The sequence below is a fragment of the Colletotrichum godetiae genome (assembly GCF_030913485.1).
Source record: "Colletotrichum godetiae strain CBS 193.32 chromosome Unknown BDP55scaffold_101, whole genome shotgun sequence".
Classification (NCBI taxonomy): Eukaryota; Fungi; Ascomycota; class Sordariomycetes; order Glomerellales; family Glomerellaceae; genus Colletotrichum; species Colletotrichum godetiae.
In genome coordinates this window covers 1-65036 of record NW_026851349.1, presented here as the reverse complement: position 1 = coordinate 65036, position 65036 = coordinate 1, and the positions used below count along the sequence as shown (strand labels likewise).

At 54.6% G+C, this 65036-nt stretch overlaps 19 protein-coding genes and 1 non-coding gene across 20 annotated transcripts; 10 read left to right on the top strand and 10 right to left on the bottom strand.

Annotated features, from left to right (window-relative positions):
• Positions 1-1220: 1220 nt before the first annotated feature.
• On the bottom strand, positions 1221-3192 carry BDP55DRAFT_735131 (uncharacterized protein; the record flags this gene model as incomplete). The annotated part of the gene is made up of 2 exons (XM_060580285.1): positions 1221-1439; positions 3112-3192. 2 exons carry the CDS (start codon positions 3190-3192, stop codon positions 1221-1223), a joined length of 300 nt encoding a protein of 99 aa, XP_060421949.1.
• A 706-nt stretch (positions 3193-3898) lies between these two features.
• On the top strand, positions 3899-3988 carry BDP55DRAFT_t330. Its single transcript has one exon. It is a non-coding gene; the product is annotated as a tRNA-His (tRNA).
• A 6713-nt stretch (positions 3989-10701) lies between these two features.
• BDP55DRAFT_567841 (HMG box protein) lies at positions 10702-12595 on the top strand (the record flags this gene model as incomplete). The annotated part of the gene is made up of 7 exons (XM_060570624.1): positions 10702-10820; positions 10882-10915; positions 10967-11143; positions 11200-11254; positions 11313-11546; positions 11598-11897; positions 11955-12595. The coding sequence occupies 7 exons, from the start codon at positions 10702-10704 to the stop codon at positions 12593-12595; spliced, it is 1560 nt and encodes a 519-aa protein (XP_060421948.1).
• A 3130-nt stretch (positions 12596-15725) lies between these two features.
• On the bottom strand, positions 15726-18914 carry BDP55DRAFT_686528 (condensin complex subunit 2/barren). Its single transcript, XM_060576519.1, has 2 exons — positions 17905-18914; positions 15726-17854 (listed from the first exon to the last, which is right to left on the bottom strand). Exons 1-2 carry the CDS (start codon positions 18526-18528, stop codon positions 16196-16198), a joined length of 2283 nt encoding a protein of 760 aa, XP_060421946.1. The 5' UTR covers positions 18529-18914; the 3' UTR covers positions 15726-16195.
• On the bottom strand, positions 15927-16195 carry BDP55DRAFT_686538 (condensin complex subunit 2/barren; the record flags this gene model as incomplete). Its single annotated transcript, XM_060576520.1, has 1 exon — positions 15927-16195. The coding sequence occupies exon 1, from the start codon at positions 16106-16108 to the stop codon at positions 15929-15931; it is 180 nt and encodes a 59-aa protein (XP_060421947.1). The 5' UTR covers positions 16109-16195.
• Positions 18915-19047: 133 nt separating the features above from the next.
• Positions 19048-22804, top strand: BDP55DRAFT_596427 (sodium/calcium exchanger protein). The gene is made up of 2 exons (XM_060570989.1): positions 19048-22094; positions 22157-22804. The coding sequence occupies exons 1-2, from the start codon at positions 19444-19446 to the stop codon at positions 22500-22502; spliced, it is 2997 nt and encodes a 998-aa protein (XP_060421945.1). The 5' UTR covers positions 19048-19443; the 3' UTR covers positions 22503-22804.
• A 318-nt stretch (positions 22805-23122) lies between these two features.
• On the top strand, positions 23123-24631 carry BDP55DRAFT_624143 (uncharacterized protein). The gene has a single exon (XM_060571400.1). The coding sequence runs from the start codon at positions 23452-23454 to the stop codon at positions 24214-24216; it is 765 nt and encodes a 254-aa protein (XP_060421944.1). The 5' UTR covers positions 23123-23451; the 3' UTR covers positions 24217-24631.
• Positions 24632-25709: 1078 nt separating this feature from the next.
• On the top strand, positions 25710-26635 carry BDP55DRAFT_699158 (phosphomannomutase; the record flags this gene model as incomplete). Its single annotated transcript, XM_060577864.1, has 2 exons — positions 25710-25811; positions 25928-26635. 2 exons carry the CDS (start codon positions 25710-25712, stop codon positions 26633-26635), a joined length of 810 nt encoding a protein of 269 aa, XP_060421943.1.
• A 464-nt stretch (positions 26636-27099) lies between these two features.
• Positions 27100-30872, bottom strand: BDP55DRAFT_638970 (WW domain-containing protein; the record flags this gene model as incomplete). Its single annotated transcript, XM_060573181.1, has 3 exons — positions 27100-27602; positions 27673-28361; positions 28417-30872. The coding sequence occupies 3 exons, from the start codon at positions 30870-30872 to the stop codon at positions 27100-27102; spliced, it is 3648 nt and encodes a 1215-aa protein (XP_060421942.1).
• A 2619-nt stretch (positions 30873-33491) lies between these two features.
• On the bottom strand, positions 33492-34026 carry BDP55DRAFT_686517 (uncharacterized protein; the record flags this gene model as incomplete). The annotated part of the gene is made up of 2 exons (XM_060576518.1): positions 33492-33634; positions 33710-34026. 2 exons carry the CDS (start codon positions 34024-34026, stop codon positions 33499-33501), a joined length of 453 nt encoding a protein of 150 aa, XP_060421941.1. The 3' UTR covers positions 33492-33498.
• A 285-nt stretch (positions 34027-34311) lies between these two features.
• BDP55DRAFT_524320 (HSP20-like chaperone) lies at positions 34312-34812 on the top strand (the record flags this gene model as incomplete). The annotated part of the gene is made up of 1 exon (XM_060567797.1): positions 34312-34812. A coding segment is annotated over one exon (501 nt), but the record flags the coding sequence as incomplete, so codon positions are not given.
• A 2369-nt stretch (positions 34813-37181) lies between these two features.
• BDP55DRAFT_567825 (VTC domain-containing protein) lies at positions 37182-39645 on the bottom strand (the record flags this gene model as incomplete). Its single annotated transcript, XM_060570620.1, has 3 exons — positions 37182-37463; positions 37523-39139; positions 39190-39645. The coding sequence occupies 3 exons, from the start codon at positions 39643-39645 to the stop codon at positions 37182-37184; spliced, it is 2355 nt and encodes a 784-aa protein (XP_060421939.1).
• Positions 39646-40604: 959 nt separating this feature from the next.
• BDP55DRAFT_774171 (arginine N-methyltransferase 2) lies at positions 40605-42355 on the top strand. Its single transcript, XM_060581202.1, has 2 exons — positions 40605-42249; positions 42304-42355. The coding sequence occupies exons 1-2, from the start codon at positions 40869-40871 to the stop codon at positions 42336-42338; spliced, it is 1416 nt and encodes a 471-aa protein (XP_060421938.1). The 5' UTR covers positions 40605-40868; the 3' UTR covers positions 42339-42355.
• On the bottom strand, positions 42356-45536 carry BDP55DRAFT_686506 (hexokinase). The gene is made up of 6 exons (XM_060576517.1): positions 45091-45536; positions 44067-44189; positions 43984-44009; positions 43514-43924; positions 43007-43461; positions 42356-42954 (listed from the first exon to the last, which is right to left on the bottom strand). The coding sequence occupies exons 1-6, from the start codon at positions 45128-45130 to the stop codon at positions 42528-42530; spliced, it is 1482 nt and encodes a 493-aa protein (XP_060421937.1). The 5' UTR covers positions 45131-45536; the 3' UTR covers positions 42356-42527.
• A 1007-nt stretch (positions 45537-46543) lies between these two features.
• On the top strand, positions 46544-48141 carry BDP55DRAFT_567842 (ribophorin I; the record flags this gene model as incomplete). The annotated part of the gene is made up of 3 exons (XM_060570625.1): positions 46544-46896; positions 46957-47808; positions 47862-48141. 3 exons carry the CDS (start codon positions 46544-46546, stop codon positions 48139-48141), a joined length of 1485 nt encoding a protein of 494 aa, XP_060421936.1.
• Positions 48142-49044: 903 nt separating this feature from the next.
• BDP55DRAFT_686503 (uncharacterized protein) lies at positions 49045-49748 on the bottom strand. Its single transcript, XM_060576516.1, has one exon. The coding sequence runs from the start codon at positions 49576-49578 to the stop codon at positions 49354-49356; it is 225 nt and encodes a 74-aa protein (XP_060421935.1). The 5' UTR covers positions 49579-49748; the 3' UTR covers positions 49045-49353.
• Positions 49749-52186: 2438 nt separating this feature from the next.
• On the top strand, positions 52187-53345 carry BDP55DRAFT_699151 (sphingolipid long chain base-responsive protein LSP1; the record flags this gene model as incomplete). Its single annotated transcript, XM_060577863.1, has 3 exons — positions 52187-52296; positions 52372-52879; positions 52935-53345. The coding sequence occupies 3 exons, from the start codon at positions 52187-52189 to the stop codon at positions 53343-53345; spliced, it is 1029 nt and encodes a 342-aa protein (XP_060421934.1).
• A 509-nt stretch (positions 53346-53854) lies between these two features.
• Positions 53855-55624, top strand: BDP55DRAFT_624116 (uncharacterized protein). The gene is made up of 3 exons (XM_060571399.1): positions 53855-54252; positions 54430-54804; positions 54877-55624. The coding sequence occupies exons 1-3, from the start codon at positions 53961-53963 to the stop codon at positions 55377-55379; spliced, it is 1170 nt and encodes a 389-aa protein (XP_060421933.1). The 5' UTR covers positions 53855-53960; the 3' UTR covers positions 55380-55624.
• A 735-nt stretch (positions 55625-56359) lies between these two features.
• On the bottom strand, positions 56360-57634 carry BDP55DRAFT_567837 (male sterility protein-domain-containing protein; the record flags this gene model as incomplete). The annotated part of the gene is made up of 2 exons (XM_060570623.1): positions 56360-56842; positions 56909-57634. 2 exons carry the CDS (start codon positions 57632-57634, stop codon positions 56360-56362), a joined length of 1209 nt encoding a protein of 402 aa, XP_060421932.1.
• On the bottom strand, positions 57614-64807 carry BDP55DRAFT_567859 (uncharacterized protein; the record flags this gene model as incomplete). Its single annotated transcript, XM_060570626.1, has 7 exons — positions 57614-57819; positions 57949-58146; positions 58183-60309; positions 60439-60636; positions 61315-63327; positions 63430-64004; positions 64128-64807. Coding segments are annotated over 7 exons (5997 nt in total), but the record flags the coding sequence as incomplete, so codon positions are not given.
• Positions 64808-65036: the final 229 nt, after the last annotated feature.

The window sequence follows — 65036 nt, the reverse complement described above, 5'->3', positions numbered from 1 at the left end:
TTAGGATCTACAATATACCTAGTATCTCCAGAGTCCAGACAAGTCAAAGACCTATCGCCACTTGCCCCCATCACGATTTCACCGAAACAACAACAAAAACGGAGCGTTTGATCCGGCAGGCACCTACACTCATACACACCGTTTAATCTGAAGCCCTTTTCGATGCCCCCCCCCCGATCTGGTTCCCGCCTCTCACTCTCATTCGTTCAACCAAAGGGGATCCGCGGTCAGGAACGGCCGTTGGATCATCCCCCTCCCATTCCCCCGTTTGGATACCCTGCGAGATGCGAGGGGGAGGGGGGGTGAACGTCCATACATGTCGGCCGAGTCACTCCTAGCCCCGGGTGAGACGAGGCAGGGGAAAGCAAGGAGGTAAGGAACGGGAAGAAGGTGAGGAAGGAGGTTATGCTCCTGTCGGGCACTCACACTCTGGACAACCACACACACACGACACACGACACACTAGGTATCTGTACATCACACACAAATTCAGGAATATTTTAATCATATTGTGACATACAATCCATGCAACACAGAGTTCTAGACCATCTTCAAAGGATAGGAGAAGAAAAAAGCTGAGGGGTTCCTAGGAATATGTAGATAGCAATAAGCGAGTGGCAAAGCCGTCTGAATCCGGCAACGCAGCGCGCCAGTCTCGCCTCCCCAGTTGCCCCAATCTCGATAACTTCCAAACCCCGTATCCGTACTGTGAGAAAAAAAGAAGACCTCCATGCCGCATACCTCTCCTTCCCTCTCTCTGTCAGGCGAGCCCCAAGAAAAGAACAAATCACCACGTGTGCGCGGATACATCAATGGGGACGGGAATTGCGATATACGATGGGATGCGGTCGGTGAGAATGTATATGATAGGTCAAGGCCAGGGACCAAGCAAATCCGCTATTATACGTGTTGAGGGCAACCCTGATCCCTAGCATGGATCGTCGTGCCTGGGGCATGCAGGAGCTCTCTTGTTCGCCACCTTTTGATCTTGTCGCAAACCCCAGAATTCGCTTCCATGCGGAACCGCAAAGAGCAAAGAATACGATGCAATGCAGATGCAATAGGACTGGGTCGGGTCCAGAACACCGTGACACCGCGACACCGTCGGTTTGTGACACCGCAACTAAATGCTGACTTCTTTCAATGCGTATCCCAACCCCAGTCTAAGTGCCTAATAGCCGGCGGCGGCGGCGGCGCATCGTCAAAAGACAGATCCGAACCTAGGCTTTCTTCGCCGCTTCGGAAGACGCGGACTCGGAGCTCTGGGCTTCACCGTTGGAAGGTTTGTTGGGGACCGTGTCGTCCGGCTTCTTCGCATCTTGGCTGGGCGGTGCCACTGTTCCGTCCTCGTTGGGCTCTTGAGCCGATTCGAACGCGGCTAGCAGTGCATCAAGTCGACCCTCGAGGTTTGTCAGGTTGGCCTCGAGTGCGCTGGCGGCCTGCTCGCCTCTGCATGCGATATGCGGTTAGTCCAAAATTATCCTCAAAATATAATGGCGTGTATGATGGCGGTCACGAGGGCGCATCTCGATGGGTAACGAAACATGGGAATCTGTCTTCTCGGTCCTGCCGCTTGGCTAGACCACCCCGGCGGGGAGCAAGGGGAAGTGCAGTAGTCCCCCAAAGTCTGGCGATGCAGAGGCAATTGGGCGTGATCTGACAACGGCTCCGGGTGTCGCGGAGTGCTCATGGGCTGAGACTGAATGTGGGCGCTAGCTTTGGAGGTGTAAGATGCTCGAGGCCGAATTCGTCTCTAGGCTCGCGGTGCCAGCGGATAGCCTGGGCCAAAGGGAGGGTCTAGAACTTCAACGATATGGGCTTTCTGCGGGAGCGGTAACCGAAAGCCATCGTCGCACATGGGTTTTTGTAACAGCGAATTAGAGAATGCCGGACCACATCCCGTACAGCACCCTGCCCCCAGATCGAGCGATAAAATCGCATGTCTCGCTTCGATGCGACATCCCCCATGGAGAGTAGGTATCGCGGGCAAAGCGGCCGGAGGAATGCTAGGTCGTGGATGGCCATCTTCGCTAGAACAGGAACCCGCAGAGTCGAAAATGCGAGAATGGCCAGCGGTTGAGAGCGACTGAAAAAAGACCTCTGGCTAGATTCCGAGTCTATGCCGGATCGAGCAAAATCCGACGCCAATCCAAGTCGAGTCCAAGGCTGAGAACGCCATTCTCTCTCTCTCTCTCTCTCAAAAAAGGGGGAATTTACGCCAGTTGCAAAGGTTGGCGATGTCTTGCCCACGAACGTATGAATGCGAGCGAGAACAGGCGCCGCTGTGCCACGCAAGGATCCGAGGGAAAACCTGGGCCATACGCTGAGTACCGTAGTAGACGAAGTACCTAGCAATGCGCTTTCCTCGGGGGTTGCAGCTTCGGAGGCAGCTCCGACTCGTTCAGGGTGCAAAAATGCCATTCTCAACATTGTGGTGAGTGAGGCAGGGAGAGGGGCGTTTCATTCCCTCACACCATGGGCGCGAGGACAAGGGGTGCTGACAATCGTCCTCGCAGACGAAGAGAGTGGGGGAGAGTGACATGAAGGGAAAATACTCGTCGAATGAGCGTACCTTAGCAGGTCCTTGTAGGCCTAGAACGTGCCCCGAACGTGGTCAGCCCTGGAACAGTCTAGGTAGGGGGGTTTTCCCATCCGATGCCACCCCCTTCTGCCCTCGCCTGGCCTCTCATCTCTTCTGCAGCAGTTACAGTGTGCACCGGGCAAGTCCCTAGCCGCTCCGTATGTACGAGCGGAGGGCAGCGGAGCAACCAACGGCCATGCCAAAGGTGGATGGTGCAGAACTGAGCGAGGTGGCCGGGGGAGGAGAGACGGAGTGAGGGACCCAAGGGCGGAACGAGAGAATGCGAGAGAGAGGGAGAGGGAGAAACGGATGGGAAACACAGGGTAGATGGTAAACCGAGGCATAAAAGACGGGCAAAAAACACCTTCGGGACCGCGGTTAAGCGTAAAGCTCTGCGCCTTTCAGCGCGATCCGCTCAGGTGTTGCTGCCGCCCCCTCTAGGCCCCTTGCTGTGTCGGGGTCCCAAGCCAAACCAAACCGCCTTGCGAAAAATACTGTGTAGGTACGGGATAATATTAACAACAACATACCTGGGCAATGTTATCCACAGAGCCATCGGGCCCGGTTGTTGTCGGGGAGGCGGACTCGGGCGCCTTAGACGCTGGGGCCATGTTCGGAAGACGGTGATGAGCGGGCGAATCAAAAGGGTGAGAAGATAAAAACTGGCCGGTAAAAAACAAAAGGGGAGAAGACAGTGGCCTGATTTGGGGGTCTTAATAGGAGGGGTCGCCCTCTTTTTTTTTATTTTATCCTCCACCGATCCAACCCTTTGTCGATACCGTGGAATGCGCTTACCGGACCCTGGTATACGTGTCGTTATGGTGGGAAATGCGGATACTGGTGCGTTTTTGCGCCGCCTTCTTGTGATGTTCTTTTGTCGACGACTCGTCGACGATACACCGTCGAATACTCGGTAATACTGTAGTAACTTGTTCGTTATTTATTTTGGCCAAGGTAAGGTAAGGCGGACCAGTTCTTCTCTGGGTGGCTCAGCGTACCAGGTGATCCGGAGTTCGGTAATGCCGAGTGAAAGGCGATAATTCGGTGTCGTGTCAGGGGGGTAGTTGCTGTTGAACGACCTGGGATGAATGGTATGGGATTTTGTAGGGTCTTGAGACGTGCGTAGTAAACGGCGTGTCGTCGACGATGGGCGGCAGAAATGCGGTGTCACTCAAACCCCTCACACTTCGGGAAGGCAGGTGCGCGCAGCTGATTACATAAGCGCAACCGTGGTCAATCCTAGAGGCAGGAACTCGCAACTCTTGTGCGGCGCTTCTTGAGCACCAAACTCGTCACCAATCACAACTTCAATCGGTGGCCCAGATCGTCTAGTTGGTTAGGATGATACGTTGTGGTTCTTCTATACAGCGATCCGTGTTGACGGCGGTTCGAATCCGCCTCTGGGCACTATTACTTTTGCCAGATTGCCTTTCGTGAACGAGAACATAGTCGTTCACGATCTTTTTTATGCTAACCGCAGCGGTGGTGTTGCCCAGTGTATGGGAAACTAGTAGCGTCGCAATGTGGTATCGCGATCATGCCTCCATCGCAATGACCCGTGCATCCTTGGGCGTGCGCTGTTGATACAACCTGGACAAGATGCGCGAGATATGGCAAGGATGTCAAACTATCGCGGGCATTTCGGCCTGATTCTCCTCCCAAACAAAGATGGGAAACCTGACTGTGAGCTGGGTGCCTTGCTCTTGGGCCCGGACCCCCATTCAGTCAGTTGATAATGGATCATGGATAGGTAATCTCGAGACTCGACTTTTCGATTCCGATCCCATTGCAGAATGAAGATTCATCCCACTCGGCCCACTATTGAGGGGGGACCGTTCCATGTCCCCATGAGAGAAGCCAAGTTTATGAAAGAGCAGAAAAGTATCATTGCCAAGCTAAAAGCTTCGGGAACCAGGTTGATTTGATTTGATTTGATCTTGATGCGGTGCTGTTGCCTGTAAAGTTATTCCTTCAACAAGCTCACACACACCCAATCCTGGAAACCTGCCGACAGGTTACCACTGCAGAATCAGAAAAAAGTGCATGCAGCCAGAAAGCCAGAGGGTCGTGTTGTATTGGAACTTGGCAGTTCGTAGCGGTAAATTCTTCCCGAATTTGGTGACTGCCGTGGCTAGCTTCACTTTTCATGGGATGGAAGGTAGGGCAGGCAGCCACCGATAGGCCTTGAACAGACATATTGTTCGAGGATGATGAACCCTTCCAGTGGCCTGCCTGCCAGTGTGCCGAGTCAAATAGGATCCTTGACAGCAGTCAATTGCGATACTGTTGTGGTAGGTGGTGGTAGAACCGGCCTTTTTCGAATCGCCTGTCAAATCGTCCGTACCCTGCATGAGGAGGCCGGCTTGATGGTTGACCACTTGAGCTGTTGTCGCTATACTCCGTAGGTAGGCACGATTGGGGAAGTGAGGTCATCCCTCTACCTTACTTGAGTAAGGTAGGTACGGATACCCGTCCCTACTACCATAAAATCAGATACGGGGCAGGGCGAGTGAAGAAAGCATGGGACGCCAAAGTCTGGGTTCCCCGTTGCAAGTACAGCACCGCGGGAGTTCTGTTGTCGTCACAGAGCTACCTAGGTACCAAGGTACTCGTGCCTTTACAAGGCACCTCATGTCACCTCAGGCAGTGCAGCAGGTGGCTGTACAGTCACAATCTCGAGGTACCCCCTACTTCGCAGCGAGTATCGGGGCTAGGCACTAACCCCACTTGGGCCCAGATGGAGCACGCCGGAAACTGTCAATATTCCCTTTCCTCCCTCCCCCTACAGGTAAAAGGTACCTTACACTAGGTAGGCGACTCGCTGCGCTGAGAAAGAACCACCAACTAGCTTTTTCCAGGTGCTCCTTCTTTAAATTTTCGATGCCGCAGCGTACTTCCAGATGTCGACCATGACCCCGTCCCACACCGATCGGAACTTTGCAGTGTCTGATCAGTGAAAAAACAATGACATCGGATCCCAAACACCAAGATCCCGCCTGCTTTTCTGACGCCCTGGGCGGCGGCGGTCCAATCTGTTCCTTACCTTACTCTTTTTCTTGGTGGCATTTTGCCCAATCTCGATGACTGGCGTGACTGGGAAATGGGCGTTCGCGATCGAGATGTTGGAATTCACCGTGTCGCAGTCAATGGAACCTTGTTTGCACACCCGTCAATCATCACAACCCCCAATGATCCCATCCATCCATCCATGTGCCCTCCTCCGTAACGTACGGTTTCGCCTCAAATGACTTCAGCCAAATCTAGTCCCCGTCTTTTTTTCTTGCTTGCTCACTCGCTGCCAAGTCACGTCTTTTTGTTTCTGCGCCTGCCCTGCGTTGCGCTTGTAGTCTGGGTACAGATACACTTGTACCCAGTAGATGTCTAGACTCTCTCGACACTTACCAACCAGCGTGCCAGCGGCTTAGAGTCTGGGCATGCCCGCGACAGAACAGCATCAGCCCTGTCGCCTGTGCTTCCCATGGTGATCGTATGTGCCGTCTGCGATCGTATTCTCGAATGCCCAGTGACGATATGCCTCAACCAGGCCTGCAGGCCTCGCGCAAACATCGGCGATTTCCTTCTTCTCATGCTTCTTCCCGGTCTCTCACGCTCACAGTCTCCGTTCTCTCGGTGTCTAGACCAGCCGATGGCTCCTCTCAGCCCATTTGCTGCCCGCTAATCTTCATCTTTGATGAAACTTTGGCCCACGAGCTCCTTGCACTTCCTTATAGCTCATCGTCCTTCGGCAGCATAGAAGGCATCCAAGACTCTCCAGTTGGTCCGAGGTCGTCGGTTCCGCAAGCCTCGTGCTGCATCAAATCTACGTCACGGCGGGAAGTCCATATCGGAGGTTGGGTCGGGAGGTAACTAGCGCGTTGATGCTCTGTACCATTAGGCATGTAGGTAGCACGTTCCGCGGCGAAACCCTCCGTCGTCCATTGGAGCCCACGGATAGATCAACACCCTCCGCAGCGGGAGCCCTTGGCCATGTCGGTACGGATATTTGTAGAAGTGAAATGAATATTCATACCGGAGCGAGTGCTGGCCATGGGTATTGGCATATGGAACCCAAGATATCCGTACTCCGTGAATCCGTACCTAGGTACGGATACCTAGTGCTGTTATATCAGAATCCTCAATTTACCAGCTTCTGTCACCTCTCAACACCAGCACACAGACCACGTCGATCCAGTCAATGCTCCATCGTCAACAAGCTCCAATGTGGCCGTGGATGTTATTCTCTGATGGCCTGGCGCGTTGTCGCGTCTTTGATGCTGTAGCGTGCTATTAACGGGGTACGGAATGAACTGGATCGTGTTGGCACCGCAGGCGGTTCAGTCTGGCAACGCTGGACCGGTCCATGATCCCAATTCATGCTCGTCAATTCTCGTAAAGCATTGTTTGATGCATATCTCTCGTTCTGCGCCCCGTCAAAAGGGTCTGCATGCGCCTAGATGCCTCGCCAACCCTGCTTGCTGTCGGCTTGTCCAGCTTCGTCAAGATGGCCCGAGTTCCAGAACGCTCTTAATGGATTGTGGAGCTGGTGACAACCCAGAAGTGAAGGTACATGTGCTCTCAGCCTCATTTTGCGACCCGTCGCCCAAATGCCATCACCAGCCAAATGCACAATGTCCAGACTGGCGATGGCTTTCGTCTTTTACCCCTCTGTCATAGAACGAAATTTCGGTTACAAGGGAGGCAATCCAGTTACTTGCTAGTTCAGCAGACGGCGACGTTGCCCCTTGTGTCGGCCCAGAGTTACACGGCATGTTGTGTCATCAGTAATCGCATTGCGAAAATGCGATTCTTCTGCAAACTCAGTGATATGTCTGTTTCCCCGGCAAGACACATCGCACAGGCACCATGCGAACCCCCCTGACGACCTTTGTTTTGGGTCTGATGGACCATGGATCAAAGGTCCTCGTGTTCTGGCGCACACGGCCGTGACGGAACGGCTTCGCGTCTTGGATCGAATTCTGGTTGATCGATCACCGAAACATAACCATGTCGTTTATGTGGACGCTCCCTTCCGGTCTTCGTACAACCACTTGGGTGTCTTCCGCTAGGTATAGACGGATATTTGCAAACTGAACGAGAGACGTCAACGCAATTATTACGTCGTCCTGGCTGGCAGTCTGTTGTCTCACCGGCACCGTGCTTTGGGACAGCTACCTACGGACGAGGTGCGTTCCTCGACCGTGGCCCGTGGTGGCCAGATCCATCCGCGTCAACGAGTGCAGCAGGGGTGGTACCGGCTTTCGATCGCGGCGCAATTCTTCGATTTCAGGTGTCTTTCAATTCTTGGTGCAATGCTCCGTCTCCCCACGCAGAGGTGTGTGAATAGCCATTTACAGTGGTTTGAGCCAGTCTGAGTGGCTGCTCGACTGCTGACACGTCGAGAAGCGCGAGTTGGCTTGTCTGAGAAGCACACTGAGTGTGCAAGTGGAATCGACATCGAGATTCACTTCCACGGCCTGTTCTTCATTGGAGAGCAGGCAACGGTGACTGGATCGCAGGGTTGTTTGTAGAGTCAGACGCAGTCCCGTTGACTTCTTGAAGTAAATTCGTGTTGCTTGGTCATTATCCCCAGCAATTCTGACAGACATACAAGACTGCAGCAGCTTGCCCGTGACTGTCTATACTGATAGCGAGGTTCTCGCTCTCCTGGTCAACCGGTCAACAGGCGGTTTTCCACGACCTAAATGACGATGTTCGGTCCCCGCTCTTGTTTTGGGAAAAGCAGAGAGAGAGAGAGAGCGAGAGAGAGAGAGAGAGAGAGAGAGAGAGAGAGAGAGAGAGAGAATGCTGGGCAGGCGACAGCGGCATGACCCGCGATGGTCTCGAAGGGCCCGGTGCCAAATATGAGTGTCAATTCAGAAATTGTTGGTGTAGATGCCGTCTTGAACCTAGGGTCAGTACTGGTTTTTCGATAGTGGCTGTTCTGGCATCACGGGTTCTGGAAAATTGGTGAGAGAGTGTGTGTGCAGGTACGGCTTGGGAATGCTCTATCGAGGCGAGGCAAGGCGTGCCATGATGCCGCTACCGCTACCTCGCACGCAGTCAGTCGAGTCACGGAGCGGATTCCGTTTGTGAGAGAATGGTGGGCTGGCGCATCAGAGTCTAGCGTGTATGTTATGTCTGTGTGGTTGTGCGGCGTGGGCAGGTACCTTGTTGTGAGGTGTTATCGAGGGGGAGTGACTTTGAGACTTGAGTGCGAGAAGAGAAGAGTGGGTGAGATGGATGGATGATGGGTGAACACCCCCCCCCCCCTCTCTCTCTCTCTCTCTCTCTCTCTCTCTCTCTCTACGGTCTACCAGTGGGCAGTGGCCCAGTGCCACTAGCACTCGTTCCAGTTCCGTTCGGAGTACTGCATACTACGTACCCATGTTTTATTCTGGCCTGAGGCCTCATGTATGGTGGGTGCCTTAGGCTTAATGGGGAAAGAGAGAGGCACTGAACTGAGGCAGAGAGTCACAAAAGTCGCAGAGTGAGGCAAGCTACAAAGAGGGAAGGGAAGGAGACATGGATCAGGTAAGGTACGGATATCCATGTACCGGTACAGGCTTAGTAGGTACCTCAAGGGCCCATCTCAAGCGGCCGTTTCCTGTTCCTGACTCGCTGAGAACCCATGTCTTTCCATGTCTTCCAAAAAGGGCTCCATATTTGTCTGTCCTTGTGCTCGATCCCGCTTTTCTTTGCGATGGGCTTCCGGTAGGGGATGCTCATTGCTCACTGTTGTTGGTTTCCTCGTCGCCGACTTCTCGAAAGTCGGTTTCTGCCATCAGACGCCAGGGAGCCATGGGAGCTTGTCCTGGGTACCTTGAGCTATCCATCAGTCTGCTGCTCTAGCTTCTCTACTTGGGGCTTGGGGCCATTGGACATGCCACCCCAGATCACAAGTCAAGTCTGCGGCGACGTCTGAGGCTACCAGTACCCATACACTCACGCTCACTACCTTACCGTCTACCATCAACACACACCCACCCTCGAGAGAGATTCCCTACCGAGTATTGACACCTCTGACCTCACCTCTCAATCCGCGTCGATCACCGCGGGGCTAGTCCTTCTCAATCTTCGAACCGTTTACCTCGCCCTTCCTCCGTTCGATACTGCCATACACAGTACACTTATTCTCCCCTTGGCTCACCAAACTCGCTCTCCTCTCTCCGTCTCGGTAGACGGCCATCCCCCCCAGTTCTTCTTCACCGTTCCCAATTCCCAACCCGTGCAAAGGAGAGAGACGAGAAAAAAGACTTTGCCGGCCTGGTCACTTTCTCCCAAACCTAACCCCCTTCTTCGATCAAACAAACTTGGTCCAGTCTTCATCACTCCCACCAAAGAAGACGCGCCCTACTTTCGTCCACCAGACCATCTATCTGTACTCTTCCCCGTCGTTCATGCGGCTGTGAACCGCCGAGCCGGCTCAGAAAAACGCATTCTCATAAAGTACGTATTCTTTCCAGAGCGCACATCCCATTCCATCTGAATCCCGAAGCCCCTCTTTGCTTGGTCTGGTACTTGCCGTTGTCCCACACCCCAAAAGCTCGGTCTCCTTCAATGTCATCGAGATCCGTCCTCCATGTTGCAGCCACCAACTTTGGTATATCCACGCCATGCTTGCCACACGCCTTCCTCTTCTGCAATTACTTATCATCAACGCCCCAGGCAGACATAGACCTCGCCCAGCAATCGAAAAATTTCCGGAATACTACAACAATATCGCTTTTCGACCGATTTGCGCAGTATCGAAGACGACGAGAAGACCATTACATTGCCGACCGACACTCAGTACTCGAAACAGGCGCCGCCTGTCGCTGCCCAACCGTTGCGACTGAATTGAGGAGGAACCTTTCAATGATTGTTGGTTGACCGCGACGCAAAAGGAGGTGCTTCGACTTCGAGCGACGGAGATCAAGACGTATAGCGAACCGAATCGACGACTGAATAAAAAGGTTCGGAACTAGAAAGGGAATCACACGAAAAGTGGAAAGCCGCCGTACACGCCATTTCGTCGGAAATCGTTTTCGACGCGGAAGAAGTCCGCAAACTATCGCACAACCGATCCGTGACAGCAACAAATTTGGGTTGACGTAAATCGACATATGCCCCCCAGATCGACCATGGCGCAAGGATTGGACGGCATTTTTGCAGAGCTAGGCATCTCGCAGTATCTGGACATCTTCCTGGAGCAAGGATTCGATACGTGGGAGACGATACTGGACATAACAGAGTCTGACTTGTGAGTGAACCACGGCTATTGCCACGACACATCCTCGAGACTGACGAGGCTATATTTCCAGGGACGCACTTGGAGTCAAACTAGGACACCGACGTGTAAGTGCTTGACATACATCTGTGATCTACACAAGTCCTAACACAAATTAGAAACTGCAGAGACGTATTGCCAATTCTCGTGGCCTTGCCCCGGATGCATCACTAGTATCGCCCACAAGAGCAAGTGCAGAAGAGTCAAAGCCTGAGACACAACGTCCTGAGCAACCCCGACTCGAGGTCAAAGAGGGACCCGTTGCTACGAAGCGAAAGTATCGACGTCATCCTAAGGTTCGTAAATCTTGTGCAGACGTACACTTGTAGCTGAAAGAAACTAACGGACGCAGCCTGATGAGAATGCACCAGAAAGACCACCTTCAGCCTATGTGCTGTTCTCAAACAGTATGAATAGAATCCAACCTGCCTTGGAAGGCTTGAACACAGCTGACCGGCCCTGCAGAAATGCGTGATGACCTTAAAGGTCGGAACTTGACTTTTACCGAAATAGCCAAGCTTGTCGGGGAGCATTGGCAAAACTTGACTCCCGGCGAGAAAGAGCCATACGAAACTTCTGCCTTGAAGGCAAAGGAGAAGTACAACCACGACTTGGCCGAGTACAAGAAGACAACAGAGTATAGGAAATACAACCTGTACCTACAAGATTTTAAGGCACGGCAAGCCTCCGCAAATCAAGGTGCGTGGAGGTTTGTCGCTTCGAATGGCCGTCCAACTGACCTCGATCCAGCAAAAGAGTCGTCGAAACGTCAAAAGCTCGACTCGGGGGCTCGGCTGCAAAATGGAGGTAGCGCAAGTGCCACACCCGGGAGCCTCAGTAGCACGGGGAGTGGTACTGAGAGTCACCAAGGAAGCGAGCCTCCTCCTAACCGCAAGCAGCGTGTGGGTTCCGTGGTGTCGATATCCGAATCTCAATACTCGACAGCCGTGCCGACCCCAATTTCCCATCATCATCATCCCAACGATGATTCCGTACATTCCCCTGCCAGCGTCCAATTCGATCGAGAGAGCTTGCACTCCACAAGTCCCCGTACTGCTCAAAACCGGACCCATCGCCCAACGTGGGCAGAAGCCCCAGTCAGACCAGAGCCAGTCGCACTTCCGCACCTTCCTTCACTCTCGGATGTGTTCAATAACGGACGAGGTTTGAACGGCGTCTCCAGGTCCCCTGAGGCAAACGGCTTTGGCGGCTTTGCGCCCCCAACACACGCTGGCCCTTCCGCACCGCCAACGTTGAAGCACGAATATTCCTCCGCAGGGAGCATTTCATCGTCCGGTTCTGGGCTGTCTTTCCCCCGGACACCAAGTGAATCCTCTCTACCGATTCATGCGTTGTTGTCGAACAAGACCTTGCCAGGTCCTCCTTTCGAACTGCAACCCTCCCCGTTCTCGACTGTGCCACCTACTGGACCCCCACCCCTCCAGGAACAAAAGCCGCCCTTCGCTGGGCAGCAACAAGCTCCGATTGGGGCATCGAATGGTACTCACGGTCAACCCAAGCAAGGCTTTCCGCAGAGGCTAATGAGGTTTCAAGGTTATCAATCCCCACCTGCCTTACTGAGATTCCAGTCTACCTCCTCAACAGGGACTGATGGATCAAACGTGTCGCAAGCATCGTCGGGCGCTTCTTCGTCGACGTCGCTCGGTGTTCAGGAGAGGAGTGATTCGAAGCTCGATGGTATGAGCGCGCTGGTGCGGGCAGGCGAAATCGTGAACCGGCGAGTTTAGTAAGCGGACACGAGTTTCGATGCCAGGTCAGCGACTTCGTATTGCGATGATCGGGTGCGCAACGTGCTAATCTGGGCTTCGAGTTCCGTCTCGTATGTTTGGTTGTGATTTTACTCGGTTGTTTTTTCTTCATTGATGGCATCAGCATTTTGGTCAAGACCAGCCTGATTGGCTGAGGTCGGTGTGTTTGATTATTTGAATACCCTCATGGATTGGCATCGTTTGGAAATCTTGTTTGAGGTGGCGCAACGGAATGGTCATGGCGTTTTTTATCGTTTGGATTTGGCAATTGTTTGTCGTCCGAATGGTGTTGTAAGCTGTGTCGCATGGCCAGACGATGAATAACTTCAGGATATAGGGTGTTGACGGATACTGCATGATAAAAAAGCTCTCTGGTCGCTCGAGGAACCAAAAAACTATATAAACTGCATGGATAAAGGCACGCAGTATCAATTGAACAAATCGAATGCATTCAGATGGACATGATCGTACGCGAATGTGAAGAGAATTCGGAATGTAGGGGTTCAAAAGGGAACACAACATCAGAGCAAGGCCGGGAGGTTATGACGTCAACCAAAATAGAAGGGGTGAGGGAGGACCCTTTCCCTCTGCCTCACATTCTGACGGGATCATCACGGGCGTTACCCTTTCCTGAACCCCCTCAGGAACAAGCCAATACTTGCTGCCGAACGGCCGTTGGCACTAGTAGGTATGCAGACAGCGAACGGCAGCACGGTGGCAGGCATCAAAATGAAGGGTCTTCCCAACATTAGGCGCCTTCCTTGGTTGCTGTTGACCACCTCATTCATTGGTGGTGTTTGCGCAAGTAGCCCCGTACCCTGAGAAACGTCATAATTCTGTCAGGATTTCGGGGTCCTGGCAGCACCTGGCCTGATTTTCGATTTTTCCCAGAGCCCACCCCGGTCTTGGCGGATTTGGTTGGCTGACGGCTGGTGTTGGTTGGTTGGGGGTCCCTATTTTATCGTTATTTTTCTTTTGGCTTTTATTTTTTTTCCGGCCTGGGTAGGGAGTAATTTAGGCACGGATGCGGTGGTGCGCCGCCTCACTTTTGGTTCGGAGGACCCCTGTTACTCAAACGAGACTAACCCCGATTGGTACTGCCCCCCGTTGTCCCCTACGAACCCTGGTTTGTGAGCGCGTTCAACGGACACGAGTAAGGTGATGTGTTGATTTGTAGGCAGGTTCAAAGTTTGTGGAAGTTGCAATGTCTCGTGATTGTTGCAGGATGATTCAGACGTTGGGTGGATTTTCTTGATTTTTGTGATGATCCCGATTGTGGTGAATGTGCGAGGCTTTTCTCATCGTTGGCGATGGAGCACTCGGGACTTGGGAGAGTAAGGCGAAAACACGACGCTGCATGGGTAGCTCCTCTCGTGCACAACTTCGTGCAATGATACAGCTTCTACGAGGGATAAAGAAGATAAAAGAGACCCAAATATCAGCTTTCAAGAACAGAAGGCAGCACTGGCTTTGCAGTTGCCATTCTACGGGAGGACTGATTATTCCCCTTTGTTTCTTTTAATAGGTTTGGTGAGGATCTAACTTGACCTCTTTAATCCGTACAGATTGCTACGAGATATCTTAGTATCTTACAGGTCGCTATAGACCGACTGATTCTCATCACCACTTGGATCACATATATCCTATCGAGAATACGGGTATGACGAATGCCAGCTTTGAGGAAGTGGTTCTTCCTTTTACTGAGAATTTAGGGGGGAATAACTTCAATTCGAGTGCTACGTCTACTCCTACAAGGCACGTTAATGTTTTAATTGATCAAGCTCGAGAGTGATCTCACGCCATCCTAGATTCCTAGATGGAGACGTAGCTTATATGCAAAGTGTCAAACGGCACGTAGATGTCGTGTATTACCGGCTACGCGCCCACATTAAAGGTCCGGACGCTCTTGCTTCAGTGGGCAGGCAACCTGAGGGGCCACTCTATGGTACTCTCAACCGAGTATCCAACCTCAAGTGCGACAGGACGCTCAAGACAAAGTATATGTCGCCTCTGCGAAATGGAAGGCCATAAAGGTAGGAGCGAGTGCGCATGATAGAGCCATCCAAGTCCAGTGTAAACTCTATAAAGACGGAGGGAATGAAAGGGAGACTACATGTACAGAAGATGTCAAGGGATGTAGCGAGTAAGACGTGTTCGAAGTGGTAATACATTGCCAGCTGGGAAAGTAAGGCTTTCTTGGTCAAGTTCTAATTGATCTGGCGGCTTATATCGAAAGTTCTTAATGGAGACCGAGTATCCCATCACTACTTAATCACATAGAAACCCCTAGGGAGCATGCCGGTCTGTCTAACGCGTATTGCATCAAGAATACGCTAGGAGAAATCGCAGCCCAGAAAGGACAGTGGTTGGAAATAGTGATGGTGATCGAGACAAGACAAAGCGGTAAACTTCACCCTTCATTATCATTCAGTTAAAGAGGGATCGGGGTTGTCCATTGTGCAACATTCCGACGAACGCGACATAGTGATTGACGGTTGCGGTTATTGAGAGAGAAATTCGCGCGGGCCTGGGCCTTTTATATTAACTCTTTGTACTCCGTATCCGTCCTTGCCATCTGATAATTTTCTCCCATATTGTGCCCACTGCATGCGCCTAAATCATCCGACGATTCTGCTCGTCGTCCCTTCAGATTTGCATGAAAACCAAACCACTGAAACGCATAAAAACTCGGGGTCTTCCATCATCCTGAATAGCTCCAATCCGAAACGAAAAGGCACGGCGGAGAGCAGGGCCCTGAAAATGCGCCAAAACGGGTACGAGCATTTTTCTTCAACCCTCATACGGAGACTTGCTCCGTTCGTGACCTTGTCTTACTTAGCTCCCGTCCGTTCGTTTTCAACGGTCAAGCTAAGGCAATTAAGACGATGAAAAAATTCATGCTTACCTTAATTATGCATATCGCGAACCATTGTCCAGGCGTCAAAAAGCACCAACGCGAAAAACAAAACATAGGAATAGAGACCCCGCCGAGAGGTTCGTTGTTCTTGTGTCTCTTGATCCATTACATAAGACGTCTTCACATAGACTCTCAAGCCCGCCCTCGAGTACGTATACAGGTGAAGGTATAGAGAATAGCCTGCAAAGCCTCAAAAAAAAAATGGAATGTTTCCGCCCAGTTCATTATGAGACGTAAGGTTTACCCAACACACGTTGCCAGAAATCAAACATGCCGTCGTTCAACAAAAGACACACAAACGCCGATGCCTCGGCGTGTAAAACAGGATTCCGCCACACCTCTTCCCTCCGTTTTTTACCTTTTCCCCTTTTCGCGACGAGAGCAGCACGACTTTCTTACTCCCCTCCCACGATCTCGGCCGTCCAATCCTTGCGGATGTTCAGCTCCGTGAGCTCGGGTGTCTTCTCGATGACGAGACCCTTCTCGTTGGCGAGATGCAGCAGACTGATAAAGCAGAAACTTGTCGAGATGTCCTCCATCATCGCCTTGGGATACACCGAGCCGAGACCATTCATGACCTCGGTGAACTTGAGTTCCGTATCCTTTGCGGGCGGCTCTTGCGGTGGCGCTGGGGCATCAGGCGAAGAAAGTCTTGTGGAATCCTAGTGATGGGTTAGCAACAATTTATTCTCTGGTGTCAACGGCGACCGAGAGATTCGACTCACGCTATCCAGGCCCTCAAGACCCATGCCCTTCCAGATCTCCTCCTTCAGACGCCTCACATCCACCTTCTTAGCAACACGCGCGAACTGCACATAATCTGGCCGCAAGCGACGGGTTTGAGTAACCAAAGTCGTTCCAAAAGCGCCCGTCAGAGCATTGGTGGTTGCGTCGCCGCCAAGCAAGGCCGTCATGCCAAGAGCTTCTGTGGCTCCGACGTCGCCTTCGGCGCCGGGCGACAAGTGCTCCCGGGCATCCGCAAACTCGTCATCGTCGTCGTCCAAGCCACCGGCAAACGGCAGAGCATCGTCCTGGAAGAAGTTTGCATCGTAATCTCCCTCCGGCAGCGGCTCGTCCTCACTCTTGACAGGGGCCTTCTGGTTTGCCCAGAACGCCTCGTCCATCTCTCCTTCTGGGACATCTCTATCTTGTCCGGCATTGCCGAACATGCCGCCCCTGTTTCCGAGGATACGTCTCCTGCCAAGGCGTGCCTTAGGCTTGAGGAAGAGGTTGAGAAGTGATTTGGAGTTAAAGTGCTTATCATCAGGCAGCAGATTGCGGGACTTTGACTTCCAGTCCTTCTTGGGCATAGAGACGGCGGAGTTGCTTGACGCTTGAGTGTACAAGACGTCGGCCAAGGCTTGATCGAGGGGTGCTGAGAAGTCAATCTCGAATGGCTCCTTCTCTTTGCGCACCCTGGCAGGACCAGCCGGCTTGTTGACGTCCTTGATCTTTCTGATTCTCCAGTGCTCGGCACTTGACCAGTTTTTTTGCAGCGCTTGGTCGAAATACCCGAGAATGTCTTCGTGCATCTTGTCGGCACTCTTAGCGTGAGACATGGACACGACAAAATCCCCATTGTCAGAGTCCATCATCTCGACCCCGTCACCATCGCCAGCCTCCTCGCCTAGGCCAGCATCGTAGACCCGCATTTGGGGCTCAAGGGCGGCTTCCCTGGCCCAAGCCTCACCACCCTCACCAAAAGCCACGTCGGCGCCAAGCTCAAAGCCACCCAGTCCAAGGTCGTCATCGTCGAAGCCAGCAGCGTTGTCGCCGTCAATGAACATGCCAGAATTGTCGCCCAGCGAGTCTGGGTTCTTGTCCTTGTCTTGGTCGCCTCTCCAATCTTCCGGTGCTCTGAGAAAAGGAATGTCCATGGAACCAGAAGGATCGCCGAGGTCGAAGTTCTTCAGTGACGGACAAACGTCAAGCTCGTCAAGGCGGCCAAGATCGGAAAAGAACTTGGCGCCGAGGGCTCCCAGGTCGATCTCAACATCTTCGGCACTCTCCTGCTCAGGCTCCTCTTGTACCGCCGAAGCATCCTGCATCTCTGTGTTCTCGTCTTCCTCATCGTCGGCGTCTTCGTTCTTCTTTCGGGTTTTTGAGGTGTGTGCGTCACCAACTTCGTCACTGCTGTCGAAGACGATGCGTCCTTGGGCATCAATCATGAGGTGGTTCAATAACAAACCCTTGGCGCCACCTTCGTCGAAGTCTGCGGAGGTTTTCTTGAAAAGGGGATCCACGGCAAATTCTAGTTCAAACTTCTTGAGTTGAAGCGAGGAGAAGTTGGGCGCGAGGGTCGCCTCGGAAGAACGTTGTGTCTACGCACAAGTCAGCTTACTATCACAGCCGATATGATTCTCGTACCTACCTTGCGCTTCGGCTTCTTCCTGACGTTGCCGTCTTCGTCGACTTCCTCCTCGCTCTCTTCGCCCTCGACCTCGTCGCCCTCCTTGCCCTTCTTCTTGTTGTTGCTGTCCGCAAGACCACTCAGTAGCTTTCCGGTTTCAGTTGCGACACTGTCGACTCTGCTTGTGTAAATCTTGACGCAGCCATCCAGCGTGCAACTGGCTTTCTGGAAGTTGACTCCGTCTCCCTCCTTGAGAAGCGACATATCGTGGAAGTAGTCGATCAGGGCGAAATTCCATGAGTTGTTTGCGTTGATCTTGTTGTCTGTGGCCATCTTCATCCACTCCTCAAAGTTGGCAAGAATCGGGACCCGTTTCATAGGCGTGACCGCGCTCCCGCTGACTACAAAGCCTTCATCGTCGTCGTCGTCAATGACTTGCCTGCCTCGGCTGCCGCGGGCGTGGGGTGTCTTGGGGTTCGAGCCCGGTGTATCATTCTCGATATCTTCTAAGCTGCCGTTGCCTCTGCGCAGAGGTGTCGCGGCGGCAGCCTTAAGTTCGTTGCGCTGGCGCTCATGAAATGCGTGGCGTGATTGCGCTCGTCGCGCCTTTTCTCCCGCATCATCGTTGAGGGGGATTCTGTACATTGTTTAGTTTCGTTGCTAGGCAAAATCGGTAAGCGGGCTGTTGTCGCAAACGTACTTGACGGGTGAGTTCTTGAAGGGCGATGTGTTCATGGACCCAGAGGTCGCTCTGACGCTGCCTGCGCGGCTGTTTGCGCGCGGTACTTGGGCCACTCGAGGCATCTTGTGTGTGTTGTTGGCGATGAGGTTGTCGTCAAAATTGTTGACTGTTGCTGCGATGTGCTGTATGCATACTGAGTGGCCGAGCCTTGTGTTTACTTTCCCCACCATACGCACGTCCCGGGGCGACGCGAAACAACAATAGAGAGGTTTCCTGCCTTGAATATTAGGTGTCAAGTTTATCCTTCCGGGCCGGATGGGGCGGGGAAGCTGAAAATCCCGTTTCGTCCAAACATCAGATTGGATCATTGGATCGGCCCTTCACGGGCCCCCTCGTTATCGGCACGTGATACAAGATCGCTATCTGCCGAGGACTATGGAACTCTTCTCTTGCAGTTGCCGTTGCATGCAGCCCCCCTCTCTTGGAGTTGCCGTTCCGCTGAAGCACAGCCACATCGGAGGGGGGTTTCCCACGCAGACACGACCAAATACTTGGCGCAATCAGGGCACTGCCTGCGCTTCTCACCTGGTGGTGGCCAAGAAGCTTGCGTCGCTCATAGTTCCTGAAAGAGGCTGGGCAGGTTTTCCCGGGCTGCCTCCCTCAGACCCCATGAGTCGTACATGAAGGTGAGAAGCGCTTGCATTTGCTGTTCAGCTCAAACCCGCTGCAGCCCTCTTTTTTGTATAGCAACTCCATTGAGAGACATCTGTTCCTCCTTGTCCGGCGGAACGAGCGGCTTCACGGCCACGCCAACGCGACAGCGCGGTCTCTGCCATGGCTTCGGATGAGCCAATTACAATCAGCATTTGACGTCAGATATGCCAACGTCCTCCAACATCCGAGGGGGCGCCCTTCGCTTGCGGCCTTTCTACGCGACCGTTTTCTTAATATGCCTTTTGGCATCCTGGTCTATCTTGACCAAGGCTACCCAAAGACAGCTTCAGCTGCAAGACGCCTCACTCTCACTCTCACCCCTCGCCAAACGATCCGAGTTCACAGAATGCCGAGATGTCCACCGCGCCGATGATCAGTGTGCCTTTGTCAAGGCCCACTGCGCTGAGGACGAGGCTGGCCTCCTCTCTTACCTGACGCTGTATTATTGCGACCTTGGCAAGGCTCAGTGGTTGGCCTTTATCATTCTGGTCTGCTGGCTCGGCTTGCTCTTCACCACTATAGGCATCGCCGCCAGCGACTTCTTCAGCGCTAATCTCAGTACCATCTCTGCCATCCTCGGTCTCAGCGAGAGTTTGGCTGGTGTCACCTTTCTCGCCTTCGGCAATGGCTCACCCGACGTCTTCAGTACCTTTGCAGCCATGGGCTCAAATAGCGCCAGCATGGCTGTTGGAGAGCTGATTGGTGCCGCAAGCTTCATCACAGCAGTCGTCGCCGGCTCCATGGCTTTGGTTCGCGAGTTTAAAGTTGGAAGAAAGACGTACGTCAGGGATCTCTCTTTCTTCATCGTGGCTGTCTGCTTCACCATGGTGTTCCTGGCAGATGGCCACCTGCATTTATGGGAATGCATAACGATGGTCTGTTACTACATCTTCTACGTGGTTACCGTTGTCACATGGCATTGGTACTCGACAAGGCGGAGCCAGCGGCGGGTCCGGGAAGCAGCCGCACGAGGTCATGTCTACGGGACGGTGGGGCACCTCAGCGACGAGCTGGCACCGGAACCATACCGGGATGATCCCGACGATGAAGACCGGCACGCCGCCTCTACAGCCGCCTCCAGCGCTGGAGACATCAACGCTTTGGAAGCCGGCCCTAGGATCGAAGTCGATGGTCAAGGAGAGAGTGACGAGGAAGCTGAAGACAGCGATCATGGCCGGCACGTCGTGGCGGAGATGGCTAGCAGTATGCGAGTCTTGCGTCCTAGAGGCAGACGACGCAACACACTCACGCCTATACGTCCCAGTCTGGTCGGCGCTCTCGAGTTCCGATCTGCTCTGGCTCAGCTGCAAAAGGAAAGCAACCACCGGATGAGGCCGATGCATGGACGGGCCTACTCGGTCAACCACCTTGGAGGGCAGAGTGAAACGAACACAGTGGGCGGGCCGCCTTCCGACTCGGGGAGATACACCATAGGCGCCGTTGAGGAATTTGGACAGAACAGAAATCGGGCCTTGTCATCTGGCGATATCCCCGGCTCCGTCAATAGTCGCGACCATTCGCCATCGCCATGGCGCTTCCCAGCAACAGCAGACCCGATCCAACAGATAAAGGCCCAAGAGGGTAGGAACCGAAGTCTGTCGCCAGCCTACAAAATCGGCGGTAACCTGGCGCCTCCTCCTGTCGACGCAGTACCTCAAAGACAAGATAGCGGGGGGAGCGAACCGTTGGAGGCTCGGCCCTTACCCGGTCAACTTTCCCTCCAGATACCAAGTCGGCGTGGCAGTATGAGCGTCGGATCTTCGCCAGCATCGCCCTTCCCCGGATACACTGAATCGCCTCTTGTTTTAACGCCTGCTGCTCAGACCGAGCCAACCGAGTTCTTTGCGCCGCCTGGTCCAGCTCGCCTGGAAGTGCCATTTGCGCCTTATGAGATGGCCAACCCCAAGCCCGTAAGGTGGTGGCCCTACGCCATCCTACCTCCGCCGCACATCTTTTGGGCAACATTATTTCCGACCTTGCTAGGCTGGAAGCAGAAAAGCCATTGGGACAGATTTGTCAGTGCAATATCTGTACCAAGCATCTTGCTTCTGGTGTTGACACTCCCGGTCGTCGAAAACGAGAGTGCTGATGATTCATCCGACGAGACTGCTGTGGATCCAATGATGCGAGATCACGCTCACTGCGACGCTCCCGTACCTGCCCACGGCTACGATGACAATGAGGGAGAATCGGAATGGCAGCGCTTCAGACGGGCTACTCTGTCACATTCTCGTGGGCAGTCACTTGATCGCTCCCCCAAGGGCTCTCCAGCGCTGATTGCCATCGACTCTCCGAGTGGTGCGCGTGTGGCAACCGAAATACCTACAAGTCACCCACAGCCCATGAAACCCGCCGCGCCGTTACCTTCGGAGAGCAGTCTAGCTCCCGTCGATGAGTCGGGCCAGTGGAACAGATGGCTCGTCGCGATCCAGCTCTTCACCGGACCCTTGTTCGCCGTCATCATTCTCTGGGCAAACATGAAAGAAGACTTCCAGCAACCCTACAAGGTCCTTTTCAGACTCATTCTGTATACACTCCTAGGATCTACGATTCTGCTTGGCTTCCTCCTCCTGTCAACTAGCCCCGACAAGAAGCCAAAGTACCATTTCTTGCTTTGCTTCATGGGTTTCATCATTGCCATTGCCTGGATCTCTACCATTGCCGGAGAAGTTGTCGGCGTCTTGAAAGCAGTGGGTGTCATTTTCGGCATTTCAGAGGCCCTTCTCGGGCTAACCATCTTCGCGGCGGGCAACAGTGTGGGTGATCTAATTGCTGACATCACCGTTGCCCGGCTTGGTTTCCCCGTCATGGCATTGTGAGTCTAATTCTACCTCCTCCAAATACTGGTGATAGTCATGTCATGCTAATACCTTCTAGATCTGCGTGTTTTGGTGGCCCCATGCTCAATATCCTACTCGGCATCGGAATCGGCGGCGTTTACATGATGGTCCAGGCCGCCAACCACCGACACAAGAAACATCCTGACAAGCCATTCAAGTACCACTCGTACAACATTCAAATCGGAGGCACTCTGATGATATCGGCCATTACGCTTCTCATCACCCTGCTAGGCCTTCTCATCGTCGTTCCAATGAACAAGTGGGTGATGTCACGGAAGATCGGTTACGGTCTCATTGTGCTGTGGATGATCAGCACCGTCGTCAACGTTGTTGTCGAGCTGACCGGAGTGTGGACTGACGTGTCCTATTCCCTTTCTTTCTGACGGCACATCTTTTATTCCCTTTGGCTGCTGGTACACGTACAGACTGTATCAATATTGCGTTAGTGTATTACGCCGTATGAGTATACCCAAGCATAGCGTGCGACGAGAAAATAAACGAAACTCTCTGTCTTCTACTTATAGACAGTCTTTACCTCATGAGTACAAAAAGAGGAAATACGAATCTACATATATATACATTAGTTTATAAAAATAAATTACACAGATGACCACGCCCCCTTTACACTTCGGTTGATTCAATACTTCATTGGCTCTTGAAGGCCGCAACAGTCTCGTGAGTCTTGGTGATAGTAGTCGTTTCATCTAGCGAACATCAGGTTGAAGGCACTCAGGCACGGTCCTACGTTGCAGACGTCGATCACCATCTGATGTGTCTTTTGTTCGTGCACCAACGTTGGACCCTCTTTCGAATTGGAAAAGGCATCAGTAACCGAAGTTGTGACGTGCCGAACATATTGAGACGAACATATCATGGAACGCCAAGTACGCAATGTGCACCATTGTGACGCCAAGACCAAAACAAGGCTTCATCTGGTGTTGGTCTCTCGCGTTTCTTCTTCTTATAGAGCTCAGCTCCTGTGTATGTGTGTGCGTGTGTTTGCCAAGCCGTGTCATTGTGTACGTGTTTTGTGTTTTGGCCAACTTATGCCCTTCTACGAACGGAAGGGACGGACATTCGTGGAAGTTGCGCGTCACCATGGTGACTGACAACATTGGATCATCGAACTGATATGAGACAGGATCAACTATAAAATGAGTCTTGAATAGTCCAACAAGAGGCATTTCCCCGGTGCCAAGTTATCCCAGCTCATGCCAACTTTGATTATCAGACTCAAGCAACGCAAAACAAATCTCATACACAACTTTCACTGTCCAACCACTTTTACTTCCCTAAAACTACCAAACAGTCGAGTTGATTCAGTCATTCAACATGGGAGGCTTCAACAAACTCACAGACTTGGCCCAGCAACTCGCCGGCAAGGACCAAGGCAAGAAGGATAAGCAGCAGCAGGACTCATCAAACTCCCAGACGACGACAATGGCGTCCAACGACCAGGAATGGGCAGACGTTGGGTCGGCGGCCAAAAAGGCCTTGGCGGGCTTCCAGGCGGACCAGGCTGGTGGGAAGGGGCCCGATTATACCGAGATTGGGGTTGTTGCGCGGAGGGCTCTTACGGCTTATAATCATGGCGGCGACGGTGGTGCTGGTGTTGCTGTTGAGAAGGTGGGTAAGAAGGATCTTGCAGAGATTGGAAAGGGGATCGCTGTTGGGTTTGGCGGAAGTGAGAAGATGGAGGATGGGAAGCCGGGAGGAGCTGATGGTAAGCTGGAGGCTGGGAAGGGGACTGGCGGGGTTGAGGGCGAAAGGTTGGATGAAGGGAAGGAGACCAGAGTCCACGGTGATGATATGGCCGTCTCGAGTTCCAACGCGGAGGATACCGCCGGCCTGGGGAGCAAGAAGCTCTTGGAAGGCGAAGAATCTTCCACTGAGAAGATGGGGCTGGGCTCTTACACCAAGCGAGATGTCGGTGATGGTCTCGGTTTCGAAAAGGGCGGGCTGGGTGAAGATGAGGGCGTCTTTACTGGCACTGAGGGGAATGAGGCCGACGTCACTAGGAGCGGCGAAGCGACGAGCGGACAAGGTACGTTGTTTCTTCTTGAAAAGATTTTCCCTACATTTGGGTTGTTTGACTGACCTCTACCTCGACTAGGACTCCGTGGCTCGGGTCAGCAGCCTGTTGGCGTTACCGGTGGCAAAGAAGAGACTATTGGGGATCAGTCGGTTAAGAAATGGATCGAGTGAGGCGACGGCATCTTGCAAGGGAATTTGTCACAATGTAACTATTGTATTGACGGGAATCACTATTGTTGGTGAAGGACGTTCGCTGGCTCGAATGTCTGAGATGAGTGAGTGACTCACTCAAGTACTGTTGCTCCAGCCGGACTGTTTTGAAACAGAGGCGCAGCAGGATCATCACTGGGGAAGTTGGTGGGTTATTTCGCGTAACTATCGGATTGCGTGTTAGCTAGAAAATTGAAGAGAGAGAGAGAGAGAGAGAGATCTGTCCTTTAGAACACTGCAAAATGCTAGCTTGGTCTTGGGGTTGATGCAAGATATGCACCGACGTCGAGGTACGAACTACATAAGTTTGCTAAGTAAAGGTCACCCGAGTCGGAGCTGTCCCCGACTCCACCATCGAGCCCCGGAGCATGCATCCCTGCCGGGGCGCCGCCGCAAGGGGCAGCTTTCCCAGCCCGTTTCCATCACAAGCCTGTGATCCATCCGTCGTCTAGCGCGGTATTAGTGCCCTCCTAGTCCACTGTAAATTGCAATCTATCGTTCCTTGCGCCTCATAGTGATCTGCTTCAGGGAACCTCACAGAGGCCACGATGTCTACATCTCCCCGGTGTATTGACCACGTTCCTGGAGAAAACAAAACAACTGGTCATTTTAGCACTGCCCCAATTCATGGCGTAGACAATCGAGCTGGTTTCAAATGTGATCACTGGAGATGGCGTATCTCATCTCGTTTCAATGCCAATGTCGTATCGTTGCTGGTTCCTGCATAGAGTGAAGAGCAAGCTGTCCACAGCTTCGTTGCAATGGCGATATTCGTCAGGCAAGGTACCTTAGACAAGGTACGCAAGGACAGATCATCAGGAGATGGACGTTCGTGAGATCTGGCAAGTTGAGAGCTGCAGTAGTTTTCGGTCAGTAGATGATTGAATATCCATTGTCGAATCACATCTGCCAATGCTTGTGGTAAAAATTGCAGAAGGTGGTTGTAGTTTATGAAAAGTTATAAATGAAGTTCAACATCGCACTGCTATTCGAGATTCTTAGTTCTTTGCACCTACAGCTCCAGACCCACCTTGCGCCTTACACCAAGGCCCAGACCCAGAACCATTAGGGGGACCCTTGAACCGCAACAAGCACCACAGTCCCTCACTTGCCCCGCCATCCAACGAGCAACCCCGCGCCGCGCCTGCCACATCCCGAAAAGGAGAGCTTCCTTTCCTGCACGATTGACCGCCCTCCCTTTGCTCAACTTTCACTTCGGCTTTTTTCCCTCTCTCCCTCACAGCGCGCCATTCTCACGACAAGACTTCTTCCCTTAAGCTTCACCACAAGCAGTCCCGGAAATAAAGCCCATTGTACCAGCAATCACAAGAAAAAACACCGTCACGATGGCTACCTCTCTCCCCAGCTACCCTCCTCTCACGGAGCGCCCTCTGAAGAACACCATCTGCCTCTTTGACGTTGACGGCACCCTCACTCCTGCTCGTCTCGTAAGCTCTCTCTCAAAGCCGATTTCCACCCAATTCCTTCCACCCATAGCCATCCCAAAGGATTTACTCGTTGCATTACCTTGGGAGCCGTCCCAGCTAACACCTCCACCTCCCAGGCCGCCTCCCCCGAGATCCTCGACCTCCTCGCCCGCCTCCGCCAAAAGTGCGCCATCGGCTTCGTCGGCGGCTCCGACTACTCCAAGCAGCAAGAGCAGCTCGGCAACGCCACCACCCCCGTCACAACCCTCTTCGACTTCTGCTTCTCCGAGAACGGCCTGACGGCCTACAAGCTCGGCCAGCCCCTTGCCTCCAACAGCTTCATCAAGTACATTGGCGAGGACCAGTACAAGGAGCTCGTCCGCTTCGCCCTCCATCACATTGCCGACCTTGACATCCCCGTCAAGCGCGGCACTTTCATCGAGTTCCGCAATGGCATGGTCAACATCTCCCCCGTCGGCCGTAACGCCTCCAACGAGGAGCGCCAGGCCTTTGAGGCCTACGACAAGATCCACAACGTCCGTCGCGACTTTGTCGCCAAGCTGCGCGAGAAGTTTGGTCACTTGGGTCTGACGTTCAGCATTGGCGGCCAGATCTCGTTCGACGTCTTCCCTACCGGCTGGGACAAGACGTACTGCCTGCAGCACCTCGAGAAGGAGGCGCAGAAGGAGGGCGGCGTCAAGTACGAGGAGATCCACTTCTTTGGTGACAAGACGTCCGAGGGCGGAAACGACTACGAGATCTACGTCGATGAGCGCACGATCGGTCACTCTGTTACCGGCCCCGAGGATACCATTCGCATCCTCAAGGAGACTTTTGACTTGTGAACCGCGCCGGAGAGCAGTAGGCTCTGAATGGAATCTTACGAAAGACTTTGGAGGTTGGGAAAGATGACTTGACTTGGCTGGGAGACGAAGCCAACAAAAATGGAGTTGCGATGTCATGGGCCAGCTTTCTAGACTTGGTGATCGTGGCCTCGGGGAACAACAGACCTGCAACATGTCGAGAGCGGCAAAATGCCCGTTCTCGATACTTGATTTTTCAGTAGAGCAGCAAATGGAACGAATTACAATGACTACGAATGAATTTTCAGAATTGATGTGGTAGGTTTGAAGTGTATCATCAGGTCGTCAAGCTATCGCTGTATACCTTGTTCCTCCTCCTCCAACTAGCCTGAAATGGTGATGCGAGGGAATAGTGAGAGAGAGAGAGAGATATTAAAGTAAATCCAAGAAAAAAAAAAGAACAACAACATCATTCTTTCATCACCACCGTCCACTCCAACTCTGCTTTATCTCCCAAACTCCAAATGGGGCACAATCACCGGTCCATACTTTGTCGGCGCCGTAAACGCACCATCACCCTGCACGACAAAGTCCACAGCCAGACTCAACTTTTGCAACCCTTGCTGCTGCTGCTGCTGTCCCCCATTGATGATACTACCGGCGTACTGCGACCCACCGACGCCGCCGGGACCGCCAGCGACGGTCTCAGGGTCATACGCGACGACGGCGACGTAATTTCTGCGTCCCATGAGCTTCTTGAGCTCGCGCGCGGAGCCGGAGGCGTCGGTGTGGAAGATCTCCATCATGTCCTCCTTGGAGTCCGAGACCTCGTGGTTGGACTTGTGGCCGTTTGCGGGCACGTAGAGGCTCTTGTTGTTGTGGAGGAGCTTGAGGATGTAGTTGCTCGCGGGTTGGGCTACGATGGGGGAGGTGATGACTTGGTACATTGTCTTGTGGTCGCTTGGGTGTGTTGGGTCGTGGACTAGGCCTGCTCCTGCGCAGTTGACGTCTGTGTGATGATGTTAGTAGGTGAACAAAAGGGACATGGGCGTGGGAGTCATGGGCGTGTGAAAACTCACCTCCTGACAGGAAAGTCATGCGAATGCCCTTTTGCTGGGAGATGCCCTGGAGCGTGCGGATAAAGTACGTCCTCTCCAGGTCCTTGGACTCGTGCGTCCACATGTCCTTGAGGATCTCGGCAATGTCAATCTCGCCAAACTGGTTCAGGACGTTGCCCATGAGGCCGGACTTTCCGACCGCCTTCTTCACCTGCGTGAAGCCTTGCGCGACAACGTCCTTGCCGCCGACGACGCCGGCCACGGAGCTCGTTACCTTGCCGAGGATGTTGTACGAGGTATTGACAACCTTTTTGCCTGTCGCGACGGCGCCCGCCAAACTCTCGACCGCCTCCAAGCGGGGGTATAGCAGCGGCACCGAGACCATCCAGATGCAGTGCTGCACACTGGGGGGGAGCGTCGCGACTTTGGGGAATATGCCCTGGTAGGTCGGGCCGGCCATGACGCGTGCTTGGTTCCTCTCGGAGCGGCAGTCTGGTCCGACGACGCAGACGGCCGGGCCGAGGTACTTGACAAAGTGCCAGCCCTGGCCAGTGATTGTGAAGAGGTCGCCGTCGTTGCTGACGTTGCGGAGGATCTCTACCGTGGTGTGGTGCTGGAAGAGGAGGTACATTTCGACGGCGATCCGACCTACGTTTTTGAACATTTGGGATCCTTGCATGTACTCGGGATACGAGCCGTAGCCGTCGAAACTTGGCGCGTGTTAGTGTACATGACGAGAAGCACAAGCAGAGTCTGCAAACTTACATATCGTGGTCATCAATCTGCAACACATGCGGAATCTGTGCAAAGGCCTCTCTGAGGTAAGGCTGGTCAAAGTGGCTGGTATAGTAATGGAAGTAGGCGTGCGAGACGTCCTCCTCATGGCGCGCGGTCCACTGCGCGTTTTTCCTGTTGTCTCTGCCGCTCATCGCCAACCACTGCTTCAGCAAGGGCACCTCCTTCCATAGCCTATCACCGTAAATTTGGTTGCCTATGCCGAGCTGAACGTGGAAGCCACCGCAGTCTACGTTCTTTTGGAGCACGTCCTTCCACATGAAGCCCACGCCCCCGAGCTTGGAGCGCTCGGCCTGGGAGGTTGAGGCGGCAAAGTCGTTGTTCGAGTGAGCGATGAATCTCCAGCCGACTTCATGGCGGCCGGCAATGACAAACTCGTATCTCGTACATCCCAGGTGAGAGGTGACTGCGTACGTCCACCTCTCGGTGCCGCTCTCACTCATGGGCAGCTCAATATCGTACTTGTAAAACGTCCAGCGCTGATGAGTGAAGATATTGTGCGGCACCAACTGTTGCGGATTAGGTGAAAGGTCGTTGCTCGGGTGGATGTGAATTGTCGGGGGTTGCGGTGCGTCCGTCACGATCATGATGCTTCCCAGCCATGTCCCCTTTTCAAAGTCCATGTTGCAGTAACGAAGGTACGGCCCAAAGTATACACCGTTGGTGGGCTGAATTCTGTACATGTCAACACCCGCGCTCGGAGGCGGTCCAGAGAACCCAGCAGTTGTGGGCGTCTGAGACGCCGCGACGCTCATGATGCTCTCAGCGTAGCCCGGTGTCTGAGGGGGGAACATGGGAGAGGCCATGGCCTGCTTGCCAAACATGGGCGATGCGAGAGGGTTGCCGTACGTCGATGCCGTGGGAGACAAGGGAGCTGCCTCGTGTGTGATAGGATTGGGTCCCTTGGGGAACTCCCATTGCGTCGCCTGAGAAGCCAGATGAATGTAGTAGTATTGCCCCGAGTTCTGGTCGAGGTGGGCAATCCAGCCTTCGGGTAGCGGTGGTGGCGAAGAAGGGCCAGCACCCTGGAAGGAAGGAGGCGCCTGAACGGTTTGCGTGACGGGAACATTCTGCGCTTGAGACGACGAGGGCTGTCCGTTTTGCTGTTCTGGCCTTGGGTCGTTGGCGAAGGCGGGGTGGCCTTGCAACGAAGGTGACGCGAGCCCGGCCGCTGCGGGACCAACAGTCGCTGGCTTCTTCGGGGGCGACTGAGCAGCAGAGGCCGAGGACACGGACGGCGTTGAATCTGCCCGTTGCTGAGTAGGCCGCTGCTTCTCGGCTGGGTAAGACGGGTTACCAGGTGTGACGCTCGAGTAGGCCGGCGGGGGGTCGTTCAAGCCCATCCGCTGATAATCCTGCTCCAGGACGCTGACTTGCAGGTTCGTCTGTTCGCCTTGGTTCTCTGCCTGTTGAGGAGGAGGGCTGAACGTAGGTTGCGTAGGACTCGTAACCGGGTTCATGCCCTGGTACACCGTGGGCGGGCCATGAGGTTGGTTCTCTGGGTTCTCCGTGGGAGTCCACGGCCGCGCGGGCGGTGGTGCTCCTCCATACTGAGCCAATCTCTGGGAGGCTGCGGCGCTCTGTGCCTGTTGCGCCTGAAGGCTGGTCAGTGTCGCCGTGCCAGAGATGCCAGAGGCGGCATATCGCGCCTCGATGCCGCCGCCCGGGATGACCCCTGGTTCCACGATTGGGGTCTCTGGCGGGGGTGGAGATCCCCGGCTGGCGCGGGTTGTGGAGGTCGAAGCTGTCGAGGCGAACCTGTTCACGCTGTTCTGGCCAGGCATCTCGAGACGATCAGCACTCTGAGCACTCTGAGGTGGTGGCCGAGCCTGGTACTGGCTCTGGGCGGGCGGCGTAGAACTGGATGCGCCACCCGGTGGAGGGTAGTAGGGCTTCTTGGTGTAAGACGGGTAGTTTGTAGTTGTAGCAGCTGGCCGCTGAGGTTGCGGCGCGGTCAGCGGCTTCGCGAAGAGGCCCCCGTCGTCGCCAGCCGGGCTCTGCGGAGAGGTGGCGCCCAAGGGCCTCGGACCGGTACCGCGTCGCTCGGCGAGGGTAGGACTCTTGGTCTCTACGGGGCTGGTCGCATTGAAGCGCGGGGTAGTATCATTGTAGTCGGAGCCAAATCGCTTCGGGGCGGTGATGGTAGGTTTGGTCGGTTTGCCAGGCCGAAGGTCCTCCTCGTCGGGATAGGGTAGAGGCGCGGCAGAGCTCGAGGCGCCTGGCGGTAGAGGGAAGGTCGGCTTCGATGTGAAGGAGGAGGAGCCTGAGGCGGACGGAGGCGCGGGGTACTTGAAGCGGTCGTTGGCGGGGTTAGGACTCTGCGGTTTGAATATTCTCAAGGGCTCAACGGTCGGGCTATCACAGTCTTCCTCGGCGGGTTTGTGAAGGAACAGTTCGGCGTCGGGAAGGCCGCGACTGCGCTCCATGATGGGCGACGTGGTATCGTCGAATCTACTTAAGATAGATTGTGTATCTGGGGGCCGGCCGACTTGCGCAGGTACGCGGATTGCTTGATGCGGGAATGCGAATGACGCACTGCGAAAGCTCAAGTCTGCAGGTCAGGGGGAGCAAAAAGTTATTTATAGGAGCTGTCGAAGGTCGCCGTTTCGTGCCTATCGTTGGATGCTTGAGAGGATCGCAGCTGCTGATGAGGGGTGGTGGGGTCCGGGTTCGAGTCTCACGGGAGAGGTCGCAGATATGGCCGGCCGGTTGTCAGGCCCGTTAGATGGATGAAACGGCTGCGGCACGGAAACAAAACCAGTGTATTTCCCAAACGTGTGTATTTTCAAGAGAAAAGTCAGAAGTCGAGAACTATCGACCAGAGAGGGAGCGCGTCCAGGACAAAGAATAAGAACGTGCCAGATAGGACGACGGGAGGGAAGCAAGCAAGCGCCAGGTAGGGTTTGGGCGGCCTGGCAGCGGGAAGCATTGGGCAAAGTGCAAAGCGGCAGCATAGGGACATGGGCCAGGATGGGATGGGACTGGGAACCAGGGGGGCAGGAGGAGGCGCTCGTCAGCGGCAGAGAAGAGGCAGAGAGGGGAACTTGGATGCTCCTCATGGCACAGGCAGGCCGCGCACACAGACTGTAGGCACCACCCACCTCACACGGGAGAGCGTGGCCGGGCTGGCATGGCATTTGCAGGGAATGGATGAGATGGCCAGCTGCCCAGGACTGTCGAGAGAATCAACTGGCTGAGTTCGCAGTCCCAAAACTCCCGGCCAGTGACGAGTGACCAGGAGCCAAAGAGCCTGAACAACGTCAAAAGTATGGAGCCCTGCATGGTGGCATCTTGCCTAGCGAAGCTTCATGATTGGCTGTATATCGTGGGCGCTTAGAGAATGTGCAGTAGCAAATGGGCAATCTTCATCTTGAAGTTGCAAGCGCCTGCCCATGAATGTGAACTTCTTGGCTCGAAGAACGTCCCAGTGTTCCAGAGAGCCTAGAGCATGGTGGCGGGGCCAGTCGAGCTCGTAATGCGCATAGAGCGAGATGAGAGTTGATGTGAGTGATTTGTCGAGGTGGGAAATGTGCGGCATCTGGGATCCGGTGAGTCGAAATGCGCCGAGACAAGCAGTGACAAGATAGGGGGAAACTTGGAAGTGCCCGCTCATCTGCAGCTGTCGTGAACCATCACTTGATGGAAGCGCCTACGAGATTTGCTCAATGTCGTTGTCTTGTCGAAGTGGGAGGATATGGTGGTAAAAGTAAAGAAAGCAGAAAGATGGTGACAGACAGACGGGTCTTGGATCGACGCGGAGGGAACCGGCACCTTCAGCCAATTCCGGTACCTTGAGGTACGTACCCCTTTGTAGAAATGTGAGAAGCACGGGCCATCCGTAGATGTCTTGGCCCAAGCTTCGCGGGTAATTACATAAGCCCGAACATCTCCACTTTTCAGGCACAGCGGCGTCGTTGGTTTGCCTCCGAAAACGTCGCCCCGTCATTGGCCGAGTTCGGGGTTGTCGTCGTCGCCCTTTTCGCAGCATTCGCATTTCATATGATTTTCATTATCGAAACTCTCGGCTTCAACAAACGGGACTCGGACAACAACGCCTTTGTCAACGATATCCCGGCAACTTCTTCCTGAAAGCGAGTCACAGTCAGGGGAATGTTGACTCACACAACTAGCCTTACGACGACAACTCCACGCATTGCATGGGCCACCAACACCAGCCACGAAGTGAGGCCTCAGTTTGGCGTGCGCGTCCTCCTCGCTGCCAGTGGCGACAAGTCAAACACCACCAGTGACCACCCACTATCCGCATCTGAAGTGCAACCAAATTCCCATGTGCACAAGTGTGGCACACGCAACTTGCCAACTCCCGAGCTCATCGCAAACTGACACAGCGGGACCGACGCACGCCACTCTCCACCCCGCACTTCACCATATCCCGCTGCCACTGTCGGACCCGGGCTCTACTGCGTAGGCTGCTCAGCTGAAGCTTTGGCTCGGTCCCGCGCGGGCTGCGTAACACAACTGACATGGGACGTTGTCAAAGAAATGGCGGCGTTCTCTAGCAGTCTAGAGCCCATGAAGGTGTACTATTCGGTCTCCGACGATGCCTGAATTTACACTCCGCAGCGGACATTTGCCCTACGCCATCAACAAATTCGGAGCTCGGTGTAAAAGTCTACCGCCCCCCGACGGGATCCAATGAGCTGTTTGGGCCGATCCCCCTACCACGACGACGCGTGGCGATGTTGTACCTCCCCATGTCCCTTCCGTTCGAAACCATTCCGACCTGTTCGACCGCCAAAGGCTAGAGGTGTATTGTGTGTGGCTCTGACTGGTTCGACCTAGGCTTCGCAAGTGCTTTTGCCTTCCACGTTTTGCCAGGAGTGTATCAGACGAAAGGTGTACGCATGCTCCTGCCTTGTAAATAATATGGCCTGTCGTCATCTCATGATAGTATATAAATGAACTCCTTCGTCGATATCATGTTTCTCTTTTCCTTTCCCTCTTCAGCTTCATTGCTTTCCGACAATCATCACCATCCTACTACTACTCATCCTCTCTGACACATACCTCACCAATCCACACCACAAACAATCACACATACGCATACAACAATCCAACATGTCTTGGGCAGGTCCAAACGGTAATAACAATCCTTGGGGTCGCCCAGGTGGCCCTCAAGGCCTCTGGAGCTTCATCCACTCTCTCGACCCCAACATGCGCGCCGGCGCTGGCGTAGACCACTCAGCTGCTCCCGGTCCCTGGGCCAACTTCCCCCCAGGCTTCCCCTTCCACGGCGCTGAACACGGCTTCGGCGGCGGCCCTGGCGGCCCAGGTGGTCCCGGCGGATGGGGCGGTCCCTACGGCGGCTGGGGCGACTTCCGCGGTGGATTCGGTGGTCGTCGCCGCGGCGGTGGCCGATGCGGTGGTAGAGGTCACCACGGACGACGCGGCGACATGAACGAGGGCGAGGGCGACGGCGAGGTCGTCGACGAGACCATGCGCAACGCCGATGATACTCCCGAAGAGGGCGACTTCTCCGACAAGGAGAAGGACGACTCTCCCGACACCATGCGCGACGGCCCCAACGAAGACGGCCCTGAGCACGCAGGACATGGACATCCTCACCCTCACCCTCACCACCATCATGGCCCCGGTCGCCGCGGTGGTCCAGGACGCGGAGGTCGCGCCGGTCGCTTCGGTGGTGGACCCCCTGGTGGCGGACCCGACCCCTGGGCGCGCCACAGCAGACACGGCGGCCACCACGGCCACCGGGGCCCACCTCCTCCCCCCGGCCCCCCGCCACCATTCGGCGCTCCTCACCCGCCCCCGCCCCCTCCCCCGCCCTACGGACACAACCCAGCCGGCAGCTTCGACTTTGCAAACTGGCAAGAGTGGCTGAACCAGTTCGCCGACCACCCCTTTGCCCAACAAGTCCGCGACTGGGCCACCCGCTTCGGCGGCCTCAACACCAACCACAACAACACCGGCGCCCGCGACGGTGGCGCCGACGACGACAACAACAACGACATCGACTCGGCATTCACGCCCCCCGTCGATATCTTCTCCACAGAACGTGCCTACGTGCTGCACTTTGCCCTCCCCGGCGCCAAGAAGGAGGACGTCGGCGTGAACTGGGACGCCGACAAGGGCGAGCTCCGCGTCGCGGGCGTGGTGTACCGCCCCGGCGACGAGGAGTTCCTGGCGACGATGGCGTCTGGGGAGAGACGGATCGGTATGTTTAGCCGGTCTGTGCCGCTGCCGCCTCGTACGCGCAACGCAGCGTCTACCTCTGAGGAGATTGACGCGCTCGCCATCACGGCCAAGATGGAGGATGGTATCCTCGTCGTGACTGTGCCCAAGGTGGAGAAGGAGTGGACGGAGATCCACAAGGTCGATATCGAGTAGAAGAGTGTTATTTTAGCTGCTTCTGCTTGAGGAGGAATATCTTTTTGGTGGACAACGGTTGGATGTAATGGAAGCTTCATGGTTAATGGGTTTGGGATCTTTCGATTTTTTGGTTTGGGCTTGTAAAGGTATTCTTTTGGTTTCTGGATATTAGATAGCTTCAACAACCGTTTACACCATTCTTCTGGTATTGCCCCTTTGAAATTGAATGTTTACTAGTGACATAATCAGCCAGCGATGAAACTGGTCCTTCTACGCGGTCCCAAGATTGCAGTAAACTGAACAGCAATATTCGATGTGGTGGAGTAAGCTCTCCCTGAGCTTCAGACCGATAGCTTCATCTAACAAAAGACGATGGCTCAGCTATACTCGAGCTGCTCCAGCTCTCCCCATCGTCTATCGAAGAGATTTCTCTCCCAGGTGTAATCGCCCCGCCTGGCTCGAGTGAATGTATCGCGAAGGTGAATACACCGCAAAAGCAAACCCATCCAGACTCTCAATTTCCATCCCCGTCACCAGCACAGGAGGCGCCTTCCTAGGTCGGTCGGTCAAGTCAAACTGGTTGAGCAGTGAAGTAGTTAAAAGGTCGATAATTATAATATCTTTACCCAACAGCCTACTCGACGACAGGCTACGAGTTCGAATCCTAGTACGAGCACCGAGATATAGCCACACCGGTGGTGAATTCTTTTCTTTTCTGCTGGCACAGGTGGTTATACGTTACTCCTCTTCTCTATGTTTGGCCGTGGAAGTTTAATCAACTTGTGTGATGTGTTAAAGAAAAAAATCGTGGAGATGTTGGATGAGCGGACATACTAGAGATGATACTGCATTCATAGATCCTTAGACCATTGGCTGAGTGGCCAGCCTGCTTCTCTTCTTGGGGGGGGTTAAAATTGCAGTGAATTTAGTTCGCCTCACTTTTTCTCACCGAGTATTACGTTGCGAGTGGTGTTACCTACTGTGTACTTGACTGCACATTCCACCCTCACCGGAACTCTGGTTGAGTGGTCAGCCTGCTTCTCTTATTCAACCGTCCGGAAGGGGGGTTAAATTGTAGTGTTTTTTTTTTCTCGCTTCTCTTTCGTAGTTACTTGCCTACACAATCCACCGCTAAAGTTGGTGAGTGGTCAACTTGACGTTTCCAGGCGCAAATACTCAAACACCCTTCATTGCATCCAAGGCAAGATACCTTATGAGCACCCATCGTAACATGACCATGTTTCTCCAATCCGCCTAAAAACTCCATAGCATGCTTGCCTAAACCTCAATCAACCCTTACTTACATTTACCATGGGCAGAACCAAACGCCTTGATATTGAACAGCTTCAAGAATAGAAATTGTCACCCAAAGTAAACTGAACAAAAGGTCAAATGGTAGTTCCCAACGCCCGATAAATTTAAGGGTTCCACTGGTGCCGCTTATGATTCACTCACTCAGTTGCTGCCCCAGCCGCTTAGGTTGGTAAAGAGGGCAGGGGGAAAATCACAAGCATCGTTGGTGCCTTTCTTGTAGGCGACGAATGGAAGGCTCCGGTATATTCTAGTCGGCATATACCCATACTGCAAGTCTGTGATTCCTCCAGGCAGGAAGGAAGACTTTCCAAGCCTGGAAGGAATCAAGATCCATAATTCTTCTGCTGAGGGTTTCGGCGGGGTTTCGGCGGGATTAAGAAGCTATGGTGCTCCTCTATCTTGGTGGTTTGTTAAATACTGAGGCAAAGTGATACCACGACTACTCCATATTGGAAAGAAAAAGAGTAAATAGCACGCCCTGGCATCGCAGAGGCCTACAGAAAGGATCTCAAGTCTATAATTTCGGGCTGGACTAGAGGCTTTTTGGACTGGCTGAGTCCTCCAGTACCCTACTCTCAAATCTTGTGTTCCCATATTCCGGTGGTGATGCTAGTGGGTGTCAAACACGTGCCTTGCGTAGTAACAAAAGATTCTGCAGTTTGGTTTGTTTTCTCGCCATATCCGAATAAGGTTTGCAAGATCTTATGTGAGTACATCTAAAACCTAGATGATACGATGGAAATGGATCAGGTGTTCAACGAAGGTTGGGGGGACAGCCTTAATGATATCGGAAACGCGGGCAATGAGGGGGATAACAATCAACTTCTGTCCATTATATCCCACCTAGAATACCGTACGTTGTGATATAAAGCGTAGACATCTCAGTAGAGGGAAGGAAATATGCTCTGAAAGGGACAAACACCCCAAATCCACCAATTTCTAATAGAGACCATTTTATACGATTCGGCTACAATGATACACAGTACACAAATGAAACAACACAATTCGCTTTTCCAAAAGAGACGATACTACTTAAGACACGAGGAACACACACACCACCCAGACAATGAGCTTCACCAATACTCCCTTGCATTGCCCTCAAACGCAAAGTTAAGCAGAACGGCAATGAACAAGGAAGCGCAGAGCGCACTAGGCCCCCACTTGTCGTAAAACTTGGCCGCCTTGCGATTGCGAATGGCGTTGCTCCTGTACAGGTAAATCACGACGGAGTAGCAGAGCGACATGATGGCGAGGAGGGTAAAGACGCCAGCCACGACAAAGGACATGGTCGTAGGCTTGGAGCCAAAGTTGAGGAGCGTGACGGCTACGGTGCCGACGTAGATGGAGTACTCGAGCTGTTTTGCTATGTTAGCAGCAATTCAAAATTTCTTGGGTCGAGGGTAATTAGACTTACCCATCCGAGGAAGGTCCTCTCGGCGGCAAAGTAGACCTTGGGTTCCACGCGGACTGGCACGTAAATCTTCTTGCCCTTGGGGGCCTTGAACCTCTTAGTCTGAATGGCCCCCGAGCCGAAGAGCGTCGTCTGTACTTCGCGCCTAGGGATCACAGAACCACGGGGATGCGGCACGGTCCACTTAAGCACATCGATGGCGCGCTCGCCAAACGCCTGTGCCTTGGTAGAGGCAAGCGCCTTGTAGTAGGTCCAGCCTCCGACCCGTCTGGCTTCCTCGAGGGCCTCGTCGGCATCGTACTCCTCGTCCGAGTCGTACAAAAAGTCCTCATTGTCGACGGGGGCAATGGTGTCGACCGTCTGGCCTTCGACGTCAAGCGCGACCCCGCCATTTCTGGAAGCTCCCTGGCCACTGGATTCTCCGTTGGTAGCGCCGTTATTGCTGGTAACCAAGGGGCCCTCCTCGTCATCAGAGTCTAGCTCGTCGTCTTCGTCGTCATCTGATGTAGTGGTAGTCGCCGACTGGTTGGGCCTGTGGATACCAAAGTCGTGCGTAACGGGCTTCCGGATATCCACGTCCATCTGCGGCATCCAGAAGGGAAGCAGGTTAATGCGTTCGGGGAAGAGGCAAGCGACGCCGTGAATGAACTTGGAGAACTTGGGCACGGCCTCCACAAGATGGCTGGAAATGAGCTGGCGGACCCATTCCGGAGGTTCTTGGCCGAGCTGCGTCTGAAGCTTGACCTCGAGGACAGCGTACGGGAAGCGTACAATGTCCTCGGGAGGCAGTTGTGAGAAAGGATAGTCGATGCCAATATCCATACGTCTCCAATTGTCACCCGATCTCTTACGACCGTCCAGGTTATCCTCGCGGACCATGGTCAACTCAGTGTCGAGCGAGATACGCACTCGAGCATCAGCGGGGAGCTGGAAGGCGGTGCGGTTGTAGAAGGATCGGCACACGGGCTTATAACCTTTCTTGAGAGTCGAGTACTGGACCTCCTTTGCGAGTCTCTCGTCCTCGGCGATTGCCTTCTCGGGCTTCTTGCCCTCCTTACGCGCCTTTTCAAAGAGAGCGGCGGGGAGCAGCTCGCCGCGCATGTAGGCGTTGACATTCTTCTCCTTAACCGAGAATCGCGCCTTGACGGATTTCTCGCCGGTCCAGTCCTCGCGATGGGTCTTGCGTTCGACAAAAATGTTCTCGCTCTGCATTCCACCGTACCATCTCAGACGGATGGCCTCGGCGCCCTCAGTCTTCTTCAGACGGCCCTCGTACAGATCCCAGTTCTCCGGGTTGTCGTAGTAGATGGACGTGATGGCCGAGTCCTGAATCTCAAATTCCTTGCTTGCGTTGAATACCAGCACGGGCAAGTGCTTCAAGATGATGAGCTTCAGCTCCGTCACGTTGTCTGGGTGGACCCAGTACTTTGTCGTATTGCGAACGAAGCTTCCCTGGGAGCCACCGGCCGCGCTGTCACCCTTGACTGGGTTGCCCCTCGTCCTGACCAGGTCGTACAACTTGGAAAGCTGAACCACGGAAGCGTCGTAGTTTTCCTTGTAAAATGGTTTCGCCTTGAGTCGGGTGTCGAAGACAGGCTTGAGGTGCCAGCCAGTCGTTTTCTGTTGCCTGTCAGTAATCCACCCGAACAATGTTAAGGAATATGCCTCACGTCATGCTTCTTGATAATCTTGTAGAAACCAGTGTAGTTGAGTTGGACAAACTTGGCAAGATCGTGGACATCGGCAATGATGTCGCTCAAGTCCTCCTCGAGCAGCATAAACTCTTCCTCACTAGGGCCTTCCTCGCGGGGACCGCGCTCGACGAGGCGGTTAACGACGCCCTTGACCTCGCGCTCGCTCACGGCAATGCGCCTCGAGATCTCCATGGCCTTGACCTGCTGTTTCGTGTGGACCTTGTCGAGCTCGGCCTCGAGCTTCTTGACGAAACGGCCCTCGTCTTCCTCGGACCACTCGCGCTTGCCGCCCTTGCCCTTGCCATTGCTATTGTCGGCGGGTGTGATGGGACCGGTGGCGGTCTTAAGATCGGCCTTGAGGGCGTCGTAGTCGATGTAGTACCATTGGTACTCGCGGATGATGCTCGAACGGAGCTGCTCGCCGAACTTCATGACGACGATGCCAGGAGGGGCGCGCCAGGGGGATTCGCTGGGTGCTGGACTCGGTCGCCAAGTTCGTTCCTGCGTCTTTGTATCATAGACAATTAGCATGAGGAGTCGGGTCCCGAGGGAAATGGCATCATTGGCATGGGCATAGCAGGGCGGAAGCAAAGGAGGCTTAGTCGAAGAACGCCTGGAGTACCTTTTGGGTATTAGGGGTTGTTGACGGTGGAGTCAATTGAGGAGATTTCTTCGGGCAGAGGTCTCACCTTATGCGGCTTTGCGCCGTGTAACCGACTGCGCGAAATGTTCCAGATATTGGAGAAAAGTAGGTATGTAGGGTTTGGGAGAGCTCTCACTTGTCGCGCGGTCGGGTGTTGCAGGCAAAACAAAAGGCGATGGAATGCGAGGCGGCGGCCGACGGTTACGAGACAAGCTTCGGACAGGGGGGGCTCAGACGGGGGGGCCGCTACCTTGGTACTGCATGCAATGTGCTGCAGTTGCCAACTACGTTAACTGAGTGACACCGCACGGCCAATCCTCTATTGTTCTGGGGTACCTTAGTGACCCATTGTCTTCTTAAGCTACCTTACATTCCATTACTCAAGTCCCTTCATTTTCAGATTTCTTTCGTACTTTCAGAGCTCAACATGAAAATCCAAGCCTCCCTATCTTATGAGGCATATCAAGTACGAAAGCCGAAGAACGTGGGAGCTGGCGCATTTGTCGTATCTCCTTCGCAACTTTCAAGTCCTTAGCGGTCCTGACCCAGTAAAGCGCAGCTTCAACCCGGCTTAGCTCCAGGTAGTCTGGTGGTCCCAGTGGGTGTCTGGCTCCAGTTTCCGCTGGTATCCAGAGCTAGCCGCAGGGGGGCCATGGGGGATCCATTGGCCAATTGCGAACGACAGATGCGCACGTGCGCCAGACGTCACATAGCTGTTGCTGCGGGAGGGCTCGACCTGGAGGATTTTTTTTTTTCGGCGATGGCGGGGTCGGCGGGGGATGCATGCCGGCCGGGCACGGCAGACAAGACTATTCTACCTTACGGATAGACATCCGGCCGATATCGAATCCTACCACCACCACGGACCTAGGCACCCCTACAACCTCCGGCACACCGATCGGAGCAAAGCCGCCTCCAACCCCAAATCCCTTTCTCCCGGTCGAGATCCCCCTCCTTGGACGAACGAAGCTCCCAACCCTTTCTCGACTACCCCTCTAAACCACACACAACTATGGCGACACCGATCGACGACTCGATGCAGTCCCGCATCACAACAGACTGCCCCGACGCAACCCGCGAAATACTCCTCCACGCCTGGAGCCACGACGCCTCCGCCCTCAAGAAACTTCTCCAGGAACCAGGCCAAGCGAGCTGCCAGGACCCCACGACCGGCGAGACGCCCCTCCATGCCGCCATCCGCGCCTGCGGACCTGCCGACAATGAGACCAAGAACGGTGTCAACGGCGACGAAGAAGAAGATGGCCAAGTGGAAGAAGCAAAGGAAACAGTCCACGAGCTCTTCCTCTCCGGCGCAATCTGGAACGACGTCGACAACAACAACGAAACACCAGGCTGCCTCGCCCTCCGTCTCGGCCAAAAGAGCCTCTACAAGCTCTGCGTCGAGGCCGGCGTGCGCGCCGAGATGCTGTTTGGGTTGTTGGACGGGTACGAGGCGCTTTCTTCAGGGGGCTCGGAGATGGACGAGGATGAGGTTGAGGTCGTCGAGGGGACCGCAGACGCCAACGACGTCGTTATTGAAGACGTCCAAGATACGGAAGAAGCTCCAGAGCTCGTCGAAGCACCGTCACAAGCAGCCGCCGAGGAACAAGAACAACCCAAAAAGTTTCAACCACCCGCCGTCCAAGACCCCTCCCTCAACTCGGAAGAGTACCTCGCCTCGAACCTGACCTACTCCTCCGGCAAACTCGTCGACGAGGCCGGCAACGGCGTCATGATGGCCTGGGAGACGGAAATCATGCGCAAGAGCGTCGACGCCCTCATCCCACCACCCACCACCGAGGACGCCTCCGACGCGGACGCCTCCACCACATCAGGCAAACGTATCCTCAACATCGGCTTCGGAATGGGCATAATCGACTCCATGTTCCGCTCCACCTCCCCGGCACGCCACCACATCATCGAAGCCCACCCCGAAGTCCTCGCCGAAATCGACAACACCACCACCACCACCAACCCAGACTCCATCCCCTCCACCTTTGGCGCAGCATGGGAAGCCTCAAGCCCCCAAGAAGGAGCCTACAAGATCCACCGCGGCAAGTGGCAGGACGTCATCCCTCAACTCCTCGAGGCCGGCGAGGTCTACGACGCAATCTACTTTGACACCTTTGGCGAAGACTACGGCCAGCTTAAAACCTTTTTCACCGAGTTCATCCCAGGCCTCTTGGACTTTGAAGGCCGCTTCAGCTTCTTCAACGGTCTGGGCGCCGACAGGAGGATATGCTACGATGTCTACACAAAGGTCGTCGAGATGCACATGGCCGACGCCGGTCTGGACGTCGAGTGGGAGGAGATGGACGTGGACATGAAGGGGTTGGAGAAAGCTGGTGCCGGCGAGTGGGAGGGTGTCGTGCGCCGGTACTGGACTTTGGATAGTGAGTTTTTCTTCTGCCTTTGCTGATACATCAACGAGACTAACCGGATGACAGAGTACCGCTTGCCCACATGCACGTTCATGGGCTAAAATAAGTAAAAACTGGGGGTAGGAATACTGCTTGTATGAGCTATCTAGTAGGTCCGGTGGACATAACCGTAGAACCAATGCAGATAAAACTTCCTGTCAACAAAACCCCTCATCTAGCAAGACTTCGCTTTTGTTTAATCTCATTCCTCCTCAAACCATCCTCGCGATTCACACCCCACCTTGAGAGGACTATGACGTGAAGTTCTCGGGGTGGAGAATGCCAGCCATGTTGCCGTTCTGGACTCTCTTAAGGGTCAAGGCAGCAATCAGGGCTGCGCCGACACCACTCCCGTCCTCTGCTGCAAGAATCTCGACGGGATCTTCCTCCTTAGGGTTGGTCTTAGCAGGCCAGTCAAGGATCTCGCGCAGAGCCTGGGCGCCACGGGCCTTGAAGTGGGGGTACTTGTTAAACACCGAGCCGTCAGCACCAACGTGGCAGTTGTCATAGCCCTTCTTCATGCAGATGGCAGCAACACCGCAGGCCGAGAGGCGGGCGGCGCGGGTGCCAATGAGCTCGGCAAGGCGACGAACCAGCTCCAACTCGGATCTGGTGGCCTTGAGGTTTAGCTTGGAGAGGAAGAGATCGCTAGTCTCCTGCAGGTTCTCGAAGGGGTCGCTGTATCGGGTTAGCATGCTGGTCAAGGATTGAGGGATCAAGGCAAACTTACTCCTCAATGGCGGACAGGAACGAGGAATCCAAGGTGTAAGCCTTACGGAGCTTGGCAATGTCCTGGTTCTCGAAGATGTGCACAGACTTGTTGTCATGGAGGTCAACGAGGACCAAGCGGAAGATCTCGCCCAAGTAGAGACCGGCAATCATCTTCTCAAAGGCCTGCTGGCCGGGGCGAGGAGAGTCCTTGTCAATGATGATGTCGTAGGGGGTACGAGGCAAGACCTTGTGCTCGTTGTCGAAAGCACCCCACTCGCAGTTGATGGCCATGGGGGTGTTGGGAGGCAAGTTCATGTGAGCAAGCTTGGGGATAGAGCCGCAGTCCTCCATATAAGCAGCGTTGCAGCCAGTGCCAAAGATACAGCCAATCTTCATCTTAGTGTCGGTGTAGGCAGAGGCAATCAGGGTGCCAGTGGTATCGTTGATCAGGGCAGACAGCTTAATAGGGACATTCTGGGAGAGAGTTAGTTACTAGCGCTTCATCTTTGCTCCAGGGATCTCATACCTTGGCCGCCAAGGCAGCCTCAAGGAAGGGGACAACGTTGTGACCCTCAACTCCGGCAATATCGAAACCCTTGGTCCAGCGCTGGAGGATGCCCTCATCAATGTAGTTCTGGGTGGCAGGATAGGAGAAGGTGAAACCAAGAGGAATCTTCTGAGATTGAGGGTGGTCGGGGTGATGAGTCTGGATGAACTGAGCCAGGCAGTCGGCAATGTACTCCCACAGCTCCTCTGACTGGCCAGTCTTGAGCTCCTCGGGCATGCGGTACTTGGACTGAATGATATCGAACTCGGACTTCTGATCCGTCAAAGTGATCTCACAGACACGGAGGTTGGTTCCGCCCATGTCGAGGGCAAGGTAAGTGCCAGTCTCGTAGCCATCGGGGAAGGACATAACCCAGGTTGGGTTCATGGGCTGTAAACATGATTAGAAGGGTACTCCAAAGGCCAGCAACTATTCAAATTTCAACTTACGATACTACCGCCCTCGACACTCAGACCTTTGCTTCAAGTCAGCTTCATGAGAAAATGCGCCTCTCGCACGGGTGTCAACTCACCCTTGTCCAGCTCTGTGATGAAGTGCGCGCTGATCTGCTTGAGCTTCTCAGTGGGAACAGTGAACTGCTCCTCGAGCTTCTTGACCTCGGCCAGAAGATCCTTAGGCACATCGGCCATGGAACCTAAATTTTCACACATGGTTAGCGAACATTGATCGTATTGAATCTGTAGATGTGAGTTCTTGCTTTGACGTGACGGGACAAAGATATCGGTGTGGTGGTAGGATCTATCCCTTGTAGCGGGAGCAATCGCTCTGTCCACCATTGTGACGGTTGTGAGAAGTTGGCTGTAAGATTTTTGGTGTCTTGCCACACTCGAGCGTGACAACGTTGGTGGAGGGGTATCACAAAACGATTGTGTTCAGGGAAACAAGATCCAGGATCGAAGCTCTCGGTACAAAGGGCAAATAATGACAAGCAAGCAATGTAGCGGTCAACACAAGAGGTTGGAGGGTAGACAAGCAGCGCTTGCCAGCTTGTTTATACCAGAAAGCTGCAGTAATCGGAGAAAGAAAGCTGGGGGATCAAGGTGGGGGAATGTCTGGCAAAGTGAGACAGTGTCTTCCACCTCAACGCTGGATGGCTTGAGCTTTTCCCAAGAGAGTTGCTTTTGCTTGACAAGCTAGGCACCCCTCTGGCTTGGGGAAGCTCCGGCCACCAGGGAAGAGCTGCATGGCGGTCCAGCCTTGTGGCGCGTCATCTCCGAATGGCAATTAGCCGTCCCAGCCGTAGGTGGGAGTTAGGATTGGACGGTGGTAGTTGTGATGGTGCGAGCGGGAAGAAAGTTTGGAGGGTGAGGCGTTGAGGATGACTTGGAGGGTGGGACGACACCAGCGGCATGGCGTACAGGGAGCAGTAGCTTGAAGACCACATCATCTTGAGAGCTGTCTCTGTCTCAACGTGAGGCGGTACACCGTGTCCATCTCACAAGACCATCACGTCGCCCTTGGATATTTCCAGGACTCCAAAGGTAGGGAGAAGGAGTGAAGGGAAGGGGAAAATCATTCGTGGCTGCAAAACTTACCCTTCCTACTGGGCGGAACCTTGGGACCAAGACCAACCATTTTGACCGAAGCTCTGACGGATGGCGGGGTAAAAGTTGATGAGGGGTAGCGATTGAGCTATAGGTGATGATGGGTGCAGCAAAATAAAAGCTGTCGGATGCTGCGTAGGTATGTATGCCAAAAAACACACGATAAGTTTGTTTGGTGTTGTGTACGTTGCTAGGTGGGCGGCGGGCGGTCAATTCGAGGTGCGTCGGGTGAGGGAAGTGACGTTGAGGGAAAAGGTGAATGGGCGTGGATCATCTGACCGAGAGGGAAGGAGGTGAGGTGGGAGGTCAACCCAAGGTGGACTCCTCTGGAGATCACTCACTCAGCACAACTGCACGCTGCTGCACTACCTTACGGTTACCTTGCCTTACCTTACGTTGTGGCCCCTTCCTCGACTCGCTCGACTCGTCGAGTCCCCGAAGCCGCTGAGGCACATCTCCGATGGGGCATCCAATCCATGGATGTGTCTATGTACCTATTTACTGGTACCAAGGCATATTGGTAGGTATGAGCCTTAGGTACCAGGGCAGCTCAAACTCCAAAACTGCACACTAATTTTCTTGGTACCTTTTTCTCAGTCGTCCCACTGGTCGCGGATCAGAGCCGCCAACCCGCGTCTCGCTCGTCCAAAGGTTACCACGAGATTTGCAGCGGCCTTACCGTAGCTGGGATGGCCTAGATGGCGGCCAGCGGTGGACCCCTAGGGTTGACCTGAACTGACCTTAGCTGTCCACCAGCCTAACTCCGATAAGATATCTCACGTTTAGGAGATGCTGGACGAACGTGATAGTAGAGATTTCCACACACCACATCTTTACGAGCACCTAGAATAACGCCGGTATAGTCAGAATCCCGGGTGGAACGGGCTGGAAGCACCGGAAGCGCCGTTCTCCAGCATCCCCAAAGCCCGGAGGTTGCGTTGCGTGACGTCTTGTTGAGGAACAAATCGCAGTTCAGGAAAAGAAAGTCGATAGCTGCGAAACCCCACCATATACAGATAGGCAGTCATCATTGGTGGATATCATCCAGATGACCCCACATGCCAAAGTATCCACGTCCCTAAGCGAGAAGACAAAACGTGGGCTAAGCGCGTGGCTGAAGCTGTCCCGCAGTGGCACCTTCCACGGTTAAACTGTGGCTTGACCTCACCAAGGTCACGCTAGTGCCGCGGGCCCAGCTCGGACTAATCCAGCCCCGACCCGGTCGCTCCCAGTGAGGTGGAGCTCTACATGGCCCGTGCACGTCGTTAAGCAACGTATCCGTAAGCTTTTTGGCTGGGGGTAGCTGTCTCAGGAGCCAGATCATCAATTCGGGCCATGGAGTGAAAGTCCCCAATTGCGTCTCAACAACCGCTTTTCTCCATTCTTGATTCTCAATTGCCGGGAGAGCTCTGTCGATGAGCAATTTCCCCCTCCAACCCACATCATGAGAGCCTTCGCCATTGCCGCCGGGCTACTGAGCCTGCTCTCCCCGATTGTCGCAAGCTCCGACTCGACTGCAGCTGACAAGGTGTCAAAGGTCAACCTGCCCGCCAACTTCAAGCCGCCCCAGGTCTTCAAGAACGCCAACCTTGTCCACATTGTCTCCCTCGAGAAGAACTACGTCAAGGAGTCAATCAATGTTTTGATTGAGAATATTGACAAGCAGCCCCAAGATGCATACTACCTGCCCTTCACCCCCGAGCAGATGTCGCGCATTGGAGGCTTCGAGGCCAAGGACAGGAAGAACCCCGAAGCTGGCCCGTTCGCCGTTGATGCGGTCGAATACGATCCCCTGAGGTAGGTTTGGCTCTTGAACATAAGCCATGATGTACATGACAAAATTGACTGGAGCAACAGCGAGATTCAGTACTACAAGATCCAGCTCCCTACGCCCTTGAAGGCTGGTGGCCAGCAGACGCTGAGCATCTCCTACTACCTCCTCCAGGCCTACAAGCCCCTGCCGGCCTCGATCGCCCAAGAGGAGCAGCAATACCTCACCTACGACTTCTCCATATACGCGCCCTCGGCCTACGTCACATCGAAGCAGAAGACCGAGCTCAAGTCCCACTCGTCCAACATCCCCGACTACACCAAGCTGCCCGGAAGCGGCGACATCAAGGAGTTCCCTCAGAAGCAAGGTGCTAAGCTCACATATGGTCCCTTCGAGGAGAAGCCCGCTGGTGCTGTCTCCCCCGCCCAGGTGCGCTTCGAGTTCACCAAGCCCGTCACCCACGTCGCCCAGCTCGACCGTGACGTCGAGGTCAGCCACTGGGGAGGAAATGTGGCTTTCGAGGAGAGATACGAGCTCTACCACCGCGGCGCCAACCTGTCAAAGCTCTTCAACCGTGTCAAGTGGGCGCAGGCGGCGTACTACAACCCCAACACGTACGCTCTCAAGGAGATGAAGTTCCCCCTCAAGGTTGGAAGTGCGGACCCGTACTTTGTCGATGCTATTGGCAACGTTTCTACATCGAGATTCCGCAGCAACAAGCGCGAGGCGCTCCTGGAGATCAAGCCTCGGTACCCCATCTTTGGCGGCTGGAAGTACCCCTTCACCATCGGCTGGAACTCGGACGCCAAGAACTTTGTCCGCACCGTCGAGGCTGGCAAGTACGTTGTCAACGTTCCCTTCCTCGAGGGTCCTAAGCAGCCCGAGGGTGTTGAGTACGCAAAGGTCAACCTGCAGATTCTGCTGCCGGAGGGAGCAACGTAAGTGGAAATCGTGAGACTCTTGTGGTCAGGTTCTAACAAGGATATTACAGGAACGTGAAGTTCTACACCAGCATCCCCCAGTCCGCCATTGTCGACTCTGCTGTCAGTGTTCACAAGACCTACCTCGACACCGTTGGACGCACCTCGGTCACCATCAAGGCCAACAACCTCGTTGACGAGTTCCGGGACCGAGAGGTGATTGTCTCCTACGAGTACTCGGTGTCATCCGCCCTGCGGAAGCCCCTTGTCATCTTCGCCAGCACCGTTTCCTTGTTCGTCGCCGCATGGCTCATTGGAGGACTGAACCCCAAGATTTCGACTACGGCGTAGATGGCAAACAATACCTCTCTTTAGACATTGGAGGTGGGAAAATATGGGAATTGAGTGAGCTTTTCATAGCATTGTACATGTAACATCAGATGGGCATTTCAAAAAAGCAGAACGCGGAATGAAACGGCTTTAGAGAATCACGAATTGGACTGACGAATTGGTCCACCTATGAACATAACTTCTCCACGTGAACTCGTCTTCTTCCGACTTTTGTCATCATACTGCAGGGTCATAGATGCTAAAGTTAGCACGTCCATCAATTAGTGTACCTGTGCTACTTGAGCGAAGCCTTCGAGAAGAGCATCCCTGCTGTCAAAAGACGAGACCGGTCCCCGGGAAGGGGATGCAGGCTGACGTCGAGGGCTGACTAGAGGTGCGGGCAGGGCAGTACGGTGAGGAGGAGGTCCAGAGAGTGTGTGTGTGTGTGTGGGTGGAGTGGGCCGGATGGCAAGATCTGATCTCAACGCGATTAACTGCCGTCCAGTCTTCTTACGAGCGACAACAGCACTAAGAGGTCATGGTAGCCTGTAGGAAGTTGTAGTGTAAGGCACCTATGTGAAGTTAAGCCCGCGGGTCCGAGATCGTCGGTCGCCGGGTAAGCTTGTTTGACAGGATTCTGAAGCCTGTCTTGCCCAAGGTATTTTTATTTTCCGTGGCGGACGGGCTCTTTTGCTAGTGTTTTTTCCTTGCTTTCTTTGCAGGAACGGGTTGGCGTTTTGACTGTAACGGTAACGGTCAATGATACCGTAATACCGTATTTTCGACGAGTGTTCCCGGATTCAAGAGCCGGGTTTTGGGCAGAGGGAAAGGGAAAGCAATAGTTGACAGGAATTGCAAAAAGGGTTTTCTTCCAATTTGAGGCCCTACAACGAAGTTCTGTGATTCAAACAGGCCGCAACTCTAAAAAAAAAAAAAAAAAAAAAAAAGGTGAGGGAAAGTCTGGAACCCTTCACCCTGTACTCTTTCGAAAGAACCAACTTTCCCTCTCTAGCTAGAATCCGTCCGCCCTATCTTTTTTTTTTTCGATGAATTGTAGTGTGTCGGTAACCGTAGGCACGCAAAGACCAAAAAAGTAGGTTGGTTAGTTTAGGGGACCCATTTGCCATCTCACGCGGATCAAACTGCGAGGTGGGGAGACCCTGGCTTCTGGGAATCGGTTGACGCAGCCTGCGCAGGCGGTCTAGACACGCCCCCAAGAAATTGTCACGTCCGTCATATCTGCTTGTTCTCGAACAAGGATGGCAGATCCAAGCTCCCCAACTGTCTGTTCGTAATTTGTCCCCCGGCGCTCCGCCTGCGGATTGGGAGCAAGGATCGGAACCAGGGCAGCTGCGCCCAGTGCTTCACGAACATGGCCTGGAAAAGCCTGGAAGGGAAAGCAACTGTATGGCGTATCGACGACACTGCCCACCAGCCAGCAAGTGAGCAGAACCGCATCAGAAAAAAGGCCAAGCCGCTTTCTTCTTACACCATGAATCCCTCCCTCCCCCCACTGTCAGCCAACCAACCAGCACTCTTGCTAACCAGGGTTTCGGTGAGGGCCGCCGCGGTCCCCGTCTGAAAGGGCACCTAATAGGTGATGGTGGGATGGTTGGGAGGGTAGAAGGGATGGATGACTGACCGCATAATCCTTGGAAAGCTCGAGTACCTACGGATACTGTTCAGTCTCTTTTCTCCCCCTCCCCCCTGACTATTGTTACTTTACCTTGCTTTAGTAAACACACTTGCTTAGAAGAGAGGTCCAAGCCTGACATCTGGTCTCTGGTGAAGGGTTGAACAAGAATGGGAAATCATAAAAGGCAGCCTGTCCGCCCACCACCCATCATCACGCTTCCAGTCCGGCGCATGCATAGCCTTAGCACTTCAGCAAATAGAACCTTCTTTGGGATCTTCTACCTTATATCACTATTGTCCAGCTTTTTCAATATTTGATTAGCTGCAGACGACCTAATATTAACACAACCTCGCCTATTTACAAACAAGCAAACGCTCCTCTACAACAAGCTCCGGTGCAACCCCAAAATTCACGATCTACAAACCGACACCACCGATCTTTACAACTCATCCATCATTCAAAATGTGCTTCGGAGCGGGAGGCAAGAAGTACTACTACCAAGAGGAGATCGTACCGACCCGGTACCATCATCACCACCACGGCCATCACCACCACGGTCACCACCACCACCATGGACACTCTCCACGCGCGAGCTACACGAGCGTGAGGAGGTCGTACGTCGCCAGCAGCCCGCGGGTTAGCTACGTCGAGCCCGTCGTCTACGAGAGGACCAGCCGCACCTACCGATGAGTCCAAGTCGGCACATTGTCATGGGCTCCAGAAGCTGCTTTAAAGATCCTGAGCATGTGGGAGCGGCGCGAAGCGGGGAGTTTAGACGAGGGAACGGCCCATGGACGTTTCAGAGGGTGGGGGAGAAGAACGGGCAGTTTTTCAAATGGGTCGGAGGAAGGAAAAAGGTTTTTTTATATGAGCCTGTGGAAGAACCATGGCGATCAGCGACAGCGAATATTGGCGGCCCTGGTGTGTTTTTCTTAGTTGGAGAGGGACTGTCCAAAGTGGCTTTGGACGAAGCGCTCCGTGAGATCACAGGAGCAGCCTATCCTCGACTTCGAGGGGTCTGGAGTTTTGTATGATTAATGGTGGTTTTTTTGGGGGGGGGTTTTTTTTTTTGGATTGGATTGGGCGGTAATGATTGCTACGAAAGTTTACAAGTTATACATGACACCGGCTTGTTTGACAAGCTTTTTTACGCAATGAAGGTTCCTCTGCTCTCAACTATGGATGATTCCTCTCCATATCATTTAACGAATGAAGGGTTGCGCATGACAAACTCATCCCGCCTTCATTGTCTGTGAGCCTCACGCATTACACAGCCGTGCGCAACAAAACACGGGATGAGCACTTGGAAGTTGCCCGAGTTGATGGCATTTGATTCATCAGCCTTATGGGCTGAATAATTGTGTCTGTAAAGTGCGTGAACACCTGGTGACAGACGTCCTCCCTTGAAATTGTTACACGATGATGTGATTCGGGGGGCAGTCAGTTGGAGGTAGGGAGGGGCAGGTTCTGGCAGGGAGTGGGCGGGAGGGGGGGCCATTTTCCCGAGATGTCGCTTAGGGTCCCCGGACGGGTAATGACATCATTGGCGTGGCCCCTCCAACCACCCTTCGTCATCCTTCGCATCATCATCACCACACCTTCAGCTTGTCGTTGACTTTACTACCTACAGGAGTACCGGTAGACAGGTGAGCTAGCCGCACAAACCGCCCACCCAGCCCGAATCACTCGGCGTGCTTCATAGCTATCTCCTAAAATGACTTCTTTCCTCCCATCACGGGATAGGTACTTGAGTTATCGTCGACGGCAGTCACACAATCTAGCCTCCCCACGCCCAGAATGGTGGGAAGCTGTCGTGGCCTGCTTCGCTCTCCCCGGCCCGAAGAAGACTAGAGCTTCGAGCTATCAGAGCTATTCGAGTTGTTGCCAACGTACTTTCCCTCTCTTGAGTTTAGTTTCCCTCTTGTGATGTGGAATGCCACCTGCCAGCAAGCCCAAACTATGACATGAGTGTCTCACTCGGTCCTTTCCTCCATCCCGACTGTGCCGTCGAAAAGGGTTTCCTCCCCCCCATCCTTTCCCCCCAAGGACCCCTTCTTAAAGTCAACGCAAGACCCTTGTCGCATCGCGGCTGTCGCATCTTACACTGCAACTTTCCTCTTGTCGAACAACAACTTCTCTGCGCCCCGCCCCAATTGTTTGACCAAAAAGGCGCACCTGAATCTTGGCTTCGACGATCCGTAGATACCCAGACCCAGCTTCTTAGTCGTACACATAACACCCTACCGGGACCAGGTTTCTTCCTTCCCACGCCCACCGCATCCTAGTTGCTCTTCCCTCAAGCTTCACGACATTGTCAGAAGGTGCAACTAGGGAATAGAGGTAGTCTACTCTGAAATTCAAACAACCGCAATCATGTAAGTGAGATCAGCTTCATACAACACAACACCATCCATCACCACATTAGCCAAGATGCGACGCTGGTTCTCCCCCCATACCAGCGAGGACTGCTACGCCATTGCTATTAGCACGAAGCCCATAAGCCTTTCCGCCTCAGTGGTCGCCATCACACCTCCTTCTACGTCTGCCAATATACACACCCATCAACTCGAATCAGTTGACTAACACACCCACAGGAACCGGTCACTCTCCATCAGATCTAACCACCGCCGCAACGGCTCCCAGAACAACGGCGCTTCCAAGCGCGCTGGATTCTCCTTCAACTCCCTCCGCGGCAATGTCCAGCCCGAGCTCTCCCGCAAGCTCTACAAGATTATCAAGAGCGAAAACAACCTTATCAACGCCCATGAGACCGCCGGCCGCGAGCGCACCTCCATTGCCACTCAGCTTTCCGAGTGGGGCGAGCAGACCAACGACGCCGCTGTCTCGGACGTCTCGGACAAGGTTGGCGTCATCCTCAGCGAGCTCGGCGAGCAGGAGGAGCAGTATGCTCACTCTCTGGACGATGCCCGGGGCGTTTTGAAGCACATTCGCAACACGGAGAAGAGCGTCCAGCCGAGTCGCGACGGCAAGGACAAGATTGCCGACGAGATTGCCAAGCTCAAGATGAAGGAGCCCCAGAGCGCGAGGCTCGTGGTTCTCGAGCAGGAGCTTGTCCGCGCTGAGGCAGAGAACTTGGTTGCCGAAGCCCAACTGACGAATGTCGTACGTAGCCAACCTCTCCAATCTTATACTAATCATTCGCTAACAAGAAACACAGACTCGTCAGAAGCTCAAGGAAGCGTACGAAGCCGAGTTCGCTGCTACTATTGAGCGGGCCGAGAAGCAAATCATCCTTGCCAAGCACGGCCGACGGCTTCTTCACCTTCTCGATGACACCCCTGTCGTACCTGGCGACATGCGTCCCACATATCACCACGCTCAACAGGCGCGACAGATCCTCAACGACGCCGAGGACGACCTGCGTGACTGGCGCCCGGAGCAGGATGACTTTAACGGCGCACCCTCTGACTCTATGACCAACACTAGGGGTACCCAAGATGCAGTACACGACGAGGACGCTCAGATCGTAGCTGGATCGGTTCCTGGACACCAGGCAGTTTCGGAGAAGGATACCGATAGCATTGTGAGCAACGGAACCAGACAGACCGAGTCTGTCGCTGCTCACTAAAGCGGTATCGGGATGTGTTGTGCGATGCTTTCCACTTTGTATGAAGGATAAGGACGGACGGGCTGGGAGTTGGAGATGTTAATGCTTGTATGTTATACCATTCTTACGGCCGCGCTTTCGTGAAATACACGACAATTGAAAAAATCGTTTAGAGTATGTGTTTTGACCCAGCAAGATGGCAATCTGCAGAATGACCACGTTCTGGTTGTTTCCTCATCACCCCAGTTCATCTACATCATATCTTAACCGCAAGTTGGGAAGGGATTGTGCCAAGTATTATTCAGCAGCTCTCCAATGTTGGGGGAAACATGAATACCAAACTTCTATCGACTTGGTTGGCCGAAGGTATTAATGCTGTCAAATGACTGAGTTAAGGTAGCAAATTAGACATGTGAGGATGCAGGCAACAGCAGGCAGCCGACCCCGCTCTGTGCGACGCCAACACGGTTCCGTTGGAGAGGCGCGAGGTTTATAAGTGGCGTGTTTGGTTCTGTACGCCACCATTCGCACCATGTCTTTTTGAACATTCCCCTTACTTCCAAAAACCTATCCCTCGTTTGCTCAACTCACGGGGAAGGGAAAACCCCATTTTTATTTTTTTCGATTTGCCAAATTATGGATTCAACCGCCACGTCCACGACGATTGACGTCTCCGCATACGACCAACAGCTCCAATGCCCGCTGTTCGGGACCTTGCCGGGCGAGATCCGCAACGAGATCTTTGCGCTTGCGCTGGTGCAGTATGAAGAGGAGGGGGAATCGGCGTACGCGAAGGACTCGTACTGGTATCGGCCTGGTTTCACGGGTCCGAGGAAGAGTAGTAGTAGTTTGCTGAGGGCGTGTAAGTTGGCGTATGCGGAGGGGCAAAAGGTGTTTTTGAGGGAGTTGGAGTGGGCCTTTTGGTTTGGTATGTCTTTTTTTCTTCTTCTTTTTCCTGTTTTATATTTCTATACCCCCTTCCCCTTTCCTTCTTCTCTTGGGGCTCTACACGAATGGGAGCTCTTTTAGGAAGTGTCGGTGGCAGAGTTGGGAGGTTCGATCGTTATGAACTGACGGAAAACTAATTTGCTAATGTGAATCTCAGACCGCGGCCCAAAAGGAAGAACAAGAAACGCAGCCTGCACGGGATTCTTCTCCTCCCTGACGGAGCAGCAATCGCGCGACTTGACTAGAGTCCGCTTCTTTACGCAAATGTACTGGCTCGAGGGCGGGCGGAACTTGGCGACGCTCTTTGCGCAGCCTAGATTCGCACCCGAGGTGTTGACGATTACGGTGCGGTATTCGGATTGGTGGTACTGGGAGAGCGACGAGCCGTTGCGGATGTCGGAGGATTGGTTGCGGGGGTTTAGGGGGCCTAGGGGACTGAGGGAGTTGAGGGTTGAGTATGAGACGCTTGTGGGGAAGAGGGAGGAGATGATGGGGATTGTGGGGAGGAATAAGGGGTGGAAGTTGGTTGTTGGTGGTGGTGTTGGTGGTGGGAGAGAGGAGAGGAGGGAGAGGGAGAGGGAGGATGGAGAGGAAGAGGACGGAGAGAAGAAGGAAGAGGAAGAGGAAGAGGAAGAGGAAGGGTATCTGAGTGCCGAGGGGACGGAGCTGGTGGAGTGGACGTGGAAGGGGCCTAGTAAACTCGGTGGACAGGAGTGGGCTCATCACGGGGAGGGGGAGACGGTTGAGTATGTCGTTGTTATGGATACGTGGAGGTTTGTGGAGGGGAGGATGAGCGAGGAGGATCGGGCGAGGAGGGTGGAGAGCCAGCCTTTGTCTGATTCTTATGGGCATTTCTGGCATTTTGATGATTCGGATAGGAGCTCGGAGTCTTGGAGTGAGGACGAGGATGAGGAGGGTGATGATGAGGATGAGGAGGGTGGCGATGAGAATAGTGATGAGGACGGTGATCAGAATGGCGAGGATGAGAAAGGGTACGATCATGATGTGGTTGGAGCTGGAGAGGATGGCTCGCCGGTTGGAGGCTCTGAGTTGGATTTATCTGCCGGAACTGTTTTTCAAGATGTGTGGTCGAAGATGCAAGGATGATCGTATGGCAAACATACAAGCTCATGCATGGACATGATTTGATATTTCTTTTCTGGATGGGGCTTTACTATCTTGGACGATGGTGACTGTCGAAGATGTTGAATATGGAAAAGAGTTTGTGGGCTGGAATGGGCAATGCTACGACCAACCCTCAATTAAGTATCTTGTCCAACTGTCATTTACCTTGAGGGAAACGATCAGCTGTTCCCTAGGTAGTTTCTTGAATATACTCGAATCGTTTCAAGCAAAAGGCGAACTCAGGTGTGACTCCCATCTATTCAATCTTTGGGCTTTTCATCGCCCCTCAGTCTTTTGAACTACAAGAAGCATCTTAGCTCTCCATTATCCCTAACCTCAGAGACCACCATATATTCGCGTCAAGCAGGTGTGGTTTTAACATCCGCAAGGCTTCATCTCACTGAAGAAGCATCGTGTGCTGCTCAGTATGTTTGCCAGAGAGTTCATGGAGGCATGACACCTTGAGGCTGTAAAAATTAGCAAGAACACAGATCTCGTCTGCAACATATCAAGCTTTGACATGACTTGTATCTCACCCAGAAATGTAATTAGGCAATAGTCCGGGATTAAAGTGATGAGGGTTTCGGCGAGTATCGACCAGAATATAAAGTAACCAAAACATAAACAACATCGGCTCACCGTTTTAACACTACAATTTTAGCCCATCCGGAGGGGTAATAGCCAGAACCGTTTTCTTTTCTCTCTCTCCAAGTAGGAAAAGTAGAATAAAATTACGGTTCTCACATTGCGACTGGTACCGCTTTAATCATCTTTTTTTTCCCATTTTCTGGCAATTATTGAGTTAAATTACATGCCTGAGTAGAAGTAAGACTAATGAACGGAGATACATTTTACTACAAATAATAGAAGGAGACCAGAGTCCTGTTTCACCTCTAGTTGAAATCTTATGTAGAACATCATCACAATGCAACAAGGGAAATTCGACTCCGACCAATATTCCATCACTCTTCTCCGAGATACGGCGAAACCAACGGCATTCCGCTCTCAAGCAGGGCCTCAATGTACGCCGTAATAAGCGGATCCAGACCTTGTCGTGCAGCACGGACGAGCCACTCTTGCATATCAACCTCGTCGAACGCGCCGCCGTAGACGGTCTCCATGTGGGTACGGAATTGCGAGAAGGGAGTTTTGATACCGCCGGAGTGGTGGCGGAAGTGGATGGACGACGATGGTGGTGAGGCTTCTGCTACTGATGGAGAAGTACCTCGGGGCACGCTGGCCAACTCGACGGCGGCGGCGGCGATGCGGCCGACGACGTCGTCGAGGGGGGCAAAGTCTAGGAACCCTTTTGCGCGGCGGAGACGCGGGACGGTGCGCATGGCGAGGGAGTAGCGGAGGATGCCGTTCATTGCGTCCGAGTTGGGTGCTTGGGAGCTGACGAGGGTGCAGGATCTGTGTACTGCGATGTTGAGGCTGGGTGATATCTTGTTTGCGGTTTCGGTTCGGCTTTCGGCACCGTGATCACCATCACGATCCCGGAGGTGGTTGACCAGATTCTCCAAGAACACTTCCCCGGCCCACTTACTCGCCGTGTACCCGTCCGAGCCATCCACAGCCGGCGGCGGGAAATCGCGGAGGGAAGATGGAGGTCTGGGGGTTTCGGATGTACCTGCTAGGAGGAGGGTGCGTGGGCTGGAGAGGTAGAGGATTGGGATTGCTGTTTTGCAAAGTGATGACGAAGCGGAACCTGAAGTCAGGGATGATGCCAGAGACAGGGAGGCGAGAGAGTGTAAGGCCTCGAGGTTGGGACGGCGGAGGGTGGCGAAGCGGTTTAGGCAGTGGCCGTGAGCAGCTGTGTGGACGATGATGTGGACGGTCTGGGCGAGGTGGTTTCGTTCAGTGGGAGTTAGGCCTAGGTTCTTGGAAAGGAGGGTGCCTGTGTAGTAGGCCACCTCGGCGACGGAAGCAGAGGGAATCGAGGAACTGAGTTGGTGGTGGTGGTCGGAGGGGACGGCGATGCAATGGACTTTGCGGACGGATGGGTGGTGAAGGAGGGCTGTGAGGATGTGGCTTCCTGGGAAAGAGGATGCTCCTGTGAGGAGGACTTCGATACCGGCCTCTGTCTTGCCTCTCTTCGCAGCGTCGGCGACGGTCGTCATCTCAACCTTCTTAATCTCCTCCTGCAACCATTCTGGAACAGCCGTCTCGGCATCCCAGTCTATACGAGGATTCTCCTCCGCCGCCGCCGTAGAATCCTCAAAGACGGCTCGCGTCATGGCACGCAGCGTGGTGGCCTCGTACATGCGTTTCGTACTGATCTCCACGCCAGTCGTCTCCTTGATCGCCTTTTGGAGCTTCATCAGCAGCAGCGAGTTGCCGCCGCAGAGGAAGAAGTCGGACGAAGGGCCGATGCGCTTGGAGCCTAGGGAGGGGAGAACGCGTTCCCAGAGGAGACGGAGTTCTCCTTGGCGGACAGTGAGTTTCTCTCCTGCTTTATTGTGCCCAGGGGCTCCTTCCGTGTTTGTTGCGCTGGTGTCGGATCCGAGTATGTGATTGGGGGTTGACCCCTTTCTCTCCGGGAGAGGGAGACGGGCGATGGCTTTGCGGTCTAGTTTGCCGTTTGGCGTTGAGGGTAGCGTTTTGAGGATGTAGATTGCCGCGGGGATGAAGGCTTGTGATAATCTCACACGGGAGAGGATCGAGGAAGAGGAGGAAATGCTGCCGTCGTCTTGCCAGGTGGTAGGATCTACATCGTCGGCGAGCGTGGCGTGGGCGATGAGGATGTCATCTTCACCAATAGCACCAGCGCCAGCGCCATCCAGACGACGCCGAGATACCACGACAGACGCGATAACACCCGCAGAAGCCCGGAGGATGGCGGCCTCGATCTCCTGCAAATCAACCCTCTGCCCGCGCAGCTTGATCTGCGTGTCGCCGTCCAGTCGGCCGAGGCAGAGGAGCGTTCCGTCGGCAAGGAGGCGGCCTTTGTCACCGGTGCGATATACCGTGCCCTTCTTGTCCCCTAGGACATCCGTTAGAAAGCGGGTGCGAGTGAGGTCTGGTCTGTGGAGGTATCCCAGCGCCACGCCCGCGCCGCCGATGCAGATTTCGCCTGTTTGTCCCAGGGGTAGGGGCTGCGGGGCGGTAGTGAGGGTGAAGGGGTCGATGATGATGACGGTGTAGTTCGGGAGAGCTTTGCCTACGGCGTAGGGCCTCCATATGGCCGAGGGTGTGGAGGGGGATGCTAAGCAGGAGATCGATGATGTTTTGTCGTCGTTGCCGAGAGGGATGGGTTGAAAGGTTGCGGCTGCTGTGATCTCCGTCGGTCCGTAGCAGTTTGTCAGTCGCAGACCTGGGATCCCGAGACGACCGAGTTCGGTTATGAGACGGGGTGGGATCTGTTCACCGCCGGAAAAGGCCAGCCGCCAGGTGCTACTACCGTCTCCCTTTCCCGTGCTCGCCTCCGTGCTTGCTGAGAGGACGTCGGCGGCGGCATGAATCCAGGCGAGGTACTCGGTCGGCGTGGCGATGGTCATGGAAACGGCCTCGCGCCTCAGGAGGGCCGCAATGGCGACGGGGTCGCGGCGGATGTCGGTGGGGGCGATCACCAGACAAGCCCCGTTGGCGAGGGCGGAAAAGGTTTGGATTAGAGCCATGTCGAAACCGAGGGAGCTCTGTTGGAGGACGTGGTCGGTGTGGGCCAGGGAGAAGGTCTGCGTCTTGAGGGCGATGTGGTTTGCGAAGTTGAGTTGGGTCAGGTGGACGCCGTTAGGGGTGCCTGTTGAGCCGCTTGTGAAGAGGAGGAAGGCTGGATATATCTTGTTTGAATCATTCAGATCATCGTGAGTGTATGAGTCGTCTTGGGGATGGTCCACGTCTACCTGGAGGGCTCGTGGTTTCTCATGTTGCTCCCCCACGACGACGTCGTCTAGCAAGGCATTCAAACGCTGTTCCGTCGGTGTGTGGAAGAGCACGAGTGCAGGCTCGCATAGACGGAGCATATCTGCGTGGCGTGAGGCAGGCAAGCTAACGTCGAGGGGAACGTAGACGGCTCCGGCTTCGAGGACAGCCAGCATGGCGACGATACCATCGATCGACGGCTCACACAGCACGGCGACATGGCGTGCATGAACACCGGCCTCTTTCAGCCGATGTGTCAGGCGGCTCGTCTGCTCTGCCAGCTGAGAATACGATAGACTTGCCACGGCGTCAGTGACGGCTATACGACCAGGGTGTGAACGACACATATCCCGCACACGACGAGACAAACACAGAGACGACCCGGTATTAACCCAGTCAAACTTGGTCTCAGGACCTCGGCCAACCTCAAGCGCGCGAAGCACACGAGCATCTGAATCATCGTACAACGCCAAACGGTCCACAGAGACCTCCGGATCACGCGCCACAGCCTCCAGCAACCTCAGGTACACATCCATAAGAGACCGACACGCCTCAGGCCCGTATAACGTAGCAGAGCACCATATCTGCGCGAGACACCCGCCCCCGGGCATCTCAAAGAAGCCCAGGCTCACATCGTAAGGGTTCTCGGCCTCCTTGGCGCCGAGCCAGGATAGTTCCATGCGGGCGTCGTCGGAGCCGAGGGGTAAGTCCCAGATGTTGATGCCGCCGCCGCCGGCTGTGCGGTAGTTGATGGCGGCTTGGAATAGGGGGTGGGCTTCTGTTGCGCGCGGGGCGGAGGCGAGGGAGAGGATGCGGTCTAGGGGGAGTGTGCCGTGGGCGAAGACGGACATTGCCTTGCGGGAGGCGACGCGGGCTATGGAAGCGAAGTCGGGGCTGGTTTCGGTTGTACCGGCGGTCGCTGCCACAGTGGCGCGAAGGGGCAGCATGTTGACGAAGCATCCCAGCGTGTTGACGAAGCGCTCGTCGCGGCGGTTGGCGTCTACTACACCGATGCAGATGTCTTCTGTGCCGGTGAGGCGTGCGAGGAGGACTTGGAGGAGGGCGAGATGGACGTGGAATGGGCTGATGCGCAGGCGCTGGCTTAGAGATTTCACGGCTTCGAGTTGTGCTGGGTTGAGCTCTTGGTCTAGGTTATGAGCACCGATCTGCTGCTGTTGACGGACCAGAGACGATCTATCGAGGCCGCGGGCCATGGGTAAAAGGGGAAGCGTGTCAGGCAGTGAGGAGGCGAACTCGGCGCGCCAGAAGGCGAGGTCCTCGTCCAGCACGCCATTTTCTTCCTCACTGAGCTGATGGAGCGAGTAATCGACGTATGAGAGCCCGCGGCCGATGGGAGTGAGAGGTTGCATGCGGTATGCTCTGTCGACGTCACGCCAGAAGAGGGCTACGCTCCAGCCGTCCAGGGTGATGTGGTGGTATCCCAGCACGAGGTATCCGTACTCCTCTGTTTCATCATCCTCTTGTCGCAGTTGCCCATCTTTGATACTTAGCAGTGAAACCTCCATGGTCTCTCCTCGCTCGAGATCCCACGTACGCGTCTTGAAGCCCTCAAGTGTCTCCCGTAGTGCCGCATCGATGCCGTCCCGGTCTTCGTACTCGGTGTGCGTGAGGCGGACAGCCGACTCGGACGGCGCCGTGACTCCTTGCATCGGGTGGCCGTCCTCGAGGCGCGGATAATAGCACGTGCGGAGGCACTCGTGGTGGACCGCGACGAGCCGGAGGGCGTGACGGAGCCGGGCCGGATTCACGCAGCTGCGGCCTCGGAGCCGGTAGTAGAATGCGTTGTTGCAGGCGGCTGGGTTGTCCGAGTGCTTGTGAACGAACCAGAAGCGGGATTGGGCGGCGGACATGGGCGCTTCTCTGACGATGACGGGTTCCAGAAGGAGGCCGACGTTCTTTTTGAGGTCGGGTTTGTCCTTGAGTTGGTCCTGGTGCTCTCCTCCTCCTCCTCCTTCTTCTTCTTCGTCGTCTGTGGTGGCAGTTTTGGGGGTGTCTGAGCCGGATCCTGAGTTCTCGACTATGCTGCTGCTGCTACTACTACCATTCCCTGCGGAGGCCAAGTTGGAGTCAACAGAAACAGGGGTCACAACATCAGAGACTGGAGCTGCGCCGGGAATCTGCTTGACAACCTCGCTCGAGGCCTGGACAACTTTCTCAACCGCCTTGATTCCCTTTTTCTCCTCAATCTTGGGAGGAACCTCCTTGCGGTCCGCCAACATCTTCTTAGCCGCCTTCGCCGAGACCTCCAAGACAGTCTCGCCGCCCAGGATCTTGACGATCGGCACCTCTGTGTCAAGCTCCTTGAGGAACCACGTCCGGATCTCGACCGCCACCAGCGAGTCGATGCCCAGATCAACAATCGGCCGCTCGAGGCCGTTGCTCTCGTGTACCGCACCCTTGGGGAGCTGCAACATCGTCTCGAGCTTGGCTCCGAACGCCGCCGCCACTGCCGCTACGGCATCGTCCTCCGTCTCGGAGCGAGCAACTTGCTCACGTACGCCGGTGCCGCCGAAGCCGTGTTGATCCTTTTGCTGCTGCTGCGACTCAGCTGATAGTGTGCTGTACGGTTTTAAAGCCATGAGGCGGGGATCCAAAGTCCACACGGCCTTGTTCACCTGCCCAGCCTGCATGGGCGCAGTAGGCGGCGCAAGGCCCATGGTGATGTCGTACTCGAGTTCAGAGCCGGACCCGGGCGAGTAGTCGACTCGACTCGCGCGCACAGCCATCGCAAAGGCATCTTGCACATCCGTCTCGGATAATGGTGTAAGGCGAATGCTTCTAAAGTGATCGGCAAGCTGCTTCTCTTTGGCAAAGCGCGTGATGTACCCTGTGTCCGCCACCCACCCAATATGCACCACAGACGCAGCCAAACCTCTGGCGCGCCGGCCTGCGACAACGGCGTTCATAAAGAGGTTACCGGCGTGGTAATTCGCTTGGGCGACGTTGCCGATGGTACTCGCCGCCGACGACGTGACGATGAAGAAGTCCAGCTGTTCAGCACCCTTTCCGCCGTGGAATACGGCATCGAGGTTCTCTGTTCCAACAACCTTGGCCGCCAGCGTCTCGTTGAGCTGCTGCGGGGACATGTCGAGAAATACGGCGTCGTGGAGGACCATGGAGAGGTTACACACGCCTGCAATGGGCGGCATCGTCGAACGGATGGTTGCGACTGCTGTCTCGACTTCTGCGCGCTGCGTCACGTCCACGGCGAGGGTGTGGACTTTTGCCCCCGCGCGGAGGGCCTCAGCTTGGAGGTCTGCGTTGGGCTGGGCGCGGCGGGATGTAATGACGATGTGTTGGGCGCCGTGACGGATCATCCAACGCGTAAGGGAGAGGCCTAGGCCGCCGGAGCCGCCCATGATGAGGTAGGTTCGGTCTGGGCGGAGGAGGCCGTTTGGATGGATGTCGGTTTCAGGGGGTTGGATTGTTAAGGGGAGGGAATTTTGCTGGTACCAGGAGCAGAGGTACTGTTGGCGGGAGAGAGAGGCTGCGTTCAAACCCGCCAGGTCAGCTGCCATGATCGTTTTCGTCGTCTTGTCACAGCCGTCTCCTGTTGAGTTGGCAGTGACACCTGTAGACGCGAACAAGGCCTCGATGGTTTGCTTCTGGCTCTCGGCCGGGGTCTGCAATTTTCGTGGCAGGAATCTCTGCAGAAGTTCTCCGTCGAGTGCAAACGTCTGGCAGTTTGACGGCAGAGATTCCCTCAAATATCCCCAAGCTTGATGGTAAGCGTGCTCTGATGCCTCAGAGCAGTCTACGAAGAAGTCCACGCGGTTTGAGGGCAGACATTTCTTGGCCATACGTCGCGACGTATTTGTGTGGACTCGAATCCAACCTGAGGGAACCCTCTTCAGATTAGAATTGGAGGTGACGCAAAATACCTCGACACTGACACCCTGGAGCTCTGCCTTCAGCTCTTTCTCGAGCTTCTCAGCCATGTCATACTTCGGCTCGAAGAGTAGTAACCCGACGGTCAAACCGGCGTTGACTGCCACGCGGTGTATGAGGGCACGGCGAAGAAGAGCGTCAGCCATAGCTTTGATGGATGCTGGTGTGTAGGAGCAGCCGACCCGGATAATGTCCTTGGGCTGTAGTGACAACTTGGACACATTGGCAGAGCTGAGTGCCATGACCCAGTCCTCATTAAAACGCCCATGGACGATGAAGACCGAAGATTTCTCCTTGTGAGATGGAACATGCAGAGCATACTCAACGTCCATCTGCACAGCCCCCTGGCTGTGGTCAACGAACCGCCGCAGCTCCATCTTCCCATTAGCATTCGCAACAGCCTGAACCGCAACGTCAGTCACGTCAACAGTTTTGACAATGGGCCGGTTGCGCGCGGAAAACCGCTCGTTCAACGCCGTGGCAGGCATTACGCGCGGGATTCGAACCTCGCCGTCAACAAGGACCTCGCACTCGGGCTCAACGGACCACAACGGAAGCGGAGCCTTCCCCTCACTATCCCGGAGATCAGACATGTGCCGCAGCCGTAGGAGCGCCTCGACACAGCGCCGGGCGTCTACCGCGGGACCGGCACCAGCCTCGAGCCCGAGAACTTGCACGCTGAGGTGAGAAATCTCCTTGGGCACCACGCGCGTGATGCCGCGGATCATGCTCGCGCGGGGGGCTGCAGAGTTGCCAGATGGCGTCACCCAGAGCAAGTTCGCGGCGGAGAGGAAAAGATGCTGGAGGCGGCGCAGACGCGGTTCCGACATGGGCAGGCTCGCGAACAGGGGCTCATCAGCGTCATGCAGGCACAGAACGTCGGCTCGGTTGAGGCTGACGTCGTCAAGGTCAATGTCGTCAATGCTGGGAATTACACACAGACGAAGCTTCCATATCGACGGTAAAAGCTTGGTGATCTCGTCGACGACACGGGTAGTAACAAGCCGCTGTCCCCCGATAAGCAGCAGCGGCGACGACGGAGGCGCAGGCAAATCAATAGGCGCGACAAAGTCAAGCGGGCTGCGGAGGCGAAATACGTCCTCATCAATAGCCTGGCTGACGATGCACGACGTGACGTGGCGGCTCTCGTCGGGACTATCATGCAGCACCGTATCGGCGCCCGAGAATCCGGCCCGGCAGAGAAGACGGTGCCACTCGAGCGTCGGCACAGTGGGGCCGTAGCGGCGGGACGGCTCCGTGCTCTGCCACCAACCAGGCAACCCGCCAAAGAGGAAGCCGACCATGCTCTGCGTACCCGTGGTCTCAAGGAGGACGAGGTAGCCACCTGGGCGAAGTAAGCTGCTTGCGCGAGCGAGTGTATCTGCGAGGCTCCGCGTGGCGTGGAGAACATTGGCCGCGATGACGACGTCGTAGCTGTGCGGCGTGAACCCTTGTGCGGCAACATCCTGCTCGATATCGAGCGTGCGGTACGACACGCGGTCAAAGGCGGCAAATTTCTCCGCCGCAGCAGAGAAGAAGGCGGGTGAAACGTCAGTGAAGGTGTAGGAGTCGTACAGCTCGTCTACGGCGTGTAAAACGCTCCAGGTTGTCCCGCCTGTCCCAGCGCCGATCTCGAGCATATTGCAGCGCGGGAACTTGAAGGCGATTTGCTTCATGAGCTGACCAACGGCGCGGTTGGTCGCCACCGAGGTATTGTTGTGCATGTAGAACTGGTTCAAGAGGTCGTCTTGCTGCATTACTTGGAGCAGGAGATGGGACTCGCCTTGGACGACGCGGGCGAGCGCTCCGCCGACGGCGTGCATAAGACGAAACTCGACTGTGGTGCCGTGTTCGCGATCTAGTGCGGTG

What these genes read in the sequence shown, in the direction of transcription:
- BDP55DRAFT_686528 (XM_060576519.1), bottom strand. Translation starts at nt 18,528, where the DNA reads ATGTACAGAATCCCCCTCAACGATGATGCGGGAGAAAAGGCGCGACGA. An exon ending in GGAAGAAGCCGAAGCGCAAG is followed by an intron (nt 17,855 to 17,904) that starts GTAGGTACGAGA and finishes ACTTGTGCGTAG; the next exon opens with ACACAACGTTCTTCCGAGGC.
- BDP55DRAFT_624143 (XM_060571400.1), top strand. Translation starts at nt 23,452, where the DNA reads ATGGGAGGCTTCAACAAACTCACAGACTTGGCCCAGCAACTCGCCGGC.
- BDP55DRAFT_686506 (XM_060576517.1), bottom strand. Translation starts at nt 45,130, where the DNA reads ATGGTTGGTCTTGGTCCCAAGGTTCCGCCCAGTAGGAAGG. An exon ending in GTGTCGAGGGCGGTAGTATC is followed by an intron (nt 43,925 to 43,983) that starts GTAAGTTGAAAT and finishes TCATGTTTACAG; the next exon opens with CCCATGAACCCAACCTGGGT. An exon ending in AGGCTGCCTTGGCGGCCAAG is followed by an intron (nt 43,462 to 43,513) that starts GTATGAGATCCC and finishes ACTCTCTCCCAG; the next exon opens with AATGTCCCTATTAAGCTGTC.
- BDP55DRAFT_596427 (XM_060570989.1), top strand. Translation starts at nt 19,444, where the DNA reads ATGCCAACGTCCTCCAACATCCGAGGGGGCGCCCTTCGCTTGCGGCCT. An exon ending in GGTTTCCCCGTCATGGCATT is followed by an intron (nt 22,095 to 22,156) that starts GTGAGTCTAATT and finishes AATACCTTCTAG; the next exon opens with ATCTGCGTGTTTTGGTGGCC.
- BDP55DRAFT_686503 (XM_060576516.1), bottom strand. Translation starts at nt 49,578, where the DNA reads ATGCGGTTCTGCTCACTTGCTGGCTGGTGGGCAGTGTCGTCGATACGC.
- BDP55DRAFT_624116 (XM_060571399.1), top strand. Translation starts at nt 53,961, where the DNA reads ATGGATTCAACCGCCACGTCCACGACGATTGACGTCTCCGCATACGAC. An exon ending in GGAGTGGGCCTTTTGGTTTG is followed by an intron (nt 54,253 to 54,429) that starts GTATGTCTTTTT and finishes TGTGAATCTCAG; the next exon opens with ACCGCGGCCCAAAAGGAAGA. An exon ending in GGGGTGGAAGTTGGTTGTTG is followed by an intron (nt 54,805 to 54,876) that starts GTGGTGGTGTTG and finishes AAGAGGACGGAG; the next exon opens with AGAAGAAGGAAGAGGAAGAG.
- BDP55DRAFT_774171 (XM_060581202.1), top strand. Translation starts at nt 40,869, where the DNA reads ATGGCGACACCGATCGACGACTCGATGCAGTCCCGCATCACAACAGAC. An exon ending in CCGGTACTGGACTTTGGATA is followed by an intron (nt 42,250 to 42,303) that starts GTGAGTTTTTCT and finishes ACCGGATGACAG; the next exon opens with AGTACCGCTTGCCCACATGC.